This window comes from Hyaena hyaena, unplaced genomic scaffold, assembly GCF_003009895.1.
Source record: "Hyaena hyaena isolate Hyena2069 unplaced genomic scaffold, ASM300989v1 scaffold_991, whole genome shotgun sequence".
NCBI lineage: Eukaryota > Metazoa > Chordata > Mammalia > Carnivora > Hyaenidae > Hyaena > Hyaena hyaena.
The window spans coordinates 163,704-235,792 of record NW_024081622.1 but is presented as its reverse complement, the minus strand read 5'-3'; the positions used below and the strand labels follow the sequence as shown (position 1 = coordinate 235,792).

General features: G+C 37.5%; 1 long non-coding RNA gene across 1 annotated transcript; it reads right to left on the bottom strand.

Moving 5' to 3' along the window:
• Positions 1-51,249: 51,249 nt before the first annotated feature.
• LOC120223389 lies at positions 51,250-62,662 on the bottom strand. Its single transcript, XR_005526284.1, has 3 exons — positions 62,537-62,662; positions 56,959-57,066; positions 51,250-51,301 (listed from the first exon to the last, which is right to left on the bottom strand). It is a non-coding gene; the product is annotated as an uncharacterized LOC120223389 (long non-coding RNA).
• Positions 62,663-72,089: the final 9,427 nt, after the last annotated feature.

Genomic DNA, 72,089 nt, shown 5'->3' with positions numbered 1-72,089 from the left:
AGTAGGAAAACAAAATCATTCACTGCATGCATCTGGATGGAATTTTTATGATTCTAAGATTTTTTTTTTAGCAACATGGGATTCTTTTTCCTTGAAAATTATTAGCAGTGCCATTACTAGTATTAATAGCTCTCTATTTCTCTAATAAGAGAGTCTAGGAGCACCTGGGTGGCTAAGTCAGTTGAGGATTGACTTTGGCTCTGGCCATGATCTCACAGTTGGTGGGACCCAGCCCCACGTTGGGCTCTGTACTGACAGCTGAGCCTGGAGTCTGCTTTCAGATCCTGTCTTCCTCTCTCTCTGCCCCTCCCCTGATCATGCTCTGTCTCTCAAAAATAAATAAAAATGTTTAAAAATATTTAAGACTCTGCGTGTGATTTGAGGTATTTTAAAATTTGTTTTCTTTTGTTGCTTTTGTTATTTTTTGAAGATTGTGCATGAAATGTTTTAATTAAAAAAAAAAGTACATCACTTTGCTTGGCAGGTGAATCTACTCTTTAGAATAAAATAAGAGCATCTATTGTTGACTGTTTTTTTATGAAAAGCTTCTCTTTCAGTTGCATAGCTTGTATCATTGCCACTAAAACATAAAGATGGCTGGAAATTAGAGCTTGTCAGTTGTGACATTTCTATGAAAGCAACAGCTAAACAATGTTTTAGATAAATATTAAAGGTTACCTACTCCCTTCTAAGGAAATATATAAAAATAAAGCATGCCAGGTAAATTAGAATATGTTCATGAGCCTGACACTGAAAATTAGCAAATGTTGTGTTTCAATAGAGACTGTAGACCTTTTCTATTTTATTGGAAAATAAAATATTACAGACAAAGTTGAAATCTCCTGTGTTATATTCCCCTGTCCTATGCATCTCCCTTATTCCCTAGATGCATCCCACTTCATAAATTTTGGTGCATCAATGTACATTATAATATTTTAATAATAATAGTAATGATAGCAAACAATGCTTCTTCTGTGTAGACATTCTTAAAAGAGCTCTGTAAATAATAACTCATTTAATCATCATAATAACCAAAAGGTGAGTACAGTTATTATCTTCATTTTACAGATGGAGAATTTAAGTAAGAAAGAGATGAAGTAACTTCCCCCAGGCTAATACAACCAGTAGTGGTGGAGCCAGTATTCAAATCCATGCATGCTGACTCTGAATGGAGTACATGCTTTGAGCATCACTAAAAAAAAATGGCCACTGTGCCTCAAGAAGACTAAGCTGTATTGTTTTGTGCAAGCCCTTTTTAAAATTTCAATAAATGTTACCATCTGTAGCCCTTTGCAACATGACATTTTCATGAAACATTTTTGATATTTCTTCTTATCAACATATATCATCCTAGTACATTCATTTTAACTGCTGTGCAATATTCCTTTGTATACATATAACACAATTTCATATTTCTCTGTTTTCTAAACATTTCCAAAAAGTTGCTGAGGTACTAAAAGGTTAAATTAACATTTTTATTTTTTAAGGAAGATTCAGTTTATGTTATATATTTTCAAGGCACATGTGTTGCCGAAAAACTTATTTCATAATAAATAAATAAAGGAAAAACATGCCCCTCAATTGTCAAAACAAAACAAAACAAAACAAAAACAACCACACTGACTGGAATATATCATGTCTAGACAACAGACACTTTGACTATCTGTCGTGGAATTTGTGACCAATCCAAGGCAGTGAATTATTCTCAACCAAATCAAAAGCACAAGTAAAGAAAACATAACTAACTGATAACTATGCTGTTATTCTTATTATACCAGTAAAATTCTGCAAATATTTCTTAATCACACATAATATGTTAGACATTCTCTTAGCAATAAATGATAAACTCTACCCCCAAAGTTAGTGGTGGAATGTCAAGAAAAAAGAAAAAATTAATGCATGGAATAAAGGTGTCCCTTGGGAATGTGCTTATTCAAAGCAACATTTTTCAAGGTAGTAACTGTATAGCTCAAAGTTTCCCAAAGTATCTTTCATGAAGGTAAAGAAACATAAAGGGTGTTTCTTGGTCGAATAACTTTGGGGAATTCTGAAATAAACAAAGTTTTAAACATTTTCTCATCTCACAGATACAACAATTTTAAGTACGGAAAATATCTTACAGACTCAAAAATCAACAAAACCCCTTTGCTCCCACCCAAGGAGGAGATGTAACAATTTTGAATTCAGGAATTTGGTAACCCAAACTCAGTTTGTTCAATTGTGAGTTGAATTGTCAATTCAGATGTAAATATTACATTAAAAGCTAGAGACTCCAAGGTGGAAGCCAGGTATTAGAAACTGGCCCAACTAAATAATGTCTAAAATATTGTTGTCCAGAAGGTATGCCACATAGCACTAGAAGTGCAAGGTCACACACACACACGTGCACACGCACACACACACACCCATCCATTCTTAGACAAATTACAAAACGCATAAACTGGATAAATTTGGAAAATAATGTTTGCTATATCATTCTTTTAAAAACTTTAAATAGGTCCTGGAGGTTTCAAAAAGGTTGTGTTATGTTTATAAAGTGGCAGAAATTTAAATCAATTCTTGATTGAGTTTTCTATCTAGTCCCCAAATTGGCCTTGCCTCTGAAATGTAAAAGAGAGCTTCAACTGTCAGTGCCAGTTGGGATTCAATCTTTCATTCAACCAGGAAATACTGATTGATCAAAAGACATTAAAATACCAAGAAGGCTGTATGAGGTGGAACTTTAGAATGTTATGGAAATTAGTAAAACCATGGCCAGTATGAACACCTTATCACGAAGCTCCCTTTGCTAACTGTGAAGCTCAAGGAATTATTTGCAAAGGTCCATAATAATCCTCTCTCACTCTTCAGAAAACTTACACTAGGGACACTCAGAGAAAGTTGAGTGCTTTGAAAATTATGCCTGCATATATTATTAAATAATAACATTTTGCATAGAAACAGAATTTCTTCACAGATTTATGAACAACTCCTATGCTTCTTAAGATGATGCACACTAGGCTAAGACAATGTTATATCAACATTTATTTGATAAACCAGCTAAACTAGGTGGCCGGACATGCTTCACTGTCCAAATTTGGCATTGATTGTAGGTGCTCTGGGAAACAAGATTTTTTTCATGGATGCATGGCAGTAGTTTTGACCCTGCTCCTTCATTTCTCCTCTCATTCTGTTTTTATCCTCATACTCTGGTGTTCTTTCTCAGGAGTTACCCTCAACGCAGGAGAGAATATCTCAATTACAGAATTTATAATGGGGAAAAATCCTAATAAAATATATTGTTTAATCTCCTTAGTTTATATATTAAGAAATTAAGAAGAAGAAAAGGCAAGGGCTTGTACAACATTTCCAGGGCCAATAAGAGTAGAGGAAGGACTGGAAAGTGAGTAATTTGAGAGTGTATTAGTGTTAAGATGCACAGGGATATTAGCAGCATTAGAATGAAACAGCTGGGATGTCGTTTAATTTTTATGCTGACATTTTAAGTTCAAGCATTTAAGGGGTAATTTCATGTACAGTCTGCAAGCCAGGCAGTCCTATAGTAAAATAGCTATTTCCATTTTATTCAGAAAGGTGAAGTGAAACAAATAAGTATATGTATTTTGGAAGAAAAATTCATTTCGCTGGCTCCTCTTATTTCCAGTCACAGCTAAGATGTCACCTCTTCAAAGAACACTTTATTGGCCATTTTGCTCCCTGAAAATTGATTTATTTCCTTGCTTATTATTGTTTCCCCCAGCTACCACCCCTTGTACGGAAACATGCAATTCTGGTCTCTTTTCACCATTGTGTATCTGGTGCCTAATACAGCATCTGGTTCAGAGACAACACTCAGTACCTGAGTTGGTGACGCCAAACCCAGACAGGCAATGAGAGGAGAGGGAACAAGATAGCTACAGGCCCTGTGTGATTTCTAAAACTGAATGGTGCAAGAAGAGCATTGAGACAAAGGGGCAGAGACCTAATGGAATGTGAGCAGTTTAGAAGAAGTTAGAGGACAGAAGGTGCTCAGAGAAGATCAGACACATGCAGAGTGAAGTGGCAGGTCAGGGGGCAGTTAGGAGCCTCTTGTTGAAGAGCTGGGGTCTTCCAAGTCAGTTGGGTTGCAGTAGTCTACAGTGGTATTACGCAGCTTGATCTTTGTAAAGCATGAGAATAAAAATGTTCCTGAATCACCAAAAGCCTTTTCTCAAATCTTTATGTTGCCACTATCCAGGGTCCTCAGCCTCACCCTAATACTCCCTGCCATTACTGTTTGAGCCCACCATGACCAGAGGAAGAAGTCTGGAGAGTCAACATGAGTCTAGCCACATTTATATTTCTTTATAGTGCCTCCTCCATTAGCTGCCCTCTCCAGTAACTAGAATAACCAACTGTTGCTGGTGGTCGTTTAGAAAAGTTATCTAGGGATATTAGAGGCAGCATGCCAGACCTGAGAAAGGGAAATTTCTGGCCAAGCCATTAGGGGAAAAATTCATATATACTTTCCACAAAAAGAACTGAAGGTTTTAAAAGCATCCCCAGAGAAAAAAGTATATTAGCTATGGTAGTTTCTGTACCTCCTTCTCCCCAGCAGACTGCACTCTGTGCATCTTGCCTGGACATAAGCCTCAGCTTATGGTTCAGCATCTGAACCACTGAGCCAGATACTTCTGTTTTACCTATCTCTAACTGCATTTATTTCCCAAACTAGCTCCTAAAAGGATAAAATAAACCTGTGGCAGAATAGAGAGGTAACAATTTGCAAATAGGTGAGGGTGAATGAAGCTCTGGAGTTGCTGCAAATCTGTAGACAATTGAGCACCATATGGGGAGAGCCACAGCTCCTTACCAGATGAAAACAGTGAGTTTGGGGTTGAAACCAGCTTTGGAACACAACATTACCTAGTTACTGGAGACAATCACCTTCCAAGGCTTTCTAACCTATTCTGGGAAGTGCACTAATACATCCCACACATCTTGAGGAACTGGGCTGAACTATAGTGTGGCTCTATTCTCTGTGGTTGTCTCATAAACGGTGCCTGATGGGTTAGGCCAATATTTAAGTAAAGAGGAGTTTTCTCCATTGAAGAGACCCACCCTGTTTCCAGACTCTTTATTAATGTGAATTTCTTTTTTCTCTGTGGCTTTATCAGAGAAAGGGGCTTTAGTGGAAACCTACTGTATATCTGTCAGATGCCTTCTTTTGGAAACAGTCTTCTGATAATCTTCCCATCCTATCTGGTTTCTGTAGAAACTAACATACATCAACCTGCTTTCTGACACTGGCCATGGTTGATTAATCCAGATGTAGATAATTGACCCAAACAGAGACAACACTGTGGACCTAGCTGTCCCCAAGGACCAGACAAATTCATATTCTTGTGTTCCTTAAGACATTACCTTTTAGTTTAATCTAACTCAAGTTTATTGTCTGTCCCTTACAACATAGAGCACCAGCTAGTACATACATAGCATGACTTAGTAGTATGTAAAAGTATCCCTCCATTAACAACATTTATAAGATGTGAATGTAGGTTAACATCACTGTACCATGTCCATTTTGATCTAATACCCTGTATGACTGGCCAGACCAAAAACAGATGTTCCTTAAGACATTACCTTTTAGTCTAATCTAACTCAAGTTTATTGTCTGTCCCTTAAAACATAGAGCTCTAATTAACACAGGAAAGAAAGGAAATATGGAATTAACATATACCTTTCATGTGGTTATAAAAAAAGATGTTTTAAAACAGTGGTTCTCAGTACGGCCCATTATGACCCCTCAGGGGACATTTGGCAATGTCTAGAGTCATTGCATGTGTGTGTGCGTATGCCTGTATGTGTGTCACAATGTGGGGTGTGGATGTGATGGATAGAGACGTGAGTTGCTGCTAAACATCTTACAGTGCACAAGACAACCCCTACCACAAAGAATTATCCAGCCCAACATGTTAATAGGACCACTACTGAGAAAACTTAGTCTAAAGAAAGTCATTCATTCATTCAGTTTTTCATTTATTCATTCAGCCAACATTTATGAACCATTTATAATGTGTTAAGCACGAAGTAGCTACTTAGGCATGGATAAACATGACCCAGTAATTGATCTTAAGTAGCTCACAGTCTGAAGGGAAAGACAGACAAATTGACCAATAATTACAGTACAGTGGGGCAAGTGTACAATATTGGAGGTATGCATAGTGGACTGATATGACTCAGCTGTAGGATATCTAACTCCCAGGGGAGAAGATCAAGGAAGCTTTCCTGAAGAGATGATGACTGAGCTGAGTATTATAAGGTATGTAGTGTTTGATGAGACAGAGAAAACAGGAACAAGTGAGAAAAGTTTTCCATTTACAGAAACATAGATAGTTGCTCATATACCAATTTATCTGTTCTTTTAGCATTCATTCATTCCATAAACACTTACTGAGAAAGGAAGAATGTATAGTAGTTAAGAGTAGAGACTCTGGATATAGAATTGTCTGACTTCAAATCTCAGCTCTACTACTTTCCAGCCGTGTGATCTTCAGCAAGTTGATTACCCTTTCTATGACTCCACTTCCTCATATGTAAAATATGGATAATCATACACATTTTTTTTCTTTCATAGTTTATTGTCAAGTTGGTTTCCATATAACACCCAGTGCTCATCCCAACAAGTGCCCTCATCCATGTCCAGCACCCCTCTTCCCCTCTCCGCCACCCCCCATCAGCCCTCAGTTTGTTCTCAGCATTCAAGAGTCTCTCATGGTTTGCCTCCCTCCCTTTCCCCAACTATTTTTCCTCTTTTCCTCCTCCATGGTCCTCCGTTAAGTTCCTCCGAATCCTCCTATACGTGGAAATATATGGTATCTGTCTTTCTCTGCCTGACTTATTTCGCTCAGCATAACACCCTCAAGGTCCATCTATGTTGCTACACATGGCCAGATTTCATTCTTTCTCATTGCCATGTAGGATTCCATTGCAGAGATAAACCACATCTTCTTGATCCATTCGGCAGTTGATGGACACTTAGGCTCTTTCTATGTTTTGGCTATTGTTGAGAGTGCAGCTATGAACATTGGGGTACATGTGCCCCTATGCATCAGCACTCCTGTGTCCCTTGGGTAAATTCCTAGCAGTGCTATTGTTGGGTCATAGGAGAGTTCTACTGTTAATTTTTTGAGGAACCTGCATACTGTTTTCCAGAGGGGCTGCACCAGTTTACATTCCCACCAAAAGTGTAGGAGAGTACCCGTTTCTCCACATCCTCGCCAGCATCTAGAGTCTCCTGATATGTTTATTTTAGCCACTCTGACCGGCATGAGGTGGTATCTCACTGTGGTTTTGATCTGCGTTACCCTGATGATGAGGGAAACTGAGCATCGTTTCATGTGTCTGTTGGCCATCTGGATGTCCTCTTTGGAGAAGTGTCTGTTCATGTCTTCTGCCCATTTCTTCCCTGGATATTTTTGTTTCAGGTGTGAAGTTTGGGGAGTTCCTTATCGATTTTGGATACTAGCCCTTTATCTGATATGTCATTTGCAACTATCTTTTCCCATTCTGTTGGTTGCCTATTAGTTTTATGGATTGTTTCCTTTACCGTGCAGAAGCTTTTAATCTTGATGAGGTCCCAATAGTTCATTTTTGCTCTTGATTCCCTTGCCTTTGGGGATGTGTCAGGTAAGAAATTGCTGCAGTTGAGGTCAAGGAGGTTGTTTCCTGCTTTCTCCTCTAGGGTTTTGATGGTTTCCTGTCTCACAATCAGGTCCTTTATCCATTTTGAGTTTATTTTTGTTTATGGTGTGAGAAAGTGATCTAGTTTCATTCTTCTGCATGCTGCTGTCCAGTTCTCCCAGCACTATCTGTTAAAGAGGCTGTCTCTTTTCCATTGGATACTCTTTCCCGCTTTGTCAAAGAATAGTTGGCCATATATTTGTGGGTCCAATTCTGAATTCTCTATTCTATTCCATTGGTCCACACTGTCTTGATGATTACAGCCTTATAGTAGAGGCTAAAGTCTGGAAGTGTGATGCCTCCTGTTTGGGTTTTCTTCTTCAATCTTACTTTGGTTATTTGGAGTCTTTTGTGGTTCCATACAAATTTTAAGATAGTTTGTTCTAGTTTTGAGAAGTATGCTGGTGCAATTTTGATTGGGGTTGCATTGAATGTGTAGATTGCTTTGGGTATTAATGACATTTTAACAGTATTTATTCTTCCGACCCATGAGCATGGAATGTTTCTCCATTTCTTTGTGTCTTCTTCAATTTCCTTCATAAGTTTTCTATAGTTTTCATCATACAGATCTCCTATATCTTTGGTTAGGTTTATTCCTAGGTATTTTATGGTTTTTTGTGCAATTGTGATTGGGATAAGTTTCTTGATTTCTCTTTCTGTTGCTTCATTATTGGTGTACAAAAATGTAACCGATTTCTGTACATTAATTTTGTATCCTACAACTTTTGCTGAATTCATGGATCAGTTCTAGCAGGCTTCTGGTGGAGCTGTCCGGTTTTCTATGTAGAATATCATATCATCTGTGAAAAGTGAAAGTTTAACTTCTTCTGTGCCCATTCTGATGCCTTTTATTTCATTTTCTTTTCAGATTGCTGATACTAGGATTTCTAGCACTATATTAAACAACAGTGGTGAGAGTGGACATCCGTGTCATGTTCCTGATCTCCAGGGAAAGGCTCTCAGTTTTTCTTCATTGAGGATGATGTTAGCTGAGGGCTTATCATAAATGGCTTCTATGATGTTTAAGTAAGTTCCTTCTATCTAGACTTTCTCAAGGGTCTTTATGAAGAAGATGCTGTATCTTGTCAAATGCTTTTTCTGCATCTATCAACAGGATCATATGGTTTTTATCTTTTCTTTTGTTAATGTGATGTATCACATTGATATATTTGCAAATATTGAACTATTCCTGTAACCCAAGAATGAATCCCACTTGATCATGGTGGATAATTCTTTTTATGTGCTGTTGCATTCTATTTGTAAGTATCTTGTTGAGGATTTTTGCACCCATATTCATCAAGGATATTGGCCTATAGTTCTCTTTTTTTGCTGGGTCTCTGTCTGGCTTGGGAATCAAAGTGATGCTGGCTTCGTAGAATGAGTCCAGGAGTTTTCTTTCCATTTCTATTTTTTGGAATAGCTCAAGAAGAATGGGTATTAAATCTGTTTTAAATGTATGGTAGAATTCTCCAGGGAAGCCATCTGGCCCAGGGCTCTTATTTGTTGGGAGATTTTTGATCACTGATTCGATTTCCTCACTAGTTATGAGTCTGTTCAGATTTTCTGTCTCTTCCCATGCAAATTTTGGTAGTGAGTGTGTGTTTAGGAATTTGTCCCTTTTCTTCTAGGTTGTCCAGCTTGTTGGCATAGAATTTTTCATACTGTTCCCTGATAATTGCTTGTATTTCTGAGGGGTTGGTTTTAATAAGTCCATTTTCATTCATGATTTTGTGTATTTGGGTGCTCTCTCTTTTCTTTTTGAGAAGCATGGCTAGAGGTTTGTCAAATTTGTTTATTTTTTTCAAAAACCCAACTCTTGGTTTCATTGATCCATTCAAATGTTTTTTTGGATTCTATATTGTTTATTTATCCCCTGATTTCTATTATTTCTCCTCTCCTACTGGGTTTAGGGTGCTCTTGTTGCTCTCCTTCTAGTTTCTTTAGGTGCACTGTTAGATTTAGTACTTCGACTCTTTCTAAGGCCTGGAGTACAATGTACTTTCCTCTTAGGACTGCCTTTGCTGCTTCCCAAAGATTTTGAATTGTTGTATTTTCATTTTCATTTGTTTCCATATATTTTTAAATTTCTTCTCTAATTTCCTGATTGGCCCATTCGTTCTTTAGCTGGGTGTTCTTTAACCCCCATGTTTTTGGAGGTTCCATACTTTTTCCTGTGATTGATTTCAAGTTTCAAAGCATTGTGATCTGAAAGTGTGCACGGTATGATCTCAATTCTTTTCTACTTATTGAGGGCTGCTTTATAAGCCAGTATGTGATCTATCTTGGAGAATGTGACATGCGCACTTGAGAAGAAAGTGAATTCATGGCCTCAGGATGTTGTAAATATATCTGTCAAATCCATCTGTTCCAATGTGTCAGTCAAGTCCATTGTTTCTTTAGTGATTTTCTGTCTAGTTGATCTATCCTTTATTCTAACTGGAGTATTAAAGCCCCTTGCTATTAGCACATTCTTTTCCATAAGATTATTTCTGTTTATGATTAATTGTTTTATGTATTTGGGTGTTTCTGTGTTTGGTGCATTAACTTTTATAATTATTAGCTCTTCCTGATGGATAGATCCTTTAATTATTATACAATGCCCTTCTTCATCCCTTGTTACTACCTTTACTTTAAAGTCCAGTTTGTCTGATGTAAGTAAGGCTACTCCAGCTTTCTTTTGACTTTCAGTAGCATGATAGATATTTCTCCATCCCCTTACTTCCAATCTGAAGGTGTCCTCAGGTCTAAAATGAGTCTCTTGTAGACAGCAAATAGATGGATCTTGGGTTTTTTTTTTTTTTAATCCATTCTGCTACCCTATGTCTTTTGATTGGAGCATTTAGTTCATTTACATTCAGTGTTATTATTGAAAAATATGGGTTTAGAGTCATTGTGTTGTTTGTAGGATTCATGTTTGTGGTGGTGTCTCTGGTAACTCATGTTCCTTGCAACATTTCCTTCATAGTGCCCCCTTAAGATTTCTTGTAGGGCTGGTTTAGTGGTGATGAATTCTTTCAATTTTGTTTATTTGGGAAGACTCTTATCTCTCTCTCTATGCTGAATGACAGGCTTGCTGGATGGAGAATTCTTGGCTGCATATTTTTTTCTGTTCATCACATTGAAGATTTCCTGCTATTACTTTCCCGCCTGGCATGTTTCAGTAGATAGGTCTGTAACCATTCTGATAGGTCTCCCTTTGTATGTTAGGGCCCTTTTATCCCTAACTGCTTTCAGAATTCTCTCCTTGTCCTTATATTTTTCCAGTTTCACTACGATATGTCGTGCAGAAGATCGATTCAAGGTACATCTGAGGGGAGTTCTCTGTGCCTCTTGGATTAGAGTGTCTGTTTCCTTCCCCAGATTGGGAAAGTTCTCAGCTATAATTTGTTCAAGGACTCCTTAAGCGCCTTTCCCTCTCTCTTCCTCTTCTGGAATTTCTATGATACGGATATCATTCTGTTTGATTTAATCGCTCAGCTCTCAAACTCTCCTTTCGTGTTCCTGGGTAAGTTTACCTCTTTTTCTTGGCTTCCTCTTTTTCTATAATTGTGTCTTTGAATTCACCTATTTTCCTCCCTGCCTCTTCTATCCGTGCTTTCGATGCCTCCATTTTATTATACATCTCATTTATAGCATTTTTTAATTCATCACAAATATATTTAAGATCCATAGTCCTTGTAGCAATAGTTTCTCTGATATCTTCTATGCCTTTTCAAGCTCAGTGATTAATTTTATGACTATTGTTCTAAATTCTTGTTCAGTTATGTTGCTTATATCTGTTTTGAGCAGTTCTTTAGCTGTCATTTCTTTCTGGAATTTCTTTAGAGGAGAGTTCTTCCATTTCATCTTTTTGACTAGCTCTCTGTCTCTTGTTAGTTTTAAAAGCTTGTTATGTTCTCTGCACCTGCGAGTACTGCTGTATTAAAGTAGGCTCTTTGTCTGTCCAGGGCCTGTCTTTTCAGGAAGTGTTCTTTGAATGGTGTCTCTTGGTCTCTCTTGTTGAGACTTTGGTTATTAATTATTTTATTTCCCTACTCGTAGTGGTTGAGACTCTCCACCATGTGTGCTTTGGCTTGTTTCTTGAGGCAGCCCTGGAAAGGAAAACAGACAGACAAACACAGAAGGAACAAATGCACTCAAACGCACAGACAAACCCAACAAACAAGCAAACTGAAGGGGAAAAAGAAAAATAGAAAAATAGAAAAAAGAATAAAAGAAAAGAAAAAAGAAAAAACCCCCCAAAAGACAAAGGACAGTCTAAAAGCATAAAACCGGAATTCCCAGCTACAAATAAAGAGCTGGGTGTATGCAGTGCTGATGGAAGAGCATATATAAAGAGAGAAATGACAGGGCAGAGAGGAAGTGAAATTGGACGATGACCAGACAGAGAGACTAAAAGGCTTAATTCAGAGAGAGAAAGAGGAGAATATGGTAGGAGGCAAGGAGAAAGAAACAAGGATAGTGTTTCTCATTCATTATTTTAGTTTTCTCAGAGAAACTATATAGTCTGATTACTCCAGAGAGAGAGAGATAGAAAGGTAGCAGTGGAGGTGTAGAATATACATCTAGAGAATGGATTAAATGTGACTGTTTAAGCAAACCAATGACCAGAGTGCTCAGTCCAGCAGAAGGGAAGGATATGAATGAGACAAGGGAAAATATATATGAATAGAAAGAATTGATCTAGAATTAATCATGGCAGTGCATCCATGTTGTTGCTCTCTAGCAGCTCTCTAGCAGGGATGGGCGTGGTTTGGTGTAGGCAGGACTTAGCCTCTACTGAGCCGAGGCCACTCCCTGAGGTCTCACCCTGGTGGTTGTGGGGAGAAAAATGGTGGTACCCCAGTCATTTCTCAAACCAAGCATTGCAACTCACTCTTTTGGGTCTGATCACCCTGTGCCTCAGGCGTAGCCAAGGTTGGCCATGTTCTATGTCCCAAGCCCCACCTTGTTTCCAGATCTTAGTCCACGCCCTTTATTGATACCGTCTGAAATATAATATCACAGGCTGGGCCGTTTCCCAACTGGGAATTGAGCCGGGAGAGTAGCGGAGCAGTTTCTTCTGGCACTTCCTGGGACAGGGCTCCCAGCCCGAAGTCACCACCACAGCTAGAAATAGGATCACTCTCCGTCCAGAGTCGAGGTTTTTCTCTTCTCCAGGGACAGTTCTGTGAGCAGTTTCAGCCACTCTTTCTCTTCCCCTCCACTCTCCACAGCTTCCTGCAAAGTGGGTTCCCTCCCCTTCCTCCAGGTCTCTGGTCCCTGCCTGTTTTTATCTTCCCCAGTTCACATTCATGCACCTATGAGGTTGTCTTCTTAGTGGACTCTTGTCTCTCTTCCTCCCAAATTCCTGCGGTTCAGTGTCCTATGGCTTCAGGCCTTCTCTGTTTGAGAGATGGGGATGAGCAAAATATACAGAGCTCCCTACTTCTCCGCCATCTTGCCAATCATACATATCTTCCTTCTAGGATTATTGTGTGCAATAAATATGTATCAAGTGCACTATAAAAGTGTTTGTTATTATTGTCTTTGTTACTCAGTGCTACACACTTCCTAGGTGCTGAAGATAGAAAGGTCAGTAACATAGGCATGATCCTTGTCCTCATAAAGCATACGGTCTACTGAGAGATATGTAGGTGCAACAAAAGAAGAAGTATTGAATGCTAACAAGTTACATAGAAAGAAGCACTATATTATTAAACAAAGCCTAGTTTAAGTCAAGGCATCAAACAACCCCCAAACCATAGTAGTTGATAACACCAAGTTGGTACTTCATATTTCTACTGGATGGCAAGTTTTCTCAATCATGAATCCAATGGTTGGAGCCTCTCCCCACCTAGAGTTTGGCAGTTGCCTTGAGAGATAAAAGGGGTATGGCTAATCACACATTTGCTTTTAAAGATTCCTGCCTGGATATGACACACACAGCTTCTGTTTACATTTCATTGGCCAGAGCAAGTCACATGATCACAGCATAATTTAAGGTGGTGGGAATATGCCATCCAGCCATGTGCCCAAAAGGAGGAGAATGAGAGCATTCACAAATGACCTTAATGGTCACAGCCACCTTACCTAGTATTACAGGGTTGAAAGAACTTCCTTTAGGTAGTGAAATTCTAGCAGAAAGCTCTTAGTAAAACAAGAAATAATCAGGTACAAGAAGAGATGGAGTGATTGCAGGCATTGTGTTGAGATAACTGGCTAGTCAGGGTTCAAAAGTGAGGTGGCAAAAGAGAAGGCTAAGAGGTTGTCAAGTCAGATTGTATAGGTCCTAGCACATATATGTCATGAATATGTTTGAGAATTAGATTTGCATTTAGAAGATAGTTCTGGTTGTGATGTGTAGAATGTATTAAAATGACTAGACAAAATGTAGGGATACCAGTTAGGAGAATCTTGCTGTGATACAGATGAGCCAGGAGAGATGCAGGTGAGGAGAGAGAAGCACACAAATCAAAAAAGCATCTCAGTGGGATCAGGGGCAACAAGGATGCTTACCATGTCTCTAATTTGGCAACCGGTAGATGGTGGAACTATTCACTGAAAAGAAAATATAGTATGAGGAAAGACGAAGGTTTAGCTTCAGAGAGATTAAGTATGAGAGGCTTCTAAGCTATCCAAATGGAGATGTCTCATAAGAAAATTTTTAGGTGTGGAGCTCAGAAGACAATTTGAGTAAGAAATATAGATTTGAGAATTTATATGGAATTTAATTGAAGATACAGGAGTTAATTCTTCAGTAAGAATGTGCAGAATAAAAGGAGAAGAAGGCATAGGACCTCTAAAGAATACCAATATTAAAAGGGCAAGAAGGGGAAGAAGGTCTGGAGAAAGATTCCTGGAATATGGGAAGGAAAAACCCAACAGTTTATCAATAGGCTTACTACCAAGGAAGTAAGAGGAAGAGAATATTTCAGAAGGGAATAGTCACTAGTGTCCATACTGCTGAATGATTTGAAATAGAAAATGGACAATTTCTGATTTTAAAAAATGCCAATTAGAAATTGGCAAGAAAGAGCTCCTTGTCCATGTTGTCAAAAACAGTGTTAGTGTAATGGTGAAGGTGGGAGGCAGATGACATTAAAAAGATGAGTAAGCAGGAGAGAAGAAAATAGACCCAATGTGGCCAGATCTTCCCGGAAGCTTAGTAGTGATTAGGAAGAAGGTTGTAAGGTATCTTTTATGTCAGGTCGTGAAATTAAATCAAGGACATTTTTCTTACCTTCAAGGAACTCAAAATCCAGTAGGAAATGAGGGTACATCCACAGAGAAAAACATTAAGGTAAAGAGATACTGAGCTGGATAGTTTGGACTTTAGAGGAAATAGCTCTCACTGGTGATTGAACCCTTAAGGGGAAGCTTCAAAAAGAAAGTAGAACTTGATCTTGTCCAGAGACAGAGGAGTTAAACTTAGAAAGACAGGGCATTTGTAGGAGGGGAAGAATGTAAATAAAAGCACATGTATGCAAGAGCATTTGAGGAACAGAAAATAGTCCAATCTGGCTGGAGCAGAATAGTAGATTTAGAAAGGATCCACATTTCATAATTTCCAAAGGGTACCCTGGGGAGCCCTAGAGTTTCCACAGGGATGTCCACAAGCAGATCAGATGATGATAAAATATGGCCCTTGGGTAAAATCCATCCTGCCAGCTATTTTTGTAAATCATGTATTATTACAACACACCCATTTGTTTACATACCATTTATGACTGCTTTCAAACTACAATGGTAGAGTTGAGTAGCTGATACAGAGACCCATAAGGCCAAAAATAGTATCTGGCCCTTGTCAGAAAAATTTGCCAACTTCTGTTCTCGGTAATAGAAGTCTTTCTGTTCATATGATTGAACTTTTTAAATTTATTTTCATCATCATTGGTATAAATCTGTGCAAAATACTTTAGATGGTATTGCACAGACAAATGATGACAGTGTTATATGAACTGAGGCTTTCTGCACCTTTCCATAGATAAAATGAAATTAACCCCTTATATTCTTTCTTTCCTTCTAAAGTCAAATATAATCAAACATGATTGAACTTTGGTAAGATGACTCCAGCATTGTTGTAAACTTAAACTATCATCCTAGGCTGTAGTATGGGAATGGCTACAGGGAAGCTCTCCAGTGTTCACCTGTATCTAGTTTTACTCTCTTTCTGGCCCAAGGGAGGATTACTTGTCTGCCTCTCCTTGCACTTTGGAATTATATGGCTGGTTCTGCCCAGTGGTAGATGTATTCATGTGTCACATTCAGGTAAAGCACTTAATTGTCAGGAAGGAGACCCTCTTAGGATAATTTTCCCCTGCCATGGCATTCAGTGTTAAATGTGTTGACAGTCAAGTGTCCAGTATGCAGTAGGCTAAACTGATGAGCCTTCACATGGATATTAGTAGTCTAAAAGAGCCACCCAGACCAGAAGTAGTCTTTGCGTAAGGAATCAGCTTTTGTAGTGTTCAGTCCCTAAGATTTTGATGTTTGTTACTGTAATATAAACCTATCCTATATGGACTAATAGAATGCCCTATGAATTATTTATCAGCATAAGAATGTTTTCCTCTATGCTATTTGCTCCCAGACCCATACATAAGAGCATGTCAATACTTGAAACTTTGTATTTTCTTTTTCTTCAATATCAGGCTATCATTTTAAGCAGTCACCAGCATGTCCCACATTCACATTCACTTATAATTTGCTGATCTTAATATTATATAGGCTGAGGAAGTAGACACTTAAAACCATTTTAATCATTTCTAAAGTAAAATTAATTGTCTTTGAGAGAAGTCCTTGAGGGAATTTCTTGTGATTAAAATGTTTTAGTAGCATAGGTCTTATAACATCCATTTTGACTTTTCAGAGGTCTATCTTTTTTAACTTTCTTCTTTGTCTAGGGTGGTGTTCTAAATCAGAGAAACTTTCAACCAGTAATAAGATAAGAGATGAATGGATTACCACATGTTTAATTAAACTTCATGGATTTCTTCCAGAAATTTTTATACTTATCATAGGTAGGTCTAAAATACACATTAAAATAATCAACTGATGAATGGATCAAGATGTGGTTTATATATACAATGGAATTCTACATGGCAATGAGAAAGAATGAAATATGGCCATTTGTAGCAACGTGGATGGAACTTGAAGGTGTTATGCTAAGTGACATAAGTCAGGCAAAGAAGGACAGATACCATATGTTTTCACTTATAAGTGGAAAAGGAGAAACTTAACATAGGACTACAGGGAGGGGAATGGGAAAACATAGTTGGGGAGAGGGAGAAAGGCAAACCATGAGAGACTCTTGAATACTGAGAACAAACTGAGGGCTGATAGGGGTGGGGGAGAGACGAAGGGGGTGATGGGCATGGATGAGGGCACTTGTTGGATGAGCACGTGTGTTATATGGAAAACAACTTGACAATAAACTATAAAATAAAATAAGATAAAATAAAATAAAACACATTAAAATATTTTTCCACATCCATGGTACATCTTCATATTACATATCTGTCAGGCTTCTAAAAATAGACTTGTCACCATCCTGGAATACCCGTCCCAATAACAGTTTTAGTTATCCATGAATTCATCTGTGGCAAAACTCTTCTGTCTTCTATGATTCCTCCCTTACCATTTCCCCAGCAGACAATGGACCACGAAGCCTTGTTCATTATTCCTCTAAAATATGCTTTGATATTCTCAGCTTACATACAAAATCCTTTATAAGTTGGCCCCATCTTACTTTTAATGGACACTTGTCATTTTTCTGGGCCAATACTGTTCCCATTTATTTGGGTGATAGCAACCAAATTGAATGGGGAATCTAGCTTTCTGTCATTACTATAATTTGATAGAATCCACTCTAAAGCCAAGAGATGTGTAAGTTGTAGCAATCATATGCTGTCTCACTGAACTCTGATGTTCAAGAGAAATCACTGAAAATGATTCACCTTTAGGCCTGAAGAGACCACTGTTGACAGTGACAGTGTGGGTGTGTATGTGTGTATTGGGGGGAAAGGTATTTGAGTGTCTATCTCTATGCTTGGCATGAGTTATTCTATAAGCTTCTGTTGCTCGTAACCAGAGAATTCTAACTGATCCTCTTCCTCCCAACCTTCCCTCAGGCCTCTTCTTGTTATATATACTAGATTTCAAGATGGTAAGAAGTTGGGTAGTTTCCACAGAATGCTATATACTTCCATTCTTCAAGCTCTTACTCATACTGTTCTATCTTCCCATAATACCCTTTCTTCATTACTGGAAAATTTCAATTCATCCTTCAAGTGTTACTTTAAATATGGAAGGAAATATTTGTACCTCAAACCTATACCCAGTCTTAACAGGCAAAATGAAGTGTCCTTGCCTTTGTGTACCCATAGCAACTAATACATCTTTCTAACTTACGATATGGTATCATAGCTAGTGATTCACATGTCCAACCCTTCCAGGAGATGCTGAAGTCCTCAAGGACACACAGGCGAATTTCAACAAATATCTGTTGAATTGAATGAACTGAATCACATCTAAAGAGATTTATTTTCTAAAAGATGGTTCTCGCTTTGTTTATTTATTTATTGTTTGTTTGGTTGTTTATATGTTTTAAAGTTTCTAATTCGGTGCTCTTTTGAAAATTGTATCCCATTAACACTTTATATAGTTCAGAATTAATAACTGATGAGATATTGAAAGCAAAAATAGTTGTCCCTCTTCTGTGCTTCAGTTCTTCTCTCTTTTCCACTGACACAACATATTTTGATGCCATTTTTTGTTTTTTTTCCAAGTTCCTTTGGCCTCTGTCTTAGCAGAAATATGCAATGTCCCATTATGCAATGAGTTACATTGTATAACAAACAGGATTTCCCTCCTCTCTTGAGACTATGTGAAAAAAGAAAAAAAAAAACCTCATGAAATCCTTAATAAGGCTGCTAATGTGAATGAAGGCCAAGGATGCAATCCCTTAGGAAATTCCGGAGATGGATATAGTGGGCTCTTCCTGGTAAATAGCTAGTGAATTATTCAATAAAAACAAAACATAAAGAAGAAAATGCCAGGGGTTCCTATCTTCTTTCCTGAAGAGATTGATCCAAAGCCTCATTTTGCAATTGTTCAAATGAATTCACTTCAATCAGAGAAGCAAAATGCTAATCAAAACTAGGAGGAAAGAAATGGAATTGGTTTTTCTCTTTGTATTGTTTAATGGTGCCTGTCCTATCTCACCTGCTGCCCTTCCTGATTGACCAGAGTTAGAAAATATGTCTTTGGTATTATATGTTCCCATTCTTGGAGGAAAAAGAAAAATGGTCCCTCAAATTTGACCTATTGATCCTCTTCATCTTAACTCCTTTGTCTACAAAATGAACTTCAAATTCCCAACATTAGCATACAAGGCCCTTGATGATTTCCTCTGGCTCCAACCTGTCTCCTCTCCCACTAACTCTACCATTCTACTCCAAAAATCAGTTACTCTGAACTTTTCCATTTTATCCAAATATATACTTTTTGATCCTGGTACTTTCAAGCCTGCTGCATCCTTTAACTGTGAAACTTAGTCCCCTTTATTTAGGGGGAAAATTCCCTCCATATCATTTACTCATTTTAAAGACTTAGCCTTCTACTTCTCTGAGCACCCACAGTCTGTAAATACATCTCCATGTTCTGTGTAATTTATCATTTGATCTATTTTTCCTCCTAGACCCTGAGTTCCTTGAGAGCTAAGAACATATATCAATCACAGCCTCTCGTATAATAGATACGCCACTATTTGTTAGAATTAATGACTACTCACTTCCAAAATAACACCATGTAAGGTTGTTGTCAAGGGAAAAGTAAATGCTGAGTTAACTGTACACATACTAATCATGGGGCTAACATGTGTGTATTTGAACTTTTCTTATTATGGAAAAATGAATTTGCCATCCCCAAGGTCCACTGAAAAACACTCAATAACATATAAATAAATGGGTTTCATAGTGCCAGAGGGAATTTCATTGGTCTCTAATATGCCAGCTAGAAATCATGGCATCTGGAAATTAACACCAACAGAAACCAAAAGAAACTTCTCTATGTACACATAAGGGCATGAAACAGCTAATCTATAAAACCATTATGGACACCAAGAATAAATGACAAGGGATAAACATATACTTATCTCCAAGTGGTTCTGTTTAGGGGAAGAAGAAAAATGAGGTCAATGACTTCACTCAAAAAGCTATTCTAGGTTAAACCTTTCTAACATGAGCATAGATAGAAATTGGTTATTTCAGCCCAGATTCCAACAGCTTTAAAGAGCTTTTTTCTTTAGAGGGTAACATTCATTTATGGGATCTTTCAACCTATACAATTTCCCAATTCCTAAAATTGATCATAGGAACAACTTGATTCCAAAAGAGGATAGCACTTCAATAATAATGGTAAGAAATAAGGAATTACTACAAAGTACTTTGCTGGCCCTGAAATTATAAAAGCACTATGACACTGTGGAAAATGGATAAGCTTTAGAAAGACACAGGTTCTAATCCTGACTTTATTTCTTCTTGGCTTTCACTTTCTGCCTGTGGGAACTTGGGTAAGATTTTTAACTTGAGCATACATCAGCTTCCTCATCTATGAAACTGAGATTTTAAAAAGTCCACTTCATGAAGGTTTTGTGAATTTTGAAGATGATATTGTAATACTTAACACATAGTTACATATTAATATATACTCACTATATAAAAGTATACTACTTAATTTAAATAAATTTATTTATTTAATTACTATTTTGGATAAGGAATACCAAAGTACATAGGAGAAATTTCCTTTGCTCTTGGTGTTTGGTAAAAACACAATAGAAGGAAAAGTGAAGGAAGCAGAACCAAGATAAAGAACAAGAACAGGTTGAGAATCAAAGTAGGAACATCTCAATAGTACTGGATCATGGAAAGGATGTTTATAAACATGATAGGTGGACTAAAAAATCCAGAAAGAATATAAACATTCTAGAAGGCACAATTATGGATATTATGTATCACAGCACCTACTACATAGTAAACACTCAGTAAATGGTAACTATGGCCATTATGTAGAAGAAAAAAAGAAGAAAACATGGCCATTTGTCCATTTCTGCATTTGATACTAAAGGAATCCCACAGAAGACTGAAGATGAAGCTTCACAAAAATGGATAATCTGATCCCTAACCCCACACCAGTTTCAGTAAACCCTAGTGACACCAAAGGATGCATTTCCCACAAAGGCTACCATAAAATATTGGACTGGAAGACATTTGCTTGATGCAGCTTTAACCTCCCCCCGCCCCCCCCCCCCATTTCTTCACTGAGGAAATGCACTCATGGGTGTTGACATTATTCTGCCCATTCAGGGTGAGGGCTTGACAGGTGGAAGCCCTCAGTATGGATTTTCAAAGCTCTGATATTCCCAAAAACATCCCTCTCCAACTCCAGCATAACTGATGTATATATTTATAAAAATTGTCACCTGAAACTAACATCCAGGTCTAGATACAAATTCATATCATGATGCCAGCCCATTTCACTTCATTGTTGTCAGGTGATGTATTAGTGACCAAACAACACACTTGCCAATCTGTTGGCAATTGTGCAAGAATGCTCAATTTGTGGGTGTACACAATCAACTATCTCCTCCTTACAGCACCTAAGAAGGAAAGAGTAGCAAGCCTGCCTGGTGAAGGCCTAACTACTTTGGCTCTGTGGGCAGCTGTGGCACTTAGGTTCCACAGGACATCTAGTAGAAAGAAGCCCCAAAGGTGGGCAATTAGAGAGGCCTTAACAGCTATGTGAGCTTTGAAGTCAAGTGGCGTCTAGGAGCCCATTTCCTTGTTTATCAATTAGGGATGAAAATGTTTCTCCTATATCAACCTTTCAGACTGGTTGTGTGAACCAAAATACAGATAAATTTGTACAAGTTCAGTACAAACCATAAAATGATAAGAATTATAATAATATAAACACTCTTATAGGTGTTTAAAAACATGTCTTACAAATTTTTAAAAAACACAATTTTGCAGTGAAAGAGCAGGATCAGACAAAAGTGAGGATGGGATCTGTTTATTTGGGTCTTCTTTAAATATCCAACAAAACCATTGGCACATTGGTCTTACATCTCAGACATTTGTTTTTGAAGGGGTAATATTTTTTCTGTACAAAGTCCCCATTGGAATGATAGGAATGATTTTGGCTCTAAATTCTTTCTATCTCGGAAAATTTGTGAGTGGCAGTATCTTCTCAATGTATTTCCTTTTTGCTTAAGCCAACATAATTCTTTACTGTGGCTTGTAACTAAGAACTCTGATATTCAACATGGTACAAGGGAAAAATCTTTGGAATCAGGCAGAGCTGGAATCAAATGCCAGGCCCATCATATACTAAACATGGACAAGTCACTTAACCTCTTTAAGCCTCAGCTTCTAGGGGGATTGTGTAAATTAAATTACCATGTGAAAAAACTCTGCATAGGCTGGTTGGTGCCTAGAAGGGTTTAATACACTGCAATTGCCTTAATTCTCCAAATCAGTGGTTCTTTACCTGTCAGGATCACTAACACCTTTGAAAACCTAACAAAAACATTGGATCTCTCATTCAAAATGTGCATATACATATCCACACAACTTGCATATAATTTCAGAAGTTCTTTGGATCCACTGAAGTCCAATAAGTGGCCCAGCAAAATTGGATGAATAATTCCTGCAAAACATGGTCACTTATGACATATACTTATTTTCATTTTGAGTGTTAAATACCTGCTTTGCTTCTGAGGTCTTCAGCTACTGTTACTGCCATCAAGACTCGGTAAAAGAGGGGCTTCTGGGTGTCTCATTCAGTTAGGCATCTAACTCTTGGTTTCAGCTCAGGTTATGATCTCACAGTTCATAGGCTCAAGCCCTACATCAGGCTCTATGCTGACGGTCTGGAGCCTGCTTGGGATCCTCTCTCCCTCTCTCTCTGTCCTCCCCTACTCGTCCACTCTCTCCCCCTCCCCTGCTTGTGTGTGTGCGCGCTCTGTCTCTCTCTCAAAAATAAATAAACATTAAAAAAACTCAATGAAAGCTTTTACCTTTATAAAGAATAACTTCTTACAAAAAAACTTTCACATTCATCATATCATTTGCTTTTCAGAAAAACCCTATGAGGTATCTATTATTGTTCTATTTTATAGACTGGAAGAAAAGTTTTTGCTTGTTTGTTTTGGTTTTGTTTTTGTATTTCTCAATTGCAAATAAGACTCATGAGCACATAGACTACATTGTTTTAGTCACCACTGCTTCATCAACACTTTATACAGTACCTGGAACATGAGAGGTTCTCAGTTGTTAGAATAAATGAAGGGAAAATGTAAAAAGAAAACTCTCAGTTCCTGAATAGTAAAACTGAATTCTTTGAGGCTAAAACAGTACAAAGCTAAAACTCATTTAGAACTTCTTGGTGGACCAGTGCCATCAGAGATATAATGAGCTCTTGATAAATGTTGGTGGATGGATAGGTGACTAAATAGAGGAATGAATGAAATGTTTCTAAAAAGCGAAACCCTAAATTTAAACAAAAAGTTTGTTTCCTTTATCTATTACTGCTCAAAACTTAGTGGCTTAAAACAACCACTTCATTTTGGGGGGTCAGGAATTTGGGAAGGGCTCAGCTGGCTGGTTTATCTCTAAGCCATGTGGCATCGGATGGGGTGAACAGGGCTGGGGGATCCAGTTCCAAGCTGCCTTCTTCACTCACTTGCCTCAGCCTTTGTGGGAACTGTTGAAGGCAGTCTGAGCTGGGCTCCTTTTCCTCTCCCTGCAATGTTAGAGCCTCTCCACGTTGTGTCTCTAGCAGGTGTTCAAACTTCTTACACAGCAGCACAAGCCTCCAAAATGAAGAAGCAAAAACTACAGACCACTTAAGTGTAATGGTTAGAGCTAGAGCACCATCATCTCCACTGTATTCTGTTGATCTGAGTCACATGTTGGCCTGTGGCTCAGAGTGGGGAAACTGATCCCATGTCTTCATGAGAAGATTAACAAAAAATGTAAAGTCACTGTTATTCTGTTTGCTACAGTGTCCTTCACCAGGACAGGAAGCTCAGCAACACTGAACTACACAGTTGTTCTTACTACTACCTTCAATCAGACTTTCCTCATTGCATAACTTTCATTTCCCAAATATCAGCAAATAATTCTATAAACCCTTAGATTAAAATTCAGTGAAACTTGGATGCATATCTGAATTAATTTCCATGCTTCAGTGAGCATGTCTCAGGGGTAACATAGGAGTGTCTATATTTTAGTTATTTAAGGTAATTCAAACTTCTCCAAATCTGGTGGGATCAAGCAGCCCAAAATATCATTACAGCTAAAAATTTACTCTACAGTAAAGTGTCATTACAAATCAACCCTGTGCTATCCACCTCCTGGGCATGAAAAAATTCAGCACCGCCACTTTCAGGATATTTTAGCATCTCAACAGGGAGTATGGCTAAGTAAGAACTAAAATAGCACAATGATCCCAGAAACCACATAGAAGAAAGGAAATACAAATAGCACAAACAAGCATAGGGCATCTCGGATGATTCCAAAGAGAACTAAAGTTTATTCTCCACACCAGTTTCTAGAGGCTCCTTTTTAAAAGAATTTTACTCCTGATGGTTTTAGCCACCCCCACTCCCACAAATTCAAATTAATTCCATAGGCACAAGGATTATTTTCTCATAGTGTCATGATTTTAATTTCTACCTGTCACAAGCAGTTATATTACACATATATTTTCAATGACCCAAGGCTTTTCCATTAACTGATTAAAAAGAGGAGCTGGTTGGTTTGGTTAAATGCAAATGAACACTTGGATTATTTAGTATATAGGAACTTTCAGTATAAGGGCTGAGTATTCTGGGGAAGAAAACATTTAATAATGTAAGACCTGCTATAACTAAGGTAGATTTAGATACAAATTTGGAAACCTTAGCATATAGAAGCAAAGGATGGGATTGGCAGAAATTACAAATGGATCCCTAGGGAGGGTAGCTGGGAGAACTGCCTGGTTTCTGATGGGGCACAATTGTCCAGCTGCAACATAACAATCTCCACTCTTGAAGTATCTACTGGAATGCAAGATCCATGGGGAGCAAGATTCTGGTGTTTGTGCTTACTAATGTATCCTAGGCACCTAGAAGAACACCTAGTACATAATGAGCAGTCAATAAATATTTGTTCATTTTTAACAAATGAAGCTCTTGAGGATTACTTTAAAGGTATCCAGAAGGCTAATTGATTGTGGGTGCAGTACTGCTCATGCAGCACTAACTATGCCCGTGGCTAATGAGAATGGAGACGAGATACCTGCCAACCCTGAGGCAGCTCTCAGGTCCTTGCCCAAAGGACAGTGTCTAATGAGAGGTTCTTCAGTGATAAAAAGAGCAACCCACCAGAGCTCAGAAGAGAGGCCCCATGGAGAATTCCTATTCTGTGACAAAAGTGAGAAAACTGAGGAAAAGGGATAATTACAAGGCTGTTGCAACCCTGTCATCACTTGGACATTCAGATCCCAAGCCTTGTTAGCAGAAAGGCGGATTGGGACAGAATGATGGGGACACCACATGATCTGTGGTGTGATACATGACATAATCCCAAGATTTATTCTTGTCAAAAGATAGGAGTAATGCAAAGAACATTACTGTCACCATCTTCTTCTCTTGGTTGACTTAGGACCTGTGGGTTGTGCCTAAGTCAACTTGAAGGGATGGACATGTCTAGGTATGAGAAAACAACAAAGGCTGGCATAATCTATCTTAACCCCTAAAGCAAGACATTCCATAATCTCTCTCCTTCTGAGATATTCTGAATCTGACGAACTTTTCAGCAAGAAAGTATATAATACCCAGTTTTTAAACTTTAAAATAAATTTTAATGTTTATTTATTTTGAGAGACAGAGTATGAACAGGGAAGGGCAGAGAGAGAGGAAGACACAGAAGCTGAAGCAGGCTTCAGGCTCTGAACTGTCAGCACAGAATCCAACAAGGTGCTCGAATCTATGAACCATGAAATCATGACCTGAGCTGAAGTCAGATGCTTAACCAACTGAGCCATCCAGGCAGTCCCAGCCTCTAAACTTTTTAAAGCATCAAGAAGAACTGATTTGAACAGTTATCCATGGTAAGTTTTGTAAGATCCACAGTAAAAAACTAGAGAAGAAAAATTCTCAAAATCTAAGTAGACTACAAGCTAAGAGATCTAGAAATTGCTTTCTGGGGTACCGAAGAGGATAGATAGATAGATAGATAGATAGATAGATAGATAGATAGATAGATAGATAGGATAGATAGATAGATAAAATGTGCAAAAAAGGGGGGAGGGGGAGTCAAGGCCCACCCTGGTCTTATTCAATGCTTTATTACTAGTGTGGCTAATAGTGATGAATTCATAATGAATGAAGGAATCTGGCCTTGCATATTCAAGACACTGTCTTAACACGGTCAGAAGTCCTGTTCGCCAAGTGGTTCATGAATAACAGATGCTATGTTCCCTTTTAGGAGCTCTGTTGCCTCCTGAAATTCTTTTCTGCATGACTGATCACCTAACTTCTTGCCAGCCTGCTGTCTTCTGAGCCTTCGTCCACTACCTTTTGTAATCAAACCTCATGAGAGAGCGACATACAGTAGGGCCCCAAATTAAGAAGAATAACATTAAGCAGCCTGAGATGCTCAAAGTCGATCAAGAAAAAGAACACTAGAAAGCAGGATAAACAGTAACACAGATGCATAGAAAAAAATTCTGAGAAAAATATCCGAGCAGTAACAGAGATGAGCAGAGCAATTATAGGTAATTTAAAAATATTTTCCTTAACGTTCTTTTTATATTTTCTACAAAGAACAAAAAGTATTTTTATACTGAGAATATATTATGAAAATATATAATCCTATTTTTAAAAAATACGTATTTACTTATTTTGAGAACAAGAAAAAGCATGAGTGGGGGAGGGGAAGAGAGAGAGGGAGAGAGAAAGAGTCCCAAACAGGATTCGTGCTGTCAGTGTGTAATCTGATATGGGGCTTGATCCCATGAACTAGGAGACCATGACCTGAGTGGAAATCAAGAGTTGGATGCTTAAATGACTGAGCCACTCAGGCACCTCTCATATTTATTTTTTAAAGAGTGTGTTTATGTGTGTACATAGATGCTTGTATACATACAGAAAAACTCTGAAACTCCAGATATCAAAACTATAAATATTAGTTTTAGGAATATGATTGAGAGTGAGGAGGAAAAAAGGAGAGAACTTTACCTCTTTTCTTTCATTCTTCTGTAATGTTTGAATTTATATTTTATAATAGATATTTTATAATAAAAAATAAAAAAATAAGTGAATAGAAAAGATACTCTAAAGTGTCCCTTTGGTAGTCAAGTCCATGAAAAATAAATCCAAGGATAAAATGAAATGTGTTATTGCTGTGATAATGTGTAGTTATTGATGTGATAGTTTAGTTAATATACCATAATTGCTATCACAATATTTTACAATTGTGTAAGTTAAGCTCTTTTTTTAGGTTGGACTAAAGAAACAAACATAGAGGTAAGTGATAAAATACAGTTCTCTAAACATAATGAAGGGCTTATGACACTGTGAGTCACTCCTGAAAACAGGATGAGAAAAAAATGTAAGACCTACTCCTTAATAAAGTTAGTTGAGTTACAGGGAAGACTTCACACAGCAAGGGCAAGTGACACCATGTGGGTTAACAAGAAGCACACACAGAATTACTTTCCCTGGAGGACTTTAAAAATAGGCTGGTATGTCTGGGTGAGTGGAAATGTGTTTCTGCTGAAAGCTAAGCAGCTGGACATGGACTCAGTGACCCTTCAAGATCTCTTCTCTTCCTGTGACTCAGGCTTGCAACTCTGGCTCAGGCACAAGAGCTCCAACCCACCCAAATAGCCTAACCTGTATTCAATGGCTGTTGCTTTTCTATGGGCACAGAGTCCCCCTGACCCATGTCCTGCTATACCTAGAATCCTTGATCCTAACTCTATCTGGATTGGGATACTAATATATCTAGCAAGAAAATGGTTGTTCAAAGCAAATTTAAAACATGAGGTCTTCAAAATGCAAATTGAAGGAGTTACAAAATTAACTGCCCTGTAGTCTTCAAAAATATCAATGCCATGTGAAAACAAAGAAAGGCTGGGGCGCCTGGGTGGCTTAGTCGGTTAAGCGTCCGACTTTCACTTAGGTCATGATCTCATGGTTCGTGGGTTCAAGCCCCACGTCAGGCTCTGTGCTGACTGCCAGCTCAGAGCCTGGAGCCTATTTCAGAGTCTGTATCTCCCTCTCTCTCTGACCCTCCCCTGCTCACGCTGTCTTTCTCTCTCTCTCCTACAAATAAATAAAAATATTTTTTAAAAAAAGAAAGAAAACAAGAAAGACTGAGACACATTCCAGATTAAAGAATACTAAAGGGAAATGGAAACTACATGAAGTACATGATCCTAGACTGGATCGTATAATGGGGAAGATGCTATAAAAGACATTACTGAGCCAATAAATGAAGTTAGAATGCATTGTATTAATATTCAATTTCCTGAATTTGATAACTATACTTTGATTATGTAAGAGAAAATCTTAGTTCGGACAAATAATTAATAAACACTAAATAATTAGGGAGTAAGGATATAGATAGATAATAGATGATAGATAGATAAATAGATGATAGATAGATAGATAGATAGATAGATGATAGGTAGAAAGAAAGATGATAAGATACAAAGATGACAAAATTCTTCAAAGTTGGTGAGTATGATAAAGGGTCTACAGAACTATTTTTACTAATCTTACCACTTTTCTACAAATTAAAAATAATTTCAAAGGAAAAATTTTAATGTTTTTTCAGTGTTTATTTTTGAAAGAGGGAGACAGAACATGAGTGGGGGAATGGCAGAGGGAGAGGGAGACACAGAATCTGATGCAGGCTCCAGGCTCTCAGCAGTCAGCACAGAGCCCAGCTTAGGGCTCAAATTCATGAACAAGATCATGACTTGATCCAAAGTTAGATCCTTAACTAACTGAGCCACCCAGTCACCCCTCAAATGATAAGTTTTAAAAAGTGAGTTCTACTTAATGGAGAACCATGGGGAAGGAGAAGGGGAAAAATAGCTGGGGAGAGGGAGGGAGTCAAACCATGAGAGACTCCTGAATGCTGAGAACAAACTGAGGGCTGATAGGGGAGGGGAAGGGGAAAAAATAGTTAAGGAGAGGGAAGGAGGCAAACCATAAGAGACTCTTAAATATTGAGAACAAACTGAGGGCGGATGGGGGGGGGGGGGAGGGGAAGGGGGGTGATGGGCATGGAGGAGGGCACTTGGGATGAGCACCAGGTGTTATATGGAAGCCGACTTGACAATAAACTATAATAAAAAATAATAAATAAATAAACCCATGAAAATATTCTCAACATCATTAATCATTAGGGAAGTGGGAATTAAAACTACAATGAAATATCACTATATACCTATTAGAATGGCTAAAATTTAAAAGACTGACTATAACAGCTGTTGACAAGAATGTGGTAGAATTTGAATTCTCATACACTGTTAGTGAGAATGTGAAATANGAGCAAAGTTCCAACTCTTCCTGGCTTGTCCATTTTTGTTAAAAAAAAAAAAAGCAAATATAATTTCCCTTATTTTCTTAGGAGTTCAGCAAATTCAGTAAGCCACAGGAGAAATGGCTTGCTTGCAATTCATGTCTCTGCATGCTAGTGCTAGGGTGGTGATCTTAAACTAGAAAAGGAGGTAAATTTGGAAGGGAAGATAGGAGGTAACATTTATAAGTGTCGCCCTCATGCTAAGTGATTTATGTACATTATCTTATTTAATCCTCACAACACTGCTGCAAGGCAGATTTTATTATCCCTATTTTATAGATGAAGACATTGAGGCTTAAAGGTGTTAAGCAACTTCAAATTCATGGCTACTCAATGATTAAGTCATTAATCAAACCCGTGTCTTTATATTTCCAAGGCTCAGGATCTAAGCAATTTCGTTATAAGGTATCCCAATTCTGTGGGCAAACAGTAGAGCAGTACTATCTGCACTGACTTATAATTAGCAATATAAGTATGAACTATTTTACATAAGCTATTTTGTTAAAGTTCAATAAACATAAGTCACTTTATGTTGACCTTTCATTTATATCTTCTATAAATTTGTTAATAAAATTCAACTAATTTAGGAGGGAAATCACTTTATTGTTACCACTATGAGTGGGAGTATTGGTCTATTCTTTTTGAAAAGCAACTTGACAATATGTAGCTACAGCCTTAAAATGTTTATAGCCTTTTAACCTAGAAATTCCTGGACATCTATCCAGTATTATAACTATGGGGAATGGATGACTTTCTGTAACAAGATACTTCTTGCAGTGTTATTAATAATCATTAAAATAATAGTGAAAATGTCCAACAATAAGGGGATGAATAAGTAAATCATGGTATTTACCCCCATATAGTAATAATGCAGTCATTGAAAATTATGTTTATAAAGAGTAATGACATGAAAAAATTCTGTATTACGGTATTGAGTGAAAAAAAAGCAAAAATCTAAAATTAAATATAAAGAATTATTGCAGCTTGGGAGAAACCTTTTATGTTTTAAAAGATTGTACCTACTTGTTGGTTGGAGAATAGATTACAGATTGATAGGTCAACCACTTATAAAATTACTGTATTAGTCCAGGGGAATAGAGTTGGAGGTGGACTGGACTCAGATGTTAGTGTGGGAGGTGGTAAGAATCTGTCAGATTCTCTTATATACTCTGAAGTAGAGCTGGCAGAATTTCCTAACGGATTTATTGTATGGTATGAAAGAAAGAGAGGAGTTAATAATGCCCTCCAGCCTTTTGGCTCAAGCCACCAGAGTTGCCATTTTCTGAGATGAAGACACTGAGGAGGAGCAGGCTGAAAAGTGCAAATCAAGGCTCAGATTTGGGGCATGTTACCCTTGAGATAACAGACATTCAGGTGAGAATGTTGAGGCAGTTGGATATAGAACTCACGTTCAAGGGATGGGTCAGAATTATGGATGGAAATTTGGGAACTGTCCTCTTAAAGGATAGCACTGAAAGCCATGTGACGTGGAGAAATCACTATGAAAAGTGTGCAAATAAAGAATACAAGAGAGCAGCATTGACTCTGTTCAAATAGAGATTAGCAATATGAGGAGAATAGGGAAGAGACACAAAAGTAGCAGCCAGTCAGGTGAGAGGAATAATGAGAGAGTGCCACATCACAAGAGTCAAGGCAAGATGTGGGGTTTTACAGAGGAAACTATCAGTGGTGCCAAAAGTTGCTGATGGGTTAAGCAGTGATTGTCAGTGAATGGTAGGATTTAAGTTTTATTTTGTTTTTGTTTTGAATTTCCCCTTTCAGAAGGGGATATCAGAACAGGGGTTGCTTGGGGTAAGGAAGGAAGTCATGAAGATAGATAGGAAAGGGACATCAGGAAGTTTGCTGGGTGATGAAAATGTTTTATGTCTTGACTTGGGTGTGGGTCACACAGGTGTGAACACTTCAGAACTAATCAAACTATACACTTTAGCTCTGTGCATTTTACTATGTGCAAATTATACTTCAATAAAAAATAAAAATAAATTCTATTTTTCACATTTCTGGATTTTCTAATATTACTATAATGAACATTCATTACTTTTATAATAAAAAATAAACATTTGGAAATGAAGGTTGGATTACTGCATATGTCAAACTTCTTTGAATTGTAAAGGTAAGAATTAGCAGGATATTATTTTTTCCCTCAACCAAAAACCAATGTAAATAATAATTGAATAGTGTACATAATGAAAACTTTGCCATGGATTCCCCAGGGGAAACTCACTGCTGCAAGTAAAAAACTAATTCTTATAGATAAACTGGGCAAAATCTACTTCTTTACAGGTCAAGACTGGACAGTTCAGGTGATAAGTGATTTTTGCATTTTACACATCAAGAACAATGGAAGTCAATGTCAAAATGTAGTTTTATGTCCTTGAGTAAGTCAGCTAAACTTTGTGTACAGGTTTTCTCCAAAATGGCAGTAATGATGTCTGCAATGTGTCCATCTCATGGTCTTGAGACAATTCCATGAGCTAATGACCATGAAAGTTATTTGGAAGTCTTAAAATTTCCACAAGTTCGAGGCCTGGGAAATATTAATATCAGCTGAGACCATGGCAAATTCTATTAATCTCAGTAAACTCACAGAGGTGTGTACTTTGAAGATAGAACTCAAAATCTCCTTCTTTCCTGGAAATATAATCCAAAGTAATTGTCCAAATACCTGTGGATCTGAAGCATCACCTTCTTACAGTCAGCACATTTTTGTAGTACAATGAGAAGCTCATAGTCTGAGAAATTGTCAAATGACCCCACCAATTCCCTTTTTCTACACATCTCTCCAACTTCAATTTTCATTAGAATGAGAGCCCCTTATTATCAGTTAATTTGGAAGGAAATTTTAATTTATCTAAATGGCATATCAACTTCTATATGACCCCAATTGAAATCTCTGCTTCTCCCAACCCCACCAACTTGCACAACCTACTCCTTTTCTTGTGTACAAAGTAGCTTAACACAATTCTATAATCCTTGGAAGTTGTGTTTGAAGGATAGAGAATAATTAATATTTTCTAGAATAGAAGTCTGGACTAAGAAATTAGAAAGAAGACCAGAATAATACCAAGCTAAATGGTGTGGGTCTTACCTTATAGGCAAATGGGTATTTTTGAAAGCTTTTTAAAGGAAGGATATAATTTTTTTAAAATAAGTGATGTTTTTAGAAAGATGAATCTGGATTTGGTGAGCAGAATGGATTGAAAGTAGTCAAGTAATAGAAATCTCCCAGATGAAAGTCTATTGACGTGGTTCAGGCAAGTGGAGGTGAGGTCGTGAGAGCAATAAGAATAGAACAGAAATAGGAAAGTCAGAAATAGGATATAGTCGTGAAGAAAATGAAAATATGGTTTAGGGCATGGTGAGTTTAAGGTGACAGTGGGATCCAAACAGAAATGTCAGGCATATACAACTAAAAGTGCAGGACTAGGAAGCAGAAGAATGACTTGAAACATAATTATTTTGGGAAGAACATTCCATCAATGTCATCATAGAGGATCTATGTAGTTGACTTTGCAAAAAGAGTGTAACAAGTTTATTTAATAACATAGTTAACCATTTGACATATCAGAAATATCTTTTCATCATGTAAACAATATTAAAAATTACTGAGATGTTTCATACTCTTCTTCCCATATTCTTCAAAATAATTTTTTCCCATAATCTTTAGAATCCAGTGTGGACTTTGTACTTATAGAACATCTCAGTCTATGCTAGCCATATCCTAAGTGTTAAGCAGTTACTTGCCTATGGGTAGTGACTACAGTATTGCACAGTACAATTCTAGATGATATTTTCCTGCTTTTCATAGGTTAGCATTAATAGCAGAAGCCTGTAGGGGAAGAAAAAAATGATTACCAAGACAGAAAAGTTGTATAAAAGTGTTTGTTTGTGTGCATATGTATGTGTTTATATTTATGTGTACATTTGTAATGACATTTGTTGAGCTTTTATTACATACCAGGCAATTAATTTACCACTTTGCATATATTAGTATATTAAAACAGCTAAAATTAGAATATTCTAATATTCTAAATATTATAATAATATTACTAATATTCTATGAATATTAGTCTTGTTTTATGAATTAAAAAACAGTCTTCATAAGATTAGGTAACATTTTTCAAAATTATGCAATACTTAAATAGATTTGAAAAAGTTATCTACCTTCTTTATTATTTTTAATGCTTATTTTTGAGTGAGATAGACAGAGCGTGAGTGGGGGAGAGGCAGAGAGAGAGGGAACCACAGAATTTGAGGCAGTCTCCAAGTTCTGAGCCCTCAGCACAGAGCCTGACAGGGGCTAGAACCCACAAACCATGAGATCATGACCTGAGCTGGTCAGATGCTTAACCAACTGAGCCACCCAGGCAACCCACTATCTACCTACTTTAAACTAGACCAGTCTCATCCAAGAATCTTTGCACTTAACTTATATTAAGATTCATGGGATTTATTTGACTGACTTTCTTCTCTGGCAAAAAAATTAAATGCTAGGGCTATTATTATCTAATAAGTCATTGTGGACAATTTTTAACACCTCAGAATAATATTCAAAATTATGACTTAATGATTGTGTATAAAATTGCCTATGGATAAATTATTTATTTATTTTATTTCTCCTTCTCTGGATTTTGGTTTCTTTCTACAAGTGGGGCTTTGGTATTTAGCAACACAAGCAACTGGCTCACCAGTTTGATTGGGTATGCAAAAAGATATAATGAGATGTATGTTGAAAACTAGATTGATCGTCATTCAATTACCCAGGCATGGATTTCCCTTGGGGATAATAATATAGCTATAGCACTCCATCCCACCTCATAATATTTGCCACAGGTTTTTATTTGTTTGTTTAGAATAGAAACCTGGACCAAGAAATTAGAAAGAAGACCAGAATAATACCAAGCTAAATGGTGTGGGTCTTATCAGCAAATGGGTATCATCGAAATTTTTTAAAGGAAGGATATAATTTTTTTAAAAAAGTGATATTTTAGAAATATAAATCTGGATTTGGTAAACAGAATCGATTGAAAGGAGTCAAGTAATAGAAATCTCTCACATGAAAGTCTATTGACATAGTTCAGGCAAGTGGAAGTGAACTTACCTAGGTGTCTAAGAGACTTGGCAAAAGCCTCCATTTCTGCCCAACATAGGCACAGTTGACAAACACAGAGCCCTAGGAGCAGCCCTGAAGACAGATATGCCAACTAAATGCCTAAAATTATGCCAAGTCAGATACATTCTCTTGTATCTGTCAACTCTGCAGGTGGGCAATGAACTGACATGCTCTGGTAACATGTGGCAGGTTTCCAAACCCAAGGCTTCTCTTCCAATTGAGAACCAATTAGGTTGAAAGTACTTAATGATTAAATCCCTCCTCTTGGTATGTCTATAGTCCTGTAAAATTCCAACAGATAATTGCAGTAGGAGTAAAAGAGATCAAACTTAACAGTGCTTATAAAACACATCTCCACTACCCAAGGCTATGTGATGTAGTATTATTATTGAGTATTCACAGAGTACGTTTTCTCCTCTGCCACCCATTAGTCCCACCCACAGGGATACTGAGGGAAAGACAAATATAGAGCTTGAGGTGAAGCAATGTGCCAAGTTCAAATTTAGGCACCTGATCAGATATGATACCCTAATAGGCAAAATTCCGTTATTCTAAATTGCTTTAACTGCTTGTTTCTCCTAAGATCTCCGGGAGCAGATCGGACCCATGTAAAACCTTTACCTTTGTTGTCCACATCCTGGGTATATGCCCAGTACAGTGAACTTTCATCATCATCATCATCATCATCATCACCATCATCACTATCAATATCAATAATATTTTTGAGCGTTCTCAGAAATATATAACACATGATAGGCACCCTCTTGAGATTTTTCTAGGAAAGAAGTATCCTTAACAAAACTGCCAACCTCCATGCATGCCTTAGTCCTTTTGGGACCTCAATCATTCCTTCTATAGATCCTATAACAGTTACAAGTTACTGCAAAACAGAAAATGTTCACCCAGTCAAGATTCCAAACAAGGGTCTGGAGACTTCTAGTGAGGGGTGACAATTTTGTCTTTTCTGTCCCCACTGGATCTGAGACAGATCTTACACACTGGATCTTACACAGACCCTTACCACAGCACCTACAGCATCTTATGACATTTTTTTTTGCATTCTGCACACACACACACACACACACGCACACACACACACACATATACATACAGACAATTAGTGTTTTTAAAAGTGTGGTTTACGGACCACCACTATCAATATCATGAGTGTGATGTGATTGATAAAATGGTTCCCTGGGATCTATCCCAGGCTGCTCAAACTAGAAGACTTGGAGAGTGGGAAGTGGAATTCAGTCAGATAATAAAGTCCAACAACCATGGCTTTGAACCTTAAATCTCTCAAGTGCAGGGAATATGTTTTAGCAGGAGGAGAGATATTTGGGGGCAAAGGAAAGACTTTTGAGATTTCCCAAGTTACTCCACTCAGGACAGAGACCCTAGTCCTTTATGCTCCACTCGGCCTGAAAAGACTCCAACATCCTATTTGTCCTGTTAGGGACTCTGAAATATTTCACTTTGAAAATGAAGCTCCTGGTGAGCATAGTGCACAATTTCTCATTTTCACTGTCTGGGAAAAGGTCTTTGAGCAAGAATGAAAACTAGGATAATAATAGAATTGAGTTCCTGGGCTGTTTTAAAAAATTACTATTAAAACTATTAAAATCACAGAAGAACTTCCTAATATAATGTAGACTGGAACTTCTTAAAATAGAAATAATGAATTCAGATTTGTTTGTTTTAATTCATTCACTAACTCATTTACTCATTCATTTATTCACTTCTAATTCAATAAATATTTAGTAAGCATCTACCATGTACAGGGCACTGATATAATGGCTAAGAATAAACAAGATAGACAAAGTCACTGCCCTTGGATGGTGTAAAACTGGTTCATTTATTCACTCATTCATTTACTCATTAATTCATTTATTTAACACATTTACTAAACATGATTTGGAAACAACTGGATACTGTGATACATTTTGCCATGCAGACATGAGAAGAAAATTTATCTACTGAAATAACAGGAAAAGGCAAATATGTCTATCTACTATTTCAGGAAAAATATAACAAGAAGAGTGCTACGGTAGGTTGAGGAATTGGAGAGAAAAACATCAGAACAGGTTGAATAATACCTGGCTAAAAGTTTAGTCTATGTTTCATACCTATATGTGCATGTTCTTTTTCCATTTACACACTCAATCATTCACTCAAAATATTCATTAAGCACCTAATATGTATCAGCTGCTATAGTTGGTGAATGTATATGTAAATGAGATCTAATATATTCCCTGGAAGACTTCAGGGATCAAGAGAGAAATCCTGAGTACATGGCACATGGGCTACTTCTATTCTCAATAATGGCTAAAATCACTAAGTTAACACAGTACCCTTTTTCTGCTGCACTTATATACAGCCTCTGAATGTTCCAAAACATGGAATTCCATGTAGGCACTTAAAAAAAATTCAGTGTAAGAGATATTCAGAGGAGGTATGAGATTTCCCAGGGAAGGCCACTCTGTATCAGGTTGACCATAGACATAAGGGCACTGAAGCATTGAGCTTAGCTCAAGGTGTGCAAAATATTCTATCAATCTGCAGACTTGTGAGAAATGACACGTTGTTGTTATTTTAAGCCACTAAATTTTGGAATAGTTTGTGATCTACACTGTAGCAAGCTGACAACGAATTTGGTATTGCACATGGGTTCTGTCATCACTAAAACATAGCAAATATGACATTGGCTTTGGGTCAGAACAGTCTACACTACTTGGAATGATGAGAATGGCCATGTACTTCATACAGTGGTTAAACGATTGGTAAATCTGTCACCTGTTGTAACTAAGAAAAGAGAAAATGTAGTAACGAGTTTTTGGATTTGAGCAATGCGATTTCTAGGCAAAATGTTGAAAGTACTAACTGGCTCTTATTGGCTGTGTTTAATAAACTGCTGTAAGAAGATGCCCTAAAGAAAAAAAAACTAGCTAGTTTATAAGCAAACACAGAGGAAATATAGAGGGTTTGTGATTTTCTGGCAAGGAACATAAAACTGTTCTGCATCTCTAGCCTCTCTAGAGAGAAAACTTCTCAAAATTAAATATAGCTTGGAGGGTGTGCCTGGGTGGCTCAGTCAGTTGAGCATCCAGTTCTTGGTTTTAACTCAGGTCATGATCTCACAGTTTGTGAGTTGGAGCCCTGTGTCAGGCTCTGTTCAATCAGCAGAGAGCCTGCTTTGGATCTTCCCTCTTCCTCTCTCTCTGCCACTCTCTTGCTCACTCGATCTCTCTCTCTCCCTCAAAATAAATAAACTTAAATTTTTTTTTAAAAAAAGTAAAATATAGCTTGGGGACAAAAGAGGAAATCATAGGTGTGGCTATTAGGCCCTTTATAAATATCTGTGAAAGAATTAAGGCACAGCTTAGTAGAACCTCTCTGCTATACAAAAAGGCTTATAAGGGTATTAAAGATATGGCTTTTAGTTCATGGGGTAGAATCATCTCATATTCAATGGAAATCTGAAATATTTTTAATTCAGCTGGATTGACAATATTCTGTCAGTATGCACTAAAAGGAAGTGAGACTGTAGAAAAATGTATCAAAATTGTAAAAAGACCTTTGTGTCCCCAATTCTTTATAGGCAAAAAGCATGAATATTTTCCAATATCTTCTTCAGAAATATATAAAAAGCGTGGAAAAGAAATCTGAGCCAAGAGCCGTGAAGAAGAATGGACCAGGGCCATTCCCAGGGAGCAGAACTAAAGTCTAATAAAAGAACTTTCCTTATCTCCAGAGTAGGGAAAACAGAAGAGCATTTGCCCAAGAAAAGTTAAGAATTGCTGTGGTCCAGTGACTGTTATATACTTTCTACTCTTCCCTTTTCCAGATAGGAATATTTATATTGGCCATTCTATTTTCATTTCATTACTATATAGTGAATATGTATAGGGCAGATGACTTTTTCTCAAGAAGAGCCTTATATGAACCTGATTTACATTGTAACACCCTAGACTTCAAGCATAATGCCAGGATTTGAGATATGGGAGTAAACATATTTCACATATGACAGCATGTTAGTAATTGTGGCCAGAAAGTAGACAATGGTAGACGTATGGGGTAATGGCCTCATGTTTTCATACTTCCCTATATCTGTATTTTTGGTCATTTTTTCCCCACTTTAACTGTGGTCTTGATAACATGACTTGTTTTGGCCAATAGGAAATATCTGATGCCAGCAGAAACTCAAAAAAGCTTTTATGCATTTCTGCCTTGATCTCGTTTGATTCTTGACACTATCATTAAAATATATCTGGGTTAGCCTCCTAGAAGGAATGAGAGACACATAGAAAAGAGCCAAGTGTTTTATCTAAAACTATAGTAAATCAGACCATCCCTAGCCAAAATGCTAGGGATTAGAAATCCTAGTGGGATTAGAGAAAAAAATGAATGCTTCATGAAAAATAATCAAAGGAAAATCCTACTAGTCTTATGGTTGGCTGTGGACAAGGAATAGTGAAAATGAGGCATTAAAGGTGATCACAGCCAGTCATTAGTCTGCTTAAAAACCTTCAATGGTTCTTTAGGAATGTATGTGATGTCCTTACTAAAGTCTGAGCTCCATGAAGGATTGTGTTATTAAAAATCATCATTATCCTCAAAAACTAACATCTATTGAGTACTTAATGCTTGTTATATATCAGGCAGTGTACTAAATTTGAGAAAGAAATTAAATAAACATCAGTTTCTGGCATCACCAATGTAAAGGCAACTAGGTTATTTATACTGATAAGATTAACCTTTGCATATCTAGAAGCAGAAGGAAAAAAAAAAAAAAGGTGGGGGGAGGAGGTCACCCAAATGAGCTAGCGGACAAGTTCTGGGAGTTTGCTGCTGAGAAGGAATATTTCACCAAGTTGTGGTCAAAGATGGCCATACTACAAAGCATTCTTCCTGACTTGCACCTGCCTCCATGTGCACTGATCCTAATTAGCAAGAACAGCTGAGAATTCACTGGTTATGTCCGTATATGTACTATTCATTATATCAGACCCTTAATATACATTCTATAATTTAATCCTTATAACAACACTCTTAGATTGATATCATTCCTTCCATTGTGTGGATAAAGTTCAGAGAGAAAAAACGGTGGATGGATTCAGACTTAAACCTGTCTAACATTAAAACCCTTTCTTGGGCTGCCTGGGCGACTCACTTATTCAAGCGTCTGACTCTTGATATTGGCTCAGGTCATGAACTCACAGTCGTGAGTTTGAGCCCCTCCTTGGAATCTGTGCTGAGAACTCAGAGCCTGCGTGGAATTCTTTCTCCCTCTCTCTCTGCCTCTTCCCCACTCATTATCTCTCTCTCTCTCATTCTCTCTCTCTGTACGTGTCTCTTAAAATAAGTAAAGTAAAAAAAAATCAAAATAAATAAACCCTTTCTTATTTTCTTTATACCATGCAAACAGAACTTTCAGGCCACTGACTGAATGAGAAAATTACCCCCACAACTATATGGTCAATTAATCCTTAAGAAATCAGGAAAGAATGGCCAATGGGGAAAAAAAAGGCAATCTCTTCAACAAATGGTGCTGGGAAAACTGCACAGCAATATGAAAAAGAAGGAAACTGGACCACTTTCTTACAGCATACACAAAAAATAAATTCAAAATGTATGAAAGACCTAAATGTAAGACATGAAACCATTAAAATCCCAGAAGATAACATAGGCAGTAACCTCTTTGACATTGGCCATAGCAACTTCTTCCCAGATATGTCTCCTGACGTAGGGGAAACAAAAGCAAAAATAACCTATTGGGACTTCATCAAAATAAAAACTTTCTGCACAGTGAAGGAAACAATCACATAACTAAAAGGTAACTTATGGAATGAGAGATGATATTTGCAAATGGCATATAAGGTAGAGGGTTAGTATCCAAAATATGTAAAGAATTTCTAAAACTCAGCATCAAAAAACAAATAACCCAATTTAAAAATGAGCAGAAAATGGGTCACCCAGGTGGCTCAGTTGGTTAAGCATCTCATTTCAGGTCAGGTAATGATCTCGCAGTCCATGAGTTCAAGCCCAAAGTCAGGCTCTGTGCTGACAGCTCTCTGCTGACCTGCTTTCTCCTCCCTTGCTCTCTCTCTTTCTCTCAAAAATAAATATTAAAAGAATTAAAATTAAAAAATGAACAGAAGACATGAATAAACATTTTTCCAAAGAGGACATCCAGAAGATCAACAGACATATGAAAAGATGCTCAATTTCACTCATCATCAAGGAAATACAATGAGATATCACTTCACACCTGTCAAAATGACTAAAATCAGTAATACAAGAAACAACAGATGTTGGCGAGGATGTGGAAAAAGGAGAACCCTCTTGCACTGTTGGTGGGAATGCAAATTGGTATTAGCCACTCTGGAGAACAGTATGGAGGTTCCTCAAAAAGTTAAAAATAGAACTACCCTACAACCCAGCAATTGTACTACCAGGTACTTACCTGAATGATACAAAAGTACAGATTTGAAGGGGTGAATGTACCCCCAATGTCTATAGCAGCATTATCAACAATAGCCAAACTATGGAAAGAGCCCAATGTCCATCAACTGATGAATGGATAAGTAGTTGTGGTATATATAGACAAAGGAATATTACTCAGTCATCAAAAAGAATGAAATCTTGCCATTTGCAATGATATGGATAGAGCTAGAGTGTATTATGCTAAGCAAACTAAGTCAGGCAGAGAAAGAAAAATAACATGATTTCACTCACATGTGTAATTTAAGAAACAAAACAGATGAACATATGGGAGGGGAAAAAAGAGAGAGGGGTGAGAAAAACATAAAAAACTTTTTAAATGTTTATTTATTTTGAGGGAAAAAGAGCAGGGGAGGGGCAGAGAGAGAGAGAGAGAAAGAATCCCAAGTAGGTTCTTAGCTGATGGAGCTAAGATCATGGAGCCTGATGTGGGGCTTAAACCCACAAACCATGAGATCATGACTTGAGCCAAAATTAAGGGTCAGATGATTAACTTGCTGAGTCACCCAGGCATCCATCATAATAGGCTTTTAATGATAGAGAAACAACTAAGAGTTGATGGAGGGAGATCGGTAGTGTGTGGGCTAGGTAGGCAATGGGTATGAAGGAGAGTACTTGTTATGAAGAGCACTGGATGTTGTATGTAAATGATGAATCACCGAATTCTACTCTGAAACCAATATTGCACTGTATGTTAACTAACTAAAATTTAAATTAAAATTTGAGAAGAAGAAAGATGTTAAAAATAGAACAACCTAAGAACCAGCAATCATACTACTAGGTATTTACCCAAAGAATAAAAAAATACCAATTCAGAAGTATACATGCACTCTGATGTTTATACCAGTATTATCTACAATAGCCAAATTATGGAAACAACCCAAATGTCCATCAACTGATGAATGGATAAGGATATCCATAATGGATATATCCAACTGACTGATATCCAACTGTGTGGTATAAATGTATATATGCAATGGAATATTATTCAGCCACATAAAGAATGAAATCTTGCCATTTGCAACAATGTGGATGGAGCAGAGAGTATTATGCTAAGCAAAATAAGCCAGTCAGAAAAAAGACAAATACCATATGGTTTCACTCACATGTAGAATTTAAGAAACAAAACAAACGACCACGGGGGGGAAGGGGGAGAAGAGAGAGGCAAACCAAGAAACAGACTCTTAACTATTGAGTACAAACTGATGGTTACCAGAGGGGAGGCGGGTGAGAGGATGGTTTAAAAAGATGATGGGGACGGATGCCTGGGTGGCTCAGTCAGTTAAGCGTCCGACTTTGGCTCAGGTCACGATCTCACGGTTCATGGGTTGGAGCTCCGCATCGGGCTTTGTGCTGACAGCTAGCTCAGAGCCTGGTTGCCTGCTTCAGATTCTGTATCTCCTCTCTCAGACCCTCCCCTGCTCACGCTGTCTCTCTCTCTCAGAAATAAATAAAAACATTAAAAACAACTTAAAAAATAAAAATATGATGGGGATTAAGGAGGGCACTTGTATTGAGCAGTGGATATTGTATGTACGTGTTGAATCACTCAATTGTACACCTGAAACTAATATTATGCTATATATTAACTAAATGGAATTTAAATAAAAGATTTTTTAAAAAGAAAAGAGAAAGAAAATGTCCCCATTTTGCCTTCAGTGGGCAAAGTTGAAGAAGAAACACTTTCTCTCCTCAAATACATTTCTAAAAAGATAAAAGAATAATAAACATAAATAGTCATTTCCAGTCAGTTGAATGATTATATCAGGAATTATTGGTCCTTATATTTGATTCCTTAAAAAGAAAGAGATTCACTCAACCTTGATTAAATTACCACATCTTAAAGACTATTAATAGAGAAATAAAACAGTAGTGAGTTGTTTTTCTTTTCCAACTCATGTCCTTATTCTTTTCCATTCTCAATTGCTATCCAAACCACCTCTTTTGTCTACATCAGACTATAGGGTTTGACTAAAAACTTGGTCATGCCAATTATAATCCCTTGAATGGCTCAAAAGGGCATTCTCCATGAGATGGATGCCAAGTCACATAAGGTTTTGGAGTGCAAAGTTAGACTCTTTCCTACACTCATGGTTACATACTCTGGTGTTAATGGAAAGATTTCTCCATTCCTAATAAACACTGGGAGGGAGTCAAGAGTCTTATGATGTCCTATCCCGTGGAGACACAGTTTGCTTGTAGTCCAATAAGATGTTAGTCTGACTCTTTACTGGCATGTCACTATAGACTTCACTGGATTATAAGTATTTTTTTAATGTTTATTTTACTTATTTTGAGAAAGAGATAGAGAGCAAGCAGAGGAGGGGCAGAGAGAAGGGGAGAAAGAAAATCCCAAGTATGCTCCACACTGTTAGTGCAGAGTCCAACATGGAGCTCAGACTCATGAACTGTGACAAAGCCAAAATCAAGAGTTAGATCCTTAACTGACTGGGCCACCTAGGTTCCCCTAGACATAAGTATTTTCATCCCTCTGTTATCTTCAAAGTATTGTTATAAACAGACCATTTCCACCAATGTTACAAAGCACTTCTGACTTTTAGTCTTCTTTGTAATTTAAGGACATGCATTATGTCCCCTAAGACAGTGTAGAGTTTTGAGGGCAGGAGCTCTCTCAACAGCAGTTCCAGTGATGGCAAGATGAAACTAAGAAAAGTGTCTTAGATTGAGGGACCTATTACATAAAGTGGGGTAAAGCAAGCAGCAGGAGGCTGGCCGCACAGTATTCCTGACAGGCCACAAGATGCAGGGAGGAGGCAGCAGTCCAACAGGCAGGCAGTGTCACAGAGGGCCAAAAGGTCAGGCAGATAGAGTGTGGTGATGAACATTCCAGACAAAGTTTATATGAATAGGTGGTCAACATCAAAGAAATAGCATGGCTGGCCCCAGCAGGGGCTGGGCTTTAGGAATAGGACTCTCGTCATCAGGATATGAGAACAGAGTCTGTTGGTGACAAATACTGGCCCCATTCTCAAAAGTACTAGGATTCTAGAAAAAAAAAAAGACACAAGGGAATTAGATAACAATGATCTGACCTTAGGGATGGGGAGGAGTTGGGCTTGTCAAGGAGATCATGCTAGATCAGCAGATAGAATGAGGTCCTAAGCCCCTAAGCCAGATTCAGGGCAAGATGTCCCCCAGAGTCTCTGTTGATACACATCCTGCCTCTGAGAGGCATCTGTGAGGTTTAGAGGAATCAAGCCACTCCTTATAGTGACTTGTAGATTATATAATTGTGTATCCCACCACAGGTTCAAGTCCCTGAGCATGTAGAAGACACTTAATTATAATTATATGTAACTAAGTACATTCTATGTGCTAGACACTAGCCTAGGTGCTTGTCATCTCACTTGTTATCTCATGTGTTATCTCATTGAGATAAATTCTAAGAAGTATATACTATTATTCCTATTTCACAGATAAGAAATCCCAGGCACAGGCATATGAAGTAATTGCCCAAAGTCATGCATTTAATAAGAGGTGACACTGGAATACAGATACAAATAGCTTGACAACCAGAAGCAATCTTTAAACTACATTGCTGATCTTAGTCATATATTGTACACACAAATTATTTGCTAAATTTGTATGGTGTGGTATTATAGATATCATTGATGCCTTCAAAGAGCTTAGGTTATAGTGGGATTATAAATGCCTTCAAAGAGCTTAGGTTATAGTGGGATTATAAATGCAGTAACACTTACTCCTGGGCCCTGATGGGAGATTAGAGAGTGCTATGAGAGCACTTCATGCCAGAACCCAATGCTTCCTTCAAGTGAGATCTCCTGAGGGAAGTGATGGAAGACAGTGGTCATGAAAGCAAAGGAAGGCCAAAACAACAACAACAACAACAACAACAAACAACAACAACAACAACAACTTGATCAAGGCCCCAGGAATGAGAAAAAGCATGATTTCTTTCAAATTACTGAAAGAAGCTTGTGCAACAGGAATGTAGAGCAAATAGGGAAGTGAGACTAATGGATACGGAATGTAACCAGAGAAGTGCATAGAGCCCCATTGCGCAGAATCAAGGAAGTCACATTCAGCAGTCTGGACTTCACCCCAATGGAAAAGCCAGGAAAGATGTAAAAATAGAGTCACATGACCAGATGTGCATTTTGGGAAATTGTTCTAGCTTCTATGTAGAAAGAATGGATGGATGGACAGATGGATGGATGGATGGATGGATGGATGGATGGATGGATGGATGGAAAATCAACTCTTGTTCTTCCTAATCTGTGAAACAGGCCATAGTTGGTTTAATTACTCCAGCAACCCATCTGCCCCACAGTATTCTATTAGGGCCTAGAGCCCAGAAGATAGCCCCAGAGGCCAAGTCTACCAGCAGGAATGCTATCATATGGGAACAAGTACTGGTTTTAATTTAATGGTGGTTTCTTTTCATGCTTTGCATGGCCCCTCATGTTCCCATCCTAGCCAGGCAGCCTCCTTTGGTTTCTGAGACTCCATGCTCAGCTTTTACAGATCTGACAAGTCATCTACAACCCTCCACCACTACTTTAGTAACTGTAAACATATGTTTTCTGTTCTCCCAATATCCCTGCACAGGTTGTGACTTGATGCAGAGAAAAAGGGGCACAAAAGAGGTCTGGAATGTTCGGTGTAATCCCAGTCACACAAAAGGTCTTGGTCTTACGTGATAAATCATACCTTCCACATCTGTCAGGGGAAGAACTGAAAGGGCACATCTTTTCTTCTGTGCGTGGCTGAGTGGTTTTCTCCCAGCATTAAACAACCCCATTTGAGGTACAGGGTGGCAGGGGTCACTTCCTTTATTATCACACACATTTTAACAATCCAGGTGCTCATAGAATACAAAGTTCTCTAACTGACAAGAAAGACACGGCTTTGAAGAGCCTTTGCTAATGCTTTTCAGAAGGAATTAGGTACAGAAAATTCTAAGTGTTGCATTGAATTTTATCCCCTTCTTTGTGTTTCTATCACTTTCTTTGTCATATGTACAAACCTTGTCTACTCTTTTACCCTATCTTATCCTCCATATAGAGAACCAAAGAGGAGAGAAGGGCTTATAGTAATTACCCACCTTGGGTACCAGTAAACAAGAAACGATAACTTCAGGTCTTTTACACAAGGCCATGCAGCCCAGAAAAATAAAAGGTAAATGTTTAGAAAGAGTAAAACAAATGACAGGTTATATATTTTTAATTCTTCTCTGTAACACCTTTTTTTTTAAAAAAAAAAAAAAACTTATTAGCAAGGTTGGTTTAAGACAACTTTATAGCCATTATGACTACAAAAATGATGTAATATTATCATTATATCAAAATGACAGAAGCAAATGTCAGTGAGGAGAAACATTCTGAGCAGTATAAAAGCTTTAAAAATGCAGAGTATTATGGCTAGGTTTTTCATTAGCCCCATATAGCTATGACATCCCACCTCTACTCAATATTCCACCATCCTTGTTCAGAGTAGACCTGATGAAAAGAAACACTTCACTTTCATGAAACTCAGTAATGAAGCATTCTTACTTTCCTGAGACAAAAAGAGATAGAGTAAGGAGGAAAGGAGGAAAGGAAGGAAGACAGGAAAGGAAGGAAGAAGGGAAGGAAAGGAGGGAAGGGGGAAGGAAAGAGAGAGACAGACAGACAGAAAACAAGAAATCAAGAAAAGAAAAGAAAAAAGGAAAGTGGGTCACTGATAAAGCTAAGTGATATAATAAAGCTCATGCACTTTATTTACATAGGGGGATGTTCCTGGGACTCACACTTAGAGTTGATTTGCTCATATTTTAGGCAGAACTTTAATGAGCATGATTGTTTAGTTTTCCAGTTCAAGTAACCTGGAGGCAGGTCACAGGGAGATACACACTGGCAGCATCACAGAAAGTGACAGCTGGCAGCCTGAGAGTTGATGAAGACAGGAAAAGTCTGAAAAAATTGATACCAAAACTCTAAACTGGAACTCCTACAGGTTCAAACACAGAACCCTGAACTCAACAGGATCTGTTACAGCCCTTTAGAATAATTTATGATTGAGTCATCAGGACAAGATCAAATTAGAATGCTCTATTTAATAAAGAAGGGAAGTATACATATATTTTCAAAGATGTTCACCAAAAATAGTTTAAATGAACCTATTTTTATACACATGAACTTTATAACCAGAACAACTCATTTCCGTAGTTTTGGATAGATAGCTGACATTTTACTGTACATTGGATACCTCTCAGTTTTAATCCCAAGGCACCTGCCCTTCTTACCCCTCACTGGCCGGGAAGCCACACTCAGGAAACACAATGTGTTTATGCTAGTACTACCCAAAACCTAGCAAAATTTGGCATATAAAGTTACCGCTACCCTCCCCAATATAAAATCATACACTGCTAGCCACCCCAGCCCTACATAGATGATTCCAGACTTATCTCTACTGCTGCCTGCTGCGAATCATAAGTAATATATGTTATTATATGTTCTGGTCAAGTTTAAATCCAATTTTAGCAGGCCACTTAAGAATATATCCTTCTAATCTAACAGTCTGAGTTTCTTGTGATTTGATTTGTCTTTGAATCCCTTGTGTTGGATGCTCAAGAAATCAAATTATCATCACCCAATAGAACTGAACTCTTGAACCTAGAAGAGAAAGATAATAGATTGACTTGGACCTAGAAGATGGAGCAAGATCTAGATAAGTGATATTTTGCATGCTTCTTTTCACAAATGTTAACAAAGGAAAAATCAGGTCACCAGTACCAGAGCAAACATGAGATAATTCTACTGTGCAAATGGTTTAGGTTTCTAGATACTGTCAATACTTGAAGTAAGAATGAAAAGGAAAAAAGAAGGCAAAGATGGGTGTACAAACCCCAGGAAAGAAACATCATTCACTTTTGGATAGCATGTCAAATTCTTTTCACATTGTTTCAAGGAGGAAATAATGGAGACAAGCTTTGCAAAGTCATTCATAAAAAGTCATAGTTATAGGTTGGAGGAAAGGAGGCATGTCAGTCAGAATAATGTCACAGCGATAAACAGCCCTGAAATTTCAAAGCTTAAAACAACAAAGATCTCTTTCTTTCTCATGCTGCATCTTCACTGCCAGTTAACTGGGACTGTGCTCTGTGTTGTCTGTTTTCCTCACTCTAGGACCTAGGCTAACAGTGCAGCTATTATCTGCTCATTGCAGTTCACAGTGACAGAAGGAAAGGTGGAGTAGCACAGCATACACTGGCTCTTAAAATGTGCATTTGAAAGTGGCCATGATCATTTCTCTCACATTTTCTTGGCCCAAATAAGTCACAGAATGAAGCTTGACTTTTAAGGGAGTAGGAGGTCCTCCTTCTTCAGGGAGGGACTTTAAATATGGATGTGCTAGAATGCAGTCACTAGGCGGTAGAGCAGGAATGACAGGTTGTCCACCAGAGGTCAGGACTTTTCTATAGAGCGTACATAGAAATCCTATGGAGGGCTTATTAAACTGCAGCTTTCTGGGGCCCACCTCCATTCATCCTAATGCAGTCACCTTGGGAGAGGCCCAAGAATGTGTATTTCTAACAAATCCCCAGGTGATTCTGATGTTCAGGTCCCTGGAGCACATTTTGAGGAGAACCGATCTAGAGCTGTGCCTGGGAAGCAGCTGCCCAGACAGACACTGAATGTCCCAGCCTCACCCTTGCATCCAGATGGGGCCAAATGACTAGTGTTAGTGTTCACCAAGGAGGTATGAGAAGTGATGTGTGTCACTTCTTGAAGTAAAGTGGTTAAAAAACAATTATGTCTCTTTTTTTCCCCACTCTCTTCTCCCATATACTTTTTACATGTGGATGACTAGGGAGACATTGTAGTTTCATCAGTCTGAAACATCTTTCCCTACTGACAGGAAGCACCAGCATTGGATTACTATGGGAAAGAGAACACATGTTTTTTCATGCTAAGTCCTTGAAATTTTGGGGTTTGTTTGTTACAGCAGGTAGTATTATCTTAACTAACACTGGAGAGAAGGAGAAGAAGGTCAAGAGGATCTCTTCTGCCTCCTTAACTTGCACTAATATCACCTTCTTTGATCCCCCTGTACTATATCTCTTTTCTTCTCTAAGTCACTGTGATGACATAAAATTAGGTAGATTAGGGTTAGAAAGTGGAAAAACTCAGAATCATTTTAGTTCCTGCTTAAGGTCCTAGCTGTAATCCATTCATTTATAGTTTATTTATTCATTTAACAAATCCTACCTGGTGCCTACTTGCATATATTTAAGACATAGTCCTGCCTCCAAAAATGGCATAGGAATTACCCCGGCGTCTCCCACAATGGTGGCAGATATCAAAAATCAAAAGAAATACATTTTCTCACTGAGTCCAGAGAAAGCCTCAGAATCCTTTACAGCTGAGTGCTCCAGAAAGCCATTACAAATAAATCCATAATGGTGGTTTTATCATAAAAAAAGCAATATGTATCTAAGCTGTTTCTATTTGTATCTCAATAAATGGGCTTTTCCAAAGATGTTGCAAAGAGGTTTGGTCTCTCATTTCAATCTACTTCTAATGTAATAGAAACTGTAAAGACCAAGTTACATTTGCAGCTAAGTTTCCACACTGATTAGGTTCCACTAAGCAGATCTATCTGCACAAAACTTGAAATGCAAAAATCAACCTTGTGAGATTATAGCCTTACATGAAGAGACCAAACCTCCTGGCCAGCATAACCGCAGAAGTGTTTGATTCTCCTGAGGCTGCTGTGAGGCAGGTTCTATAGGTTAGAACCTGTCATCAAAGGTACAGAGCAGCTGGTGTCTGTGGCAGTTAGGTTTCTCTAAGCAAGTCTCTTGGAGTGGCTTGGCAATTCATGAGGCGGCATTGTTCCTGAACAAGCAGGACCGACACTTGTTTCTGTTCTTCATCTAGGTAACAGAGTCTCTTGTTTGGATCCAACACTTTAGAGGCTTTATCTAGCTCTCCTCTGGCCACCCCCTAAACACTGAGTGAGGAATATGTGGGGTCAATGGGACACACTTAACTGGAGCCCTAGCCCCAGACTGTGCCTTAGGAATCATGGACTCAGATTCCTTACCTTGTTTCCAGGGTCTCTGTGCAGCTCCTTCTTGGGGCTTTTTTCTCCTGAGAGTGAGCCACACAACCAATGTGGACACCTTTAGGTCTGAGAGTGGCTGCAGGGCAACTTTTTCCCATGGGTATAGATAGAGCCACCCATATGCCATGAGAGTCCCTCGCAGCACAGTAAGGAGCCAGAGATAAAAAGAGAAGGTGGAAAGCCTGGGCTGGCAACTGGTTATGCTTTCCCCATGCCATTATACTTTGGTGAGGAACCCAAAAGAGTTTGAGAATTTTAAAGCCTATCTTGACCTCCCAGCTCACTTAGGAGGTATATTTCTCAATGTGGGAACATAGCACATATGTTATCACCAATCTGAAGCTGATGTTTAACTTCTGAGTACTTAGACATGTTATGTGGGTATCCACTCCTACTCTTGCCCCAGATCCCACAAATTTTATTAGCAGGACTACTCAGTTCTCTAGCCTCTACTACATTCTGTAAATTACCTTATGCTCTATAATAAACTTCCTTCTGCCTAAACTATCCAGAATATATTTTATTCTCTAAAACCAAGAACTCCGGCTGTTACAGTTCCCTCGATGTTTAGAAAGGAGTAGTATTCTCCTTTTGTTGCAGATAAATTCATATCACCTCCAAAAATATAGAACTCTTCCAGTACCAACCATAGCTTCAATTTTCTGTGAGTGACCCTTCCTGATCCCAAGGTTTTGTACCACAGCAGCAAGAGTATTGATGTTGAATGAAAGCCTAGATTGGAAACCCAGCTCTAACACTTAACTAGTGTGCGCTTTGAATAAGCCATTTTTAACCTCTCTAAATCCTAATTTCTCACCTGAGTACTGAATAAGATAATATGGGTACTTTATTGAATGCAGATGTAACACTGCTATTGCTAATGCTGCACCTAAAGAAAAGAGTTAATAGCTGACTCATTAGGTATGCTCCCTAATGCCTTTTCTTTTATTTACTTCAGAAACCCCGGTTGCAATCACTCCCCTCTGGAAAACCAATTCCACTGTCCTACCTTATGACTGCATTAGGAAATATTTCTAGAAAGTCATTCAAGTGTTTCCATTTGCCAATTCCATTCTGGTACTCCAAGTTCTAACTCCTTATGCTACAGGAAACCATGTTCTTCCTTGCTTGCTATTTAAATGCTTCAAGGACTTGTCAAGCATTATTATGTCATACTCACCCTACTCGGGGATTTAATCACACACTCCATGCACTTCAAGAGATATTCATTTTCTGAAGTATCCAATGACATGATCTGCAATAGCAAGATAAGGATTCAAGCATTTAAGTTCCTCTTGGGTTTTCTTGATTTTCAGAGTCTTAAGGAATCTTTTAGAGTTAGTCCTATAGCAATACAAGTTTCAAATAGCTTTCATAGCATGATGCATTTTCTTTCATTACGTTTTTCAGATTAAAGGCTATTACAACAGTAGCCTATGTTAACAGGAAGATAAGATTTCTGTTCCTGGCTCAGAAACTTGGAAAAGGGAACATTCTAAAAGTTATTTTATTGGCATATTTCAGTCAAATGCCTAAAAATCCATAATGAGATGAGCAAGGGCTGCACTGGGTAATTTCTACTTTTAAAAGATTCTTTTAGTTTCCAATGGTCTCCACCAGATGGTTCTGTAAAGTTCCCCCCACCCCCAAAAAGTAAATGATTAATTGGAATTGTGGAACCATTGAGACATGGCACCAAATATAGAAACTTTGGGGAAAAAATGTTTTAAATTTTGGAAACAATTGATACATCTATTGGCGCTGTGGCTCGGAGCTTGGGCAGGTTGGCTCCATTCTTTGTCTTTCTTCAACTCAGCTCTCCATTAGAGGGAGAGACTGAGCCCTGCAGTACCTGTTTCCCAGGATCCCAGATCAGTTGTCTTCTGGCTGAGTTTTGACAAAGAAAGACACTGGCTAGAGATTGAATGGGGTGGGAGAGAAGCCAGGGCCTTTCTCCTCCTGCCTCTCTACCTAAGGCATCTTCTCAGCATTTGCTTCTCCTCTATGGCTACAGCTCCTTGGTTTCATTGCTCAGCAGGTTTATCTTAGTTCCAGCTTTCACCTGATGACTCCCTGGGCAGTAATGTTTTATGAAACTACGTATTTCATCTTTTTAGCCCATAAATAGTAGTGATCTCCTGCTGTTTAACTTTGGAATACCTTGTCATTCCCTCTGTGGGTCTCAGAAACTCCATCACCTGTGTAATAAATCCCTGAATTAAATTCACTGTGTTGGAAAGTCTTAAGGTGGTTTCTGTTATCTTGGTTACACTCTGATTGATAATATAATGCATTGATTTTTTTTTTTTATTAGAGCGAGAGAGGGCACAAATGAGTGAGGGTGAAGGGAGAGAGGATCCTATGAGGGGCATACAGAGAGAGACAGGGAGGGAGAAGGAGAGGGAGAGGAGCGGGGATCACCCAAAGTGGGGCTTGTGTTTACCTGAAGTGGGGCTCAAGCTCACCCAATGTGAGGCTTGAACTCATGAACCATGAGATAATTATCTGAACCAAATTCAGATGCTTAACTGACTGAGCCACCAGGTGCCCTATACGTATTGACTTTTGAAGCAATGCACATGGATATTACTGCACTAATAGGAATGTTAAGGAACTGGGATACAATAGGTCACTTTATAGATTTTTCAGGATACTACATTAAATGAAGCATAAATTGTGGAAAAAACTGCCCCCAGCAAGAACAAGAAGATTAAATTAGAGGTACCAGTGGAATCTGGGAACTTGATTATCTTTTTTTTTTTTTTTCCCCTCTCTCCAGGTAAAACAATATATAGGTGAGCAATGAACACAAGAATAATCACTGACCTATTTACCAGTCTGACTTTGGGCCAGTAGATTTATTATCACTGCACTATTATATAGGGTGGACTAAGGTGTTCATTAGAACAGCTCAAGGAAACATCTGAAAATATTACATCTAGCGTGTTAACAAAACAAGTGCCAAATATGGTATAAACCAAAATCACAGAAACATCTGCCTTAATTTTGATCTCTTTCTTTCATTTACTCATTGAGCTCCTATTGTGTGTCAGTCATTCTTCTATGTCCTATAAATATATACCTGAATGAGGAACAACAACAAAAAAATCCCTTACTTGTGTGGAGCTTATGGTATGGAGTGGGTGGAGGTAGTGTTTAGACCAATAGCAGTCAACAGGTTGAAAACCTCATAGGAAAAACAGCCAATCCACACTTTAATATTTTTTCTAAGCTATTTCTGTCATCATAAGTCCTAAAAGAAAAAAGGAGATTGTTGTCTTACTCTCTAAACTACAGTTGTACAAAAGTACTTGACTTGAATTTTGCTAAGTTTGATTTGAGTTCAAGTTCTTTACTTTCCTAAATCTTTAAATCATCTTATTTATTTGTTTGTTTAATTTAAATTCAAGTTAGTTAACATACAGTGTAATCTTGGCTTCAGAAGTAGAGCCTAGTAATTCATCTCTTACATATGACACCCAGTGCTCATCCCGAAAAGCACCCACCCTAATGACTGTCACCCATTTAACCCATCCCCCCACCCACCTCTCCTCCAGCAGCCTTTAGTGTGTTCTCTGTATTTATCAAACATCACTCACATAGGCTCCCTGAAGTAATTTTAAAAGTAGAAAATTATGTTGAGAATAGAGACATTTAAGTTTGGAAAACTGAAATTAGTGGATAGCTCTCATTTTCATTTTATTCTTGATTTTCAGCAAATGACTGTGATGTGCTTGTGGATTGCTGTTGCTGTTCCAAAAATGGGGATTTTAGGTCATTAATTTTTCACATTTATTTTTCTGCCTTATTCAATCTTTCTACATCTGTGACTTCAACTATATTTTCCTTTTTACTTTAAATGTTTAGTTATTTTTGAGAGAGAGCATGAGTGAGGGAGGGCCAGAGAGAGGGGGACAGCAGATACTAAGTGGACTCTGCACTGACAGCAGTGAGCCCCATGCAGGGCTGGGACTCACAAACTGTGAGATCATGGCCAGAGCCAAAGGGACGTTCAACTGACTGAGCCACCTGTGCCCCAATTACACTTTACTTAGAACAGTTTATAAGGTTCCATGGTCATTAAGAATATATTCTTTCTTATTAAATCCTTTCTTCTCTGTTCTTCAGAGTAGATAATTTCTATTTTCCTATCTTCAAGTTCACTAGCTTGCTGTTGTTATTTTTTTTCCAGTTTCCAGGCTGCTGTTAATACAATCCAATCAATGTTTAAGTTTCAGACAGTGCATTTGTTAGTTCTGGAATTCCATTTGGTTCTTTTTCATAGTTTCCATTTTTCTGAGATTTCCCATTGTATATCTCCTATATACATCTTTGCTTTTAAATTCTTAAATATATTTTAATAGCTAATTTAAAATTAGTACACTTAACTTCTAAGTCTTCTGGGATTTGTTTTTTTTGGCTGCTTATTTCAAAATTATTGTTCACATCTTCTTTTTATTTTTTCATGTATCTAGTAATTGTTAAAATTTTATGAAAGACCTTTAAGGTAACATTATATTACACACACACACATATATGTGTCATACATGGATATGTATATATATATATATATATATATAAAAAATGTATACATATATACATTTAGGTTAGATCACATTAAAATGAGTCTGATTATTTCATTTTCCTTTAAAAGCTATTGAGTTTTGTTCTGGCAAGCAGTAAAATAGCTCCTTCTTTTAAATGTCCTCTTTTATGGTCTCATAAACTGTCTCCTATTCCTTCAAATGCATCTGACCAAATTCCTCTACCATAAAAACTATCACACTATCAAACTATCTCTTTTCAGGATAAAAGAGGCTGTTCAAATTATAAGCAATTCAGAAGTTGTGCATATTAGAATTTGAGATCCATTTCATCCTTTTATTTCAAGGGTACTTCTGTGTGGAGAACCCACTATACAGATTTGTATATATTATTTTGTATTACATATAAAAATTATATTCTGTAAGAAACTAATATATTTTTTGAAGTGTAAATAGTCTTTCCAACATCAATTTTATAAAACATCTTATTAGTTTGAAAAAAATATCCTAATTCCAGGGAAGGAGTACTAACACTTTCATGGAGCTTTTCTAAAATTAGAGGAAGTAAGAACAGTACTTTGGAAGTAAAACAAACAAAACTACTTGATAATCTCTGGATGAAACATGTATGAATGTGAGAACATTTATCTTTCTGGAGACACACCCCATGGCTTTCAATAGATTTTCAATTGGAATTTTCAGTTGCTCAAAAAAGTTAAAACTTACTGCTTATAGGTTTCTTAAGGTTTTTGGGGAGGTACATAAAGAACAAAACCGTCACAAATTAATGCTTGAATACAAAATACTAGTCTAAGTTACTGCTACAGTAATTTACCCATCATAAGAATGTGTAGAAGTACAAACCTCAGGGTACAATAATCAATACAATTGCAAAGTCAGCCCATGTCTGAAAGGGTGTCTTTTTCCAGTTTGAGCCGAAGATGTAAAACCCATTTGTTTTGTTTTGTTTTAAAAGAAAACCATATTTCTTGCAAAAACATTTTTTAAATACTTAAAACTATAAAGAAAAAAATGTAGTCTCCTCATAGATAAATAGCCAAACATATTAAAGTACTTCCTTCAAGTTTTTATGTGTGTGTGTGCATGTGAAAAAAGATATATGGATAATATATTACAATATTGGAATGATGCTCTTAATATGATGTGTCTTATGTATATCACTAAAAACATAACATGGGACTTTTCACATCACTAAATGGTCTTTGAAAAATGTGACTTTTGATAACATCTTTATTGTATAGATAATTTACTTATCTGTTCTTTTATCTAAAGATTATGCTGTTTTCAGTTTTTTAATTATCCAATAAATTAAATAATTGTCCCCATGTCTGATTCTTCCCTTACAGTACAGTATTTCTGAAATAGAAATGGTGGGAAGAAGAATGGTAATAAAGATGGCAGCACATGAAGCCAGTGTAATGTTGAGAGAAAAGCTGGAAATTCAGAAATGCAGGGTGGTTTTAGCTAGCATTGTTTTCATAACTGAATTGAGAAAGAGGGCATGCCAAAGCAACAGGCTTTCATAAAATAGTGGCTTTGAAATTCCAACAATCATTGGAAATGGGAGCTTAGACCAAAGACTTGTAAATCTCCAGCAGAATTTTCTGTAGCATGTGCTGCAGAATATCCATTGTGTGGGATTTTAATAGGTGTTACATTAGGGAAGTGTTCTGAGGTATAGTGACTTTGGGAAATAGACTTAAAGCCAAACAAGATTTTTGCTATTATGTTTTACTGCAGGACTTCCTAGAACCTTTAATGTTCTTATATGTTTTTTAACACACCAAACAGAGACTATAACATGGAACGATTCCCACATTTATTTGGCCACAAAATTTTTGGTGCACTAAAGTATCTGGAGAGAAGAGTGTTCTGTGGAATACCAGATTGGGCAAAAGTACTTGAACAGAATTGAGGAAAAGTAAATTATAGTCAAGGCCAGTGGAAAAACCACATCAGTTTAAGTTATAGATTAGGTTAAATTGTTTTATGGCAAGCATTGCATGTCTTGAAATCTTGCTTTCAATTCAAATTCCTTATCTCTTTAAAAATGCCACACAAGCTATATTCTTCTTTTGTCAGTACATGACTCTACACAAAAGTAGGATTTGGTCGACTGTGAGTTTTACTTCATCATGATATGTTTTTGTGGAGGCCATATAATATAGTGACAAAGTCCCAACATAGGAGTTAAAACAGGGTGACTGGCTCTGCCACTAGCTAACTTTGTGACCTTAGAAAATAAACTCAGGTTCCATGAGCTTTGTTTGGCACAGTACAGGTATACAATAAATGGTTGGTTCAATGAATGATTTAAACTTGGCATTCAGAAACTTTTCATTCTCACCTGCTGTCATTGATGGACTTCAGGAAGATCTAACTGCTTCTCTGTGACTAAGCTCTGATGGTAATGTTTTTCTCTAAGGTCCACAGCATTTTTAATAATGATGCTATACTGTAAAGACATAAATCAAGAGGAAGACAGATAGTTCAACTTTCCATCAATAATTAAATATTAAGTGCATTTCTGTCCTGCCTTCTACCTACACAGATATTTGTGCCCCAGGGATCAGGGACCTTTCTCGGCTACATTTTCTGTATTACCTCCATAATTCCAGGTTGGCCTATGGTTTATTTGTCCTCACAAGAGAAATGTTCAACTTGGAGTTACTAAGCTTCAGGGGGCACTTGAACCCTATGAAATTGTGTATAAACATTTTCTCTTTACGTGAGAACATTCATCTTTCTAGAGACACACCCCATGGCTTTCAATAGATTTTCAAATGGAATTTTCAGTTGCTCAAAAAAGTTAAAACTTACTGCTTATAGGTTTCCTAAGGTTTTTGGGGAGGTACTTAAAGAACAAAACCGTCACAAATTAATGCTCGAATACAAAATACTAGTCTAAGTTACTGCTACAGTAATTTACCCATCATAAGAATGTGTAGAAGTACAAACCTCAGGTACAATAATCCACACAATTGCAAAAAGGGAAAAAAAGCTAGTTAAAGGGATTTTCTCTTCTTCGTAGCTTCCCAAGCTCCCAACTGCTGCATGGAAAAAATAAAATAATAAAATAAAAAACCTGTAGGAAAAGTATCTCAATGATATGTTATTAAAACAGCAATTAGCCAGAAAGAAGTGTCATCATTGGCAATAAAAGAGATAATATTTATCCATTTATTATCCATGTAACGACCTTAAAAAGAAACATTTCTATAGGATTGTCCAGGGTCATCAGAGTGCCTATGAAATAGTCCACAGTGATTGGACCTTTTTTGGGGAGGAAAGTCGGCCTACCTGCAGGTAATTTGGGTATCTTTAACCCAATCCTGATTGATTTTGGTGATATATTATCTCTGCCTGCTCTTGAGTTCCAGGTCCCAATTTATTAATGCCTATTCTAGATTAAAATCACATGTATGTCTCCATACACCTCTGGACCTCACTGTGTGACAGTGTGGATGATGATAATGATCTGATATTGGTCTAGTACTTAGTATGTGCCTCACAGAAAGCCTTTCAGGTAGTGACTATTATTAGTTTACAGACAAGGAAACTAAACTATGGAAAGGTTATGTAAATTATCCTGGATCCCAAGTTAGCAAATGCCCAAGCCAGCACTTAAGCCCCGTCAATCCAGAGCTTATTATGCTACTTTGCCTCTATTTGCTCATATATTCCTCATTTCTTATCAACCTAATTTTTTCCATTTTTGGTCTCCTCAGCTCCCCCACTCAGAATGCCCTCAAAGTTCTTTCTATGTTCAACTTTCAGAAACTTCCAGCATTTTCTCCTGGCTAAAATGGAGTGGGACAAAATGGAGTCATCCTAGGTCACTAGGGACCTTTTAGGGATCTTTATTGTCATACCCCTTGTTGGTCAATTATGCCTGAATTCAGTCATTTGTGACAAGAAAGGAAGTTGAAACATTTATGTTGTAATGACCTTAACAAAGTTGGAGTTAAACTCTGAATAGTCAAGTTTAAAAGATTATATGTAGAAGTGTTACAGGTCATATGCAGAAGACTAAGTGTACTGGGCTGTCCAGGAATAGATATTACATTGTATATGACTATTTATCAAAGTTTAGCCAAGATTTTTCTCAGTTCTGTTCTATCTGTGCTAGTATTTAGTTAATATTTTGATTTAAATATACTCATTTTTAGTTGAATATATTTATAAATGAAAGTTTATTTCATCACAATAAATGGAAAACTAGTACCATTTGACCTAAATAGAGGACAATTTACAAAGCAAACACAGAAACCATGTTGTCAATATCTACTTAGATTTTATGATCTTCTAAGTCTCTAATTTTTGTGGCTTCTTTCCTGTTGTTAAAAGGGAAAATTATGTGGTATTAGAGAAAAACTAGTACTAAACTAGGATTTCTCTTTGATTCAGTCAGAAGAGCTAAAGGGAAATAAAGAGCATAACTTTTCTTACTGTATGTTTTATTTTTATTTAATGCCCTGCCTGCACATTACCTAAAATTCATCTTAAGTAATACTGTCCAATAGAAATATAATGTGCAGCAGAGATATTTTAAAATTTTTACTAGCCACATTAAAAAAAATGAAAAGAGGGGCGCCTGGGTGGCTTAGTCGGTTAAGCGTCCGACTTTCACTTAGGTCATGATCTCGCGGTTCATGGGTTCGAGCCCCGCGTCGGGCTCTGTGCTGACTGCCAGCTCAGAGCCTGGAGCCTGTTTCAGAGTCTGTATCTCCCTCTCTCTCTGACCCTCCCCTGCTCACGCTGTCTCTCTCTCTCTAAAAAGAAAAAAAAAAATGAAAAGAAACAAAAACTTAATTTTAATATTTTATTTAAACTCAGATATCTAAAATATTGTTTCACATATTTAAAAAATATAAAACTTATTGTAGGAAGTACTTTATACTTTTTTTTCATATAGTCTAAATCAGGTATGGATTTTATACTTACAGTACATATCAATTCATCCTAACCACATTTCAAGTGGTCAGTAGTCACATGAGGCTAGTGGTTACAGTAAAAGCACAAAAGCCCCACACTGCTTAAGGAAATATAAGCTGGAATCAGGAGGTCTAGGCTCTAGGATCCTTTGTGGTTAACATGGATATGACCCCTCGCAGCCCATTAACCTTTCTGACCTTCATTTCTGTGCCTCAAGTAAGAAGATTTCACTGGCCATCCCTGTGGTTTCAAGCTGTCCTTCTCTACTATGACTGCCATTTGTTTCTTTCCTTAAGAAGGAATTTGTTTCTTTCCTTAAGCTTTACCTAAAGCTTCAACCCTACTCTCAGAAACCTCCAAACAATAAGTTGCACCATAGCCCTTCAAAGGGTACACATTGTTGGTGAATGTTGTCATAGAAGAGCAGATACAGAGATGGTTTATACCTGAAAGTTACAGTGCCTTAAAGCAGCCTCAAAAAGAAGCAGCAAAATACATGAAGAATCAGCATTCATCTGCATGTTCTTTCACCCATTCATTAATTTATTCATCCATTCAACCAATGTTCATTGAGCCTGCTCTGTATCAGGCCCTGTGCCAGGTGTTGGATTGAGACAGTTGATTAGGATATAATCTTATCAGTGGTGGGGGATGGGCTGGGAAGAGTTTGGAGAGACAGTATGACAAGTACAGTTGACTAAACCCAAGTTTCAGAAGCAAAGAAATGGGACTCCAAATGCAATCGAGGGCTTCCTGGAGAAGTGGACACTTGAATGATGAAAAGGAGGTAGCCAGACAATAACCAAAAAGCATGTTTTAGATAGAGGAAGTGGCAGGTGCAAAGTATAGGCAAGAAGTATATCTGGAGAACACCAAGTAATTGTCATCAGATTCAACGTGGAGATGGTAGTGAGAGATGACAGTGTTGACATAGTAATTAGGGTATAGATTTGGAATGTCTTCAATGACAGCTAAGGAATTAGACCTTGTCCTGAAATCAGGAACACTGAAGACTACCAGTTGGTTGCATAAAAATATTTATATTTGATAAATATCTTTCTGTCTGCAGAGTATAGAAGGAATAACAGAGAACCAAGGAGACTGGTTAGGAAGCTGCTCAGTGGTCAAGACTTGAGAGAAAGAAATGCATTGGCGAGACATTTAGGAGGGAGGATTCATGGATTTAATTGACTTGTTGCTGCTGGTGAGGGAAAGGGAAGAGGCAGAAGGAATAATAACATGTTTTGGCTTAGTTAGCTATTAGATAATGGCAATATTCTCTAAAATAGGGACCAGAAAAGGGGAAACAGCTTTATTGACCTGAAATCATCCATATTGTGTAGAAGTTCTGGAAACTACCAAAGCAGGTTTGGGTAGGCTTTGGAAGGTTGCATGCACAGGAAGTGGATGTTTGTCTTAGGTAAGAGTTATACATATCTATTTCACATTCACTGGTAAGGAAACAAATGGATCAATATATATTCAATAATATGAAGCTTTACTGCATAGCTTAAAATTATAGTTTTTTTTTTTTTTCATAGAAACCTTGAATCATTCTGAAAGTAAGATAAAAGATGTTACAGCAGTAACTTAGCTATCCTGGAAGTATCTTCCTACAAGAGTGATTGGGCCTCTAAAGTTTATGAATTACAAGGAAATAGTGTCTTTTGTTTGTTTTTTCTTTTGTTGTCATTTTTGGTCTCTTTTACTCAGCCAAGATGAAGATTAAAATCTTCATGAAAGCCAAGTAAGAGCTTCCCTCCAGGGTTCAGGAAGGACCAAGCACAGGTTTGTTGAGAACTATGAATGCATTCACACTTATTCCCAAATGTGACACTGGTTGCTTTGTATGGATTTCACCAGTGCTGCTGTTTACAATTCTCATTGCAAAGACAAAGATTAGAAAAGGACACCAAATAAATGAGACAGCAATCAAGAAGACAATCGCTTAATAAAAGAACAGAGATAAAAACAGTAGGGTCAACAAAAGAATAAGTATATAAATCAGACAAAAGATGAGAGAGGACCAGTGAGTTCTCTTCTTTAAATTTTTGCAAAATGAAGATGATTTTTTAAAATACTGACAATTAAAAAAAATAGGTTAAGGAATTACTTCTTCAGGGAGGTAAAAGGCCCCAAAAGGATCCCCCCAGGCAGATATTCTTAGACAGAAAGCCAGAGTCAGTTGATTCTTCCTCCCAGGCAAGTAATAATAATACCAAGAAAAATAATAGATTTCCTAACTTAAGCAAATTGTTAAATTGAAACACAAATATGGCAGTCTCACATCCACTTGAAATCAGTTGATTTTTGTCAACATTAAGATGACAACAGACACCGCTGGGCATGTCATTTATTTATGGGAGAATTTTGCCAAATAAAAATCTATTGTTTGCTGTAAGGAAAACTCGTTGGTTATTTTTAAAACGGAGATCGGTAATGATTTCCTCTTGACAGCTGTTCACACACACTAATTTTTTGCTCATCCTAATCCAGTGGAAACCTTGAAGTTAAAAGGACTTCAAATAAGCCCCTGCTCTCAAGTGTTTTCAATCCTGTTCAATTCAGCACTGAATGAAACTGGTTAGGAGGGAAACTGCTTGTGTTTCCAAATTCAGTGTTCCAAGAACATGTTGTTATAGTTAGTGAGCATTACATGAGCCATCTAAATTTAGCAAACATTTTCATTCCCTTGCCCAAGCCCACCCACTGCAGTGGATGGAACTTTGATTTCATCCACCCTCATCTGGTTAATGTAAACCCCTTGGGTTCTACAAAGGCTGCTGAGCAAGAACGGTGAATGCAGAAATGTTAGGAAAGCATGTAACCTTTGGACCTAAAGAGGATTGCAGGCGTGGGGGCAACTAAGACTACATTGACTAATTTCAGTTGGCTTTTAAACTATTACCTTATCCACATCAAATCTCCTTTGTTTGTCTGAGAAGCACCTGGAAAGATGCCTAATTAGGAGAAGCTGGCTTGCTGTTTACCTGAGGAGCTGGCCTTCAGCACTCATGGTGGCTTCACTCTGAGCAAAGGTTGGGTTAGGACATCATAGCTCCCCTCCACGTTGATGACTGTGAGTGCAGTCATGTTTAAAAATCTGTAGGCTTAACATGGAGTCTGGATTACTGAGGTTGAATGGAAGCTGCCTTGTATAATACAGGGTTGCTGTGGGAAAGAAAAGAACAGAAAATTTGCTCCATACAATGTTATATATAGTAGGTTGTCAATAAATTATGGATGAATAAATTAATCATGGCCATTTCTAAGCATAAGGACAAATCTATGATCTTGAATCAAATCTGCATAGGAATTTTTCTCAAACTTTACTGCTTAAGTGCAGCAAATAATGCGAGGAGCTGAAGAAAAATGAATTATCTAAGATTAGGCAAAAACAGGTCATTGTAGGAGTTTCTTTGAAGTCTTAGGTCCTATCTTAAAAGTTCATGCAAATTTTATACTCTACACTGTAGTATATAAACATCAGTTTATGGCTTCAGGTACTATCCTGCCAAATAGTGTGGGTAACATGGCAATTTCTTTCTGTCATGTCGGTTAAATAAAAGTTTAGAAAAAGACTTTGTGAATGACATATCTACCTTGAATTTGTATATCCAATGTTTGTGTAAATTACATGTATATTTTTTTAATTTTATTTTTGGAATTTCATTATCAATCAGTAGATGCATTTTGATGTTTTCAAATGATTAGAAATATTTCATACCTTAATATATTTAAGGTCTGTAATAGGGGAGAAAAACATGTCATGAATAAAGTAAATAATCTTGTATTAACCACTAGATATGTATCTGTCACTACTACAGTATAGAATGAGGTATTAGAAAAAAATTGCTAATATTCCAACATATGTGCTATGAAGATAAATGATTGTTAAGAAACCCTCTTGACATTTAGATACATTGCTTTACAATAACACCTTCTGCAAATACAATGAGGATGTTATCTACACGTTTTCTTAGAGAGATGAAAATAAAGTTTCATCTTCCCTTATAGTAGCTGTTACAAATAAAAGAGAATGAAATTCCCTTACTCTTAATGCACTGAAAATAATCCACAAGTGCTGAGTTCTTATATCTAGATACTAAGTTCTAGTTGTGAGTTTCAGGCAAGTGTGATAAATACTAAAATAAGGCAAATTAGATTTCTATTGTTCACTTGGGTTATGTTTTATTAGAGTTAACCAAAAATTCTTGGATGAAGCTAGTTTCAAGCCCTGCAGACTTGTCCAAAATCAGGATTAAGGACAGACTTTTATATCTCCATGTTGACCAGGGGACATAAACTTAGGTGAGATAGCTCCCTTCTGGATAAGGCCAATCTCCACAGGAGCCTCAATCATAAGCTATCAGTTACCAACATGCAGTAGATAGGGGAATGAGTGCTTCAGTCTTGATGTAGGTAGGATGGGTAATCAGGCCAACATACCACAGTGACTACTACAGTAACCTCTGTTGGGACTCCAAGATTATTCAAAAGCTCAGCTACTTTCTCTTAGAAGGCAGACACAGTATTCTCACTATCCCTGTGCCTTACCACAGTGCTTGACACCTAGGAAGTGCTCAGTCAGTTTGTTGACTAGCATTCCCCTGAAACACAGAGACAGGCTTGTGCTTCACCTGACACTAAGCCCAAAAGACAAACAATCTTGGGTTCCAAATTGTAAAGGCAAAACCTTTGAAGTAGAAGGAAATTGTAGGCAAGGGTAATTGTCAGATAACGTCAGAGAATGCTGTGTATAAAATATACATGTGGAAGAAACTCTCCTAAATTGATTTCATTGTATTTTATTTTAATTATGACTGGTTTATTAGAATCAGCTTACTGCTTCTTCAGATTTCAATAAGTAGTATGTTTGGTAGGAAGGAATATGCTAAGATGTAATCTTAAACATGGATTATTTTGAATAAATGATTTCATTCATTTAGCTTATGTTTAATGCATATTCATTGCGTATCAGGGACCATTGCATATAAAGATAAGTAGTGCTTGACTCTTCCATAGTCCTGGGGAGAGACCAGCACAAACTAATAATTATAGGAAATCAAGGTAAGAATTTTGTTGGAAAGGATATAGGAGCCACTTCCAGAAGATAGCAGCAATGGTGTTATTAAAAAGGTGAAGCTTCATTAATATCTTTATGTGTACTCTCTTTCAGTGTAGAATTTGGTTATAAGAAAAATATCTAGGGGTGCCTGGATGGCTCAATCAGTTAAGTGTCTGACTTTGGCTCAGGGCATAATCTCGCAGTTTGTGAGTTTGAGACCTGCATTGGGCTCTGTGCTGACAGCTCAGAGCCCAGAGCCTGGAGTGTGCTTCAGATTCTGTGTCCCCTCTCTCTCTGCCCCTTCCCAACTCATGCTCTGTCTGTCTGTCTCTCTCTCTCAAAAAAAAGCATTTAAAAAGTTTAAAAAGAAGAAAAATAAAGAATAATATCTTCAGTGCATGTGGACCTCCCAGCAAGGGAAGATTAGAACTGAGTCCTTAAAACATTCTAGGAATTCTTTTAGTATTGAGAATTTTTGTCTTCTGCCACCTCTGAGACCACACTCCTTTTTATAACTTCCATCCCCCCGTTTGTAAGACAAAGTGTGTCAGTGAAACATCAAAAGGAGAACAAAAAGAAAATTAGACCCAAATATGACTGAATATGATATTCAGAGATGTACAAATTGAATAATACCAAAATTCATACAAATTCCTCAATATTTCTGTTGTGGTGAAAGATTTTCTAATTGTTCCTGCTCCTTTCCAACTGCCCTTACAAAGATATATTTTTTGTTGTTGTTAACCATCTGCTAATTAACAGAAATCTAACTCTTATGTGTCATAGAGCCTTGTGATAACTAAATCTAATTGCTCTAGATTGTTCTTTCCTTCTTTTATTTTTTTGTCTTCTTCCTTCCTTCCTTCATTAATCTTTGAGCAAAATATGAAGTACAAGGATAATAAAGCATGACCCCCATGTATACATATATACATATTGATACATACATGTATATGGTACATATACATGTATGTATGTATGCACACACATACAATGCACACTTGCCATTTTAAATATATATAGTAGTATACAGAAGGGGAAGTTACACAATTTGGGAAAGAAATTAAGGGAGGTTTCCCTGAGGAGTAACACCTAAGTGATAAAGGATGATGTGGTAGTAGCTACCCTTGAAGATGGTCTCTAATGATCTTCATTCCCTGGTGTTCACATCCTTGTGTGGTGTTTTCCCACAATGAAGCAGGGCAGACCTGCATGACCAAGAGAGTACTGCAGAAATAATGTTGTGTAACTTACAATGCTAGAGCACAAAATGCTTTGCACCTGGAGCCTTGGTCTCTTGGATTATTTGCTCTAGGAAATCCAGCCCCCATGCTATGAAAACTCTCAAACAACCCTAAGCAGTGGCTCATATAGAAGGGTACTGCCAACATCCAGCCCCAACTTGCCAGCCATATGATTGTGTCACTTGGAAATAATCCTCCAATACAGTTAAGCCTTCAAATGGCTCAGGCTGACCCCTGACAGCAACTGTTGAAAGGCTCCAAAATAGAATTGTCCAACTAACCCTTTTCCAAATTCCTGAACAGACACTCTGAATAATAATAAATACTTATCATTGCTTTAAGTTATTAATTTTGGGGTAATATGTTATACAACAATAGAAAACTAATATAGTTGGGCAGGATTAGGCAAGTGAAGACCACGGGAGTTGAGTGAAGAAGGAAAAGGGAAGGTATTCTGGGAAAAACAGAAACAACAAAAGCTCTGAAATTGACAAGAGCTAAAAGTGAAGCTCTAGTGCAAGAGAGTTAATCTTAGGATCAAAAAGTTTTTGTTTTTTCTTTTTTTTAATGTGGTTGGAGAGGTAGCCAGAGCCAAGTCATTTGGTCATTTATTAGTTAATAAATTTGAAGTTGATCTCAACAAACATTCTCAACAATGGGCTCTCTGCATCTCTAGATTCAGCTGAATTTACAGAGTTAAAATCTCTGTGGGTATAGCCTTAGAATATGCTTTTTAATAATATCCTCAGCTGATTCTCAAGTCCATGCAAATTAAGAATGTGGTGACAAATGAAGAGCAATTGACAACTTTTTAAGAAAAGAAGAACTTAGTCAAAACTGAGTTTCAGATCGACCATGGCAGCTATGTGGTAAATGGATTGGAGAGGCACAGACTGTTCACTGGCTTGCAGTTAAAACAGTTTTCACAGGGAAAGCTCCTTGCTTTCCATTCAGCCTAGCTGAAATCCAATGTCTGATATTTGCTTATTATCCAGGACATCAAATTCAAACCTAATCTGGCCTTTAAAATCTAGCAATAGACACATTATCTAATAATAGCTAATGTTTAGTGTACATTTATTATCTGCCAGGCATGTTAAGAAGCACTTTTATATGCATATAGAAGCTAAGTGAGTAGTTCAAAGTCACAGAACTGGGAAGTGGCAGAGTCAGGATTCAAACCCAGAGCCAGTGTTCTCACTGTCTTCTAATGTGGTTCTTCCACTTCACAGTTTGCTATCCCCCAATGGAGTCCCAAAGGAACATTTATCTATTTATCTTCAAAATTTTCATATAGCTAGTTGATCTTCACCACTCTGATCTTCTGTATAACATTTCTCCTCCTGAGATGTTTTCCCTGTTCCTAAAGCAGTGGAAAGAATACCAGCTCTGGAGTCTCTTTTGTGTTCAAATCCTGTCTTTGATTATTTAAATATGTGATCTTAGGGAAGTCTTTTAATTTTACAATTTGTCTTCTCATCTTTAAACTGGTAATAAAAAATGTTTATATGATTATTGTGACAATTGAGTAAGAAAACATTTTTTTAAATGGTCAGTATACTAATGGCCCATATGAGGTGCTCAATAAATGATAATTTTCTATTTCTTTCCTGTCCATGTCTTCTATAGTTCAGAGGTCACAAACTCTTGAACCTGAGAGCCATATTCATCTACTAGATATATTTTATTTGGTTGGTATAATGTTTTTTTGATGTGTGTGTGTTAAAAAATACATAGCATAAAATTTACCATCTTAATCATTTTTAAGTATACAGAACTGTAGTGTTAAATATATGCAAATTGTTGTGAAACAGAGCTCTAGGACTTTTTCAAATTGAAAAACTGAAATTTTATATTCACAGAACAACTCCCCCTTTTCCCCTCTCCCTAGCCTCTGGCAACTACCATTCTACTTTCTGTTTCGAAGAGTTTGACTATTCATACAAACAGAATCATGCAGGGACTGCCTTTTTGTAACTGGCTTATTTCACTTAGCATAATCTCTTCCAGGTCCATCTATGTTGTAGCATGTGCCATAAGTTTCTTCCTTTAAAGGCAGCATAATATTCCACTGTATTACACACTGTCTTTATCCATTCATCTGTCAGTGGACATTAATGTTGCTTCCACTTATTGGAACTTTAAAGATTAATGCTGCAATTAAAATGAGTGTGCAATATCTCTTCAAGGTCCTGTTGCAATTCTTTTAGATATACACCCAGAAGTGGAATTCCTGGATCATATGGTAATTCTATTTTTAATTCTTTGCAGAACTTCCATTATGTTTCCATAGGGGCCACACCATTTTACATTTCTGTTAAAAGTACACAAGGGTGGGGTGCCTGGGTGGCTCAGTTGGTTAAGTGTCTGATTCTTGATTTCAGCTCAGGTCATGACGTCAGGGTCATTAGATGGAGCCTGGCATCAGGCTCTGCACTGAGCATGGAGCCTACTTAAGATTCTCTCCTGCTCTCTCTGCCCCTTCCCCACTTGCTCATGTGCATACATGGGCAAGCATGCTCTCTCTTTCCCTCTCTAAAAAAAGTAAAAAGTAAAAAAGTAAAAAAAGTACACAAGGGCCCAATTTCTCTACATCCTCATCAACACTTGTTATTTTCTGTTTTATTTATTTGTGTGTGTGTGGCATGTTTATTTTGTTTGTTGTTGTCTTGTTTTTATCATTTTTGGCTAGTGGCCATCTTAACAGGTATGATGTGATATCTCTTATGGTTTTGATTTGCATTTCCATGATGATTAGTGATGTTGAACATACTTGTTGGCCATTTGTATATTTTCTTTGGAGAAACATCTGTTGAAGTCTTTTTAAAATTTTAAACCAATTTATTTGTTTTGTTATTGAGCTATAGGAGTTCTTTATAAATTCTGGATATTAACCTCTTATCAGATATATGGTTTACAAATATTTTCTTTCATTCTGTAGGTTGTCTTTTTATTCTATTGATTGTTTCCTTTGTGGTAGTTTTTAAGTTTGGTGTAGTACTATTTGCCTATTTTTTCTATTGTTTGTGCTTTTGGTGGGTCATATCCAATAAATCATTCCCAAATTCAGTATCATGGAGTTTTGTTCCTATGTTTTCTTCTAGGAGTTTTATGATTTTAAGTGTGATATTCAGGTCTATCTTAGTCTATTCAGGCTTATTATCACAAATACCATAGACTGGATGACTAATGAACAACAGAAATTTATTTCTTACAGTTTTTTTAAGAATATACTTTTAAAAATATTTTTGTTTGTTTATATCTGCGAGACGGTGAGAGCACAAGCACGATAGGGCAGAGAGCGAGAGAGGTGGGGAAGAGGGGACACAGCATCCGACGCAGACTCTAGGCTCTAAGCTGTCAGCACAGAGCCTGATGTGGGGTTTGAACCCATAAACTGTGAGATCATGACCTGAGCCAAAGTTGGACACCTAACTGACTGAACCACCCAGGCACCCCTATTTCTTACAGCTCTGGAGAAAGTCCAAAATCAAAACAGAAGCGAATTCAATGTCTAGTGAAAGCCTGCTTTCTGATTATTAGTTGACTATCTTCTTGCTCTGACCTCACATGGCAGAATGGGTCAAGGAGCTCTCTAGAGTTTCTTTTATAAGAGTATTAATTCCATGGCTGAGGGTCCACGCTCACAACCTAGTCACCTCCCAAAGGAGGACCCAAAGGTCCCACCTCCAAATATCATCACACTGGGGGTTAATTTCCAACATAATTTTTCAGGGACACAAACATTCATTCACTAGGGCCCCAAAATTCATGTTCTTCTCATAGAAAAATGCATTAATTCTATCCCAATATCCCCCAAAGTCTTAACTTATTCTAGCATCAGCTCAAAAGTCTAAAATCCAAGCCTTATCTAAATATCATCTAAATCAGAGAGAGGTGAGACTTGAGGTATGATTTATCCTGAGACGAGTTCCTCTCCAGGTGTGAACCTGTGAAATCAAACATGTGCTTCCAAAAGACAATTGTGGGACAGGCATAGAATGGACATTCTCATTCCAAAAAGGAGAAGTAGAAAAGGAGTAACAGGGAAAATTCTATTAGACCTTATGGCTTAAGAATAATCTCTCTTTAAGGGTGCCTGGGTGGCTCAGTCAGTTAAGCATCTGACTTCAGCTCAAGTCATGATCTCATGGTTCATGAGTTCAAGTCCCGCATCAGGCTCTGTGCTGCCAGCTCAGAGCCAGGAGCCTGCTTCAGATTCTGTCTCCCTCTCTCTCTGCCCCTCCCTCACTCACACTCTGTCTCTTGCTCTCAAACCTGAATAAACATTAAAAAATTATAAAGAAAAAAATAGAAAGAAAAATCTCTCTTTGGCTTGCTGTTCTGCCTTCCAGAACCATGGGGCTAACACTGTCACTCCCAAGGCTTAGCAGGACACTCCTATGGTCAGGTCTCTGCTGGAGACTGCCTCAGTAGTTCTCTCAGAATGGGGCTGAAATCTCATAGTTTTAGGAAGTTCCATCCTTTGAAACATAACCTAGGTAGAGGCAGTCATGCCCCCTGGGCCTGTGGCGGCAGAGATGGAACCACACAGATGCCACCAAAACTTGCTGCCAGTTCTGCTCTGCACTGGTGCCCAGTAGAGCAGCACTTGTGGTGGCTGAGGAGCATGGTGCTATGGAGCAGAGAGCAGAGTCCTCTATGTGAGGCAGTGCTGGGTGGCAAGCACCAAGGTCCCTCAAGTGCCAGAAGCCTCTCCTTTGAAACTGCTCTGTTCTGTGGGCTATTGCACTCTTGGCCTGTGATGGGAGTGGCAAATCTGATATCTCTGAATTGGCTTTGGGGTCATTCTTCCATGGTCTTATAGAATAGCTCTGCCTTAAGTTGAGTTGGCCCATTTATACTTATTTCATTAAACTATCACGTGGCTACATCCTTAGTGTTTTAACTTTTTTAAATGTGGAAAGGCTGAAAATTTTGTAAATCTTTAAGTTCTACTTCCCTTTTCCTCAACAGTTCCATCTTTAAGTCACTTTTCTCTTCTCATATTTTACTATAAGCAGTTAGAATGTGCCAAGCCACACCTTCAACACTTTGGTTAAAAATAGCTTCAGCTAAACATCCAATTCCATTGCTCAAAAGTTTCACCTTCCACAAAACACTAGAACATGAACACAATTCAGCCAAATTCTTTGCCACTTTATAATAACAAGGATGACCTTTCCTCCAGTTTCCAATAACATGTTCCTCATTTCCATATGAGATCTCAGCAGAATGTCCTTTACCATCCATATTCCTACTAACATTCTGTTTAAAATTATTTAGGTATTCTCTAATAGATTGAGGCTTTCTCTACAGCTTCTTTCTTTTCCTTCTGAGCTCTAAATAAAATCATCCTTAACAGTCTGTTTACAACAATGTAGTCTTTTTCTAGCATGCACCTCAAAACTCTTCCAGCTTTACCCATTAACCAATTCCAAAGCTATTTCCACATTTTTTAGGTATTTGTTAAAGTAGCACCTTACTTCTCAGTACTGATTTCTGTCTTAGTCTTTTTGGGCTACTATAACAGAATACCATATACTGGGTGGTTTACAAACAAACAAAAAAAATTATTTCTTACCATTCTGGAGGCTGGGGAGTCTAAGATCAAGGTGCTAGCAGATTTGGCATCTAGTGATGTTATGCTCCCTGCTTCATAGACGGCTGTCTTCTCACCGTGTCCACACAGAGCAAACAGGGTGAGGAAGCTCTCTATGGTGTCTTTTATGAGGACATTAATCTTTTACATGAGGGCTCCACTTTCATAAACAAATCATCCTCCAAATGTCTCATTTCCAAATAACATCACATTGGGAATTAGACTTCAACATATGAATTTTGGGGAGGACACAAACATTAAATCTATAGCAGTGCTTAATGCATTTTGAGTTTTTTGTTTTGTTTTGATAGGAGAAAATCAAATTTATTAGTGTATATACAGGAAATTCACATAGATATGGAAATTCCAAAGATAATTAGGCAACATGATGTATATACACACACACATACACATATATACACATACATACATATATAAAATATACATACATACATACACACATATATATACATATTACTAAGTTTTATTTTTTTAATATGGCAAAATATAAAGGTCCAAATTCACTATTTTTAATGGATATTCAGTTTTTCCAACACCATTTATTGAGACTATCCTTTCCCCATTGTGTAGATTCAGCAGCACCCTATTGAAAATCATTTGATAATGAT